Source organism: Chiloscyllium punctatum, chromosome 7 (assembly GCF_047496795.1).
Source record: "Chiloscyllium punctatum isolate Juve2018m chromosome 7, sChiPun1.3, whole genome shotgun sequence".
Taxonomy (NCBI): Eukaryota; Metazoa; Chordata; class Chondrichthyes; order Orectolobiformes; family Hemiscylliidae; genus Chiloscyllium; species Chiloscyllium punctatum.
In genome coordinates this window covers 26,083,149-26,155,237 of record NC_092745.1, presented here as the reverse complement: position 1 = coordinate 26,155,237, position 72,089 = coordinate 26,083,149, and the positions used below count along the sequence as shown (strand labels likewise).

Genomic DNA, 72,089 nt, shown 5'->3' with positions numbered 1-72,089 from the left:
AGCATTGTGCAACCACCACCAGTACAGTTAAAAACAAATACAATTACTGGGAGGACGAGGGAGGGGCACAGGAGCCCCTCGCCCTCACCAGGAGTGCCCCCAGGAAGTTCCTGACTCGCTTTCGCTCGTTGATGTCGAACCCAGGTGCCTGACGAACAGCGTGGGCCGACCAATAAACTTTTTCGAAAGAGCTCCAGCGGTCGAGCGCCAGGTGGGCTCTATCCCGGCGACCTCGACTTTCCTCGACAAATTCCCGGTGTTCCTCGAAGGGGATGAGGGGGAGATCGGCGGGGGGCACCTGGGACTCAAAAATGTCACTGCAGACAGAGTCCGCGTCGTCCCCGGTGTCCGCTACCGATCCTGAACCCTCCTCCGGGAGGTCGCCCTAAGTCGCCGACCCCTCCCCCACCGAGAGGATGGGGGCTGGTCTGGCGCCGCCAACCAGCCTCGAACCCCCGGCGACCCCACCACCAGGGTCACCGGCGGTACCTTCCTCGGCGCACCCCGTCCCGGAACACCCCAAGTTCGGGTCGTCGGGCGGCGGAGAGTCGGGGCCCCACTCCTCTCCCCACACCGGGACGACTGGCTCCTCGGTGAAAAGATCATCCCCCAGGAAAAGGTCATTCCCCCAGGGCCAAGGCCCCCGGAAAAACAGTCTGGAAGGGAGGAGCGAGGGTAACACCTTCCTCCCCTCCGCCGCTCGGTGACCCAGTAAAGGGTCCTTTGTTGTCGCCCGCACTGCGGCCCTCGTCGTTGTTAAAGTCCCCGCCAGGGGCCAGAGGAGTCGAGGCAGTAGGAAGCCCTGCTGTAGCCCCTGGGGTTTTTGGCAGGTCGGGCCATGGTGCGGGATCATGGGGGGGGGGGATTCCGTGGGCTTGTACCCTGGAGAGAGGCAGCACCACCGGCGCACTGCTGGTATATGCCTCCTCTCCAAAGGCCAGCCCCTCTTCCCCAGCGAGACAGGGGGGAATTTTTTGGGCCGTTCCCTCCCCGCCCGCCTTGGTGGTCATGGGGTCCAATGCCCCTCCCCCCGGCCTTTCCCGGAATACGTTAGGCTGGGGGAAGGCACGGGCCGTGGCCAGGGTGGGGAGTGTCAGCCGTGTCACTTCCTGCCCCGCCCCTCATTTATCAGGTGACTGTGGGCAGGGCAGGGGCCCAGTTCCCTCTCCGGGGCCCGGAGACACGGTCGCTGCAGGAGATTGGGCAGCGGTGCTTCTCCCCAGGTTAGTGCCAGGGCTCGGGCTCTGGGGCCCCCGGGAAGGGTATTGCAGCGCCAGGGGTGGGCGTCGAAGCCCCAGGGGCTTCTCTACGGGGGTCGGGGGTAGATGTGGGGTCAGTGGGGTCAGGGTCGGGTACGGGTTTGAGGGTCAGAGTTCCCGCGCCGGTGCGACACTGGCACGGCCGCAGGGGCATTGTCGTGCCGGGGCGGGGCAGGACGTGGGCTGGGTGTCGGGGAAGGGGATAGGGTGGTCTCCCCCTGGGCAGGCTTGATGCGACGCGTCTTCTTCAGCGCCTTCTGGCCGGCTGGACGCCCACCCCCCTCCCTGCCGGAGGCTGGAGGATTGGAAGCCTTCTCGGTCTTCAGGAAGAATGCGGCCTTCCCATACATTTGGGCCGGACATGGCCGCATACACTGGCCATGGCCTTGCTGCAGGCCTCGATGGTCATGTTAGGGTGGCGATAGGCCTTTACCCCCAGGCGTTCAGCCAGGTGCCTGAAGGGGGTTTGGGTTGCGGCTGGGGTCAGGACAGCCGAGCCTAAGGCAGCGGCTACACCGGCATAGGTGCGTCTGGGCCCCACGACCTTCGGGCTCGCCAAACTCTGCTGCTGTACGTTGTGTTGGGCATCTGGCAGCAGCAGTGGTGGAGGAGGGCCTCTGGCAAGTCCTGGGCAGGCCCTTGGTTGCAGCAGTGGGGGGCAGACCTGTTGGGGAGGGTCTCCAAGGCAAGTCCCAGGCAGCCCCGAAATAGAGTCCCAGTCAGCAGCGGCAGTAGTGGTGGACATTGTGGGGAGGGGCCCAAGGCAAGTCCCAGGCAGCGGTGGTGGAGGCATGCCTGAGGCAGCAGCAGCAGTGGAGGCAGGCCTCTGGCAAATCCTGGGCACTTCCTTGGTTGCAGCAGTGGTGGGGGGCAGGTCTGTTGGGGAGGGTCCCCAAGGCAAGTCCTAGGCAGCCCCGAAATCGAGTCCCAGGCAGCAGCAGTGGAGGTGGGCCACAGGCAACAGCAGCAGCAGTGGTGGATGTCCTGAGGAGGGGCTCCAAGGCAAGAGCCAGGCAGCAGCAGTGAGGCAGGCCCCAAGCAGCAACACGGAGAGTCCCCTTCAAGAAGGAGAGTCCTTGCACATACATACACAAAGTCACAGTCACACACTGATCCAGTTTCTCCAAAAGGGGGAAATACACGCGAGTGGTCAGTAACAAGCAGTGGCCCTTCGCATCAAAGGGCAATGCTGTGTGATCAAACAGTGAAGGGGAGGGCAGGGATTAAGACACTCCCCTTTTTATCTGTCAGCCAGGACTCCCTGATTGGACAAAGGTAACTGTCTCTGTCAGGGAACTCATATTTTATCAAAAAGAATAAAACATTTATTGAACAAGAAGCACAAGAGCTAAACAACACTAGACAAAATGAATGGGTTGAAAGATTTCATCATGGACACCGCAAATAAGATTTGGGGAAGACTGTTTTCACTCAGCGGGTGGTGGGAATCTGGAATGGACTGTCATAGAATCCCTACTATGAGGAAACAGGCCATTTGGCCCAACAAGTCCACACTGATCCTTGGAAGAGTAACCCACCCAGACCCAATCCCCTATCCCATTACTCTACTTTTGCCCTGACTAATGAACCTCATCTACACATCCCTGATCACTATGGGCAACTTAGCACAGCCAATTCACCGAACCCGCACGTCTTTCGATTCTGGGAGGAAACCAGAGCACCCAGAGAAAACCTACGCAGACACTTGGAGAAGGTGCAAACTCCACACAGACAGTTGCCTGAGGCTGGAATTGAACCTGGGTCAAAACACTCGAGCCGGCCTTGACTTCGCTCCAGCCTCTGCCTCCACTTCTGGCCCCACCCACTCTGCAACCAAGACTCCGACTACATTTCCCAGAGTCACCCTGAGTCCAACTGCCTACCTGCAGCCAGCCAGCACACCCGCCCTCCCTCCTTACCCAACCACCCCCACAGTGCACCCTATCCTTCCACTTTTCCATCTTAACCTCATCCCCATCTTCCCACTCCCCCACCTCACGCCACAACCCACCTCCATCCCAATCTCCTTTCCCTCCCACACGCATTCCCCCATGCTACATCACAACCAACCCTCACCCACCACATGCCATCACCCTTCCCCCTCCCCTCCTTCAGCCAACTTGGGCCCCCCCCCGAAAACCTCACCCCTGAGCCTTGCCCCGTATTTACTATCCTCCCTGACCTCGAACATTCTGAGGCCAAAAGGTCTATCCTCAGGAAAGGGCTCACAGTCATTCCCGCCCGACCCCACCTCAACGAAACCCACACCCACCACGACACGGAGCTCTTCTGCCGCTGCCTCTACCTCTGTGTATCCTTCTTTAACAAAAACTCCCAACCTCCCTCTGAGGACCCCTTCTCCCACCTCCAACCTTCCTCCTCCATTTGGTCACCCCCCCCCCCCCCCCCCCCCCACCCTCCACCACCAGCTGTGTACACACCGAGACCTCTTCATTGCTGATTGTTGATGTGCCATCATGGACCTCCATTTCTCCCCTCACCCACTCCAACCACACCCCCCTCCGATCGAGCACTCCACTCTCTCTGTGCCAACCCCTGGTTCACCATCAAACCCGCTCACAAATGTGGGGTGGTGTTAGCCTGGAGAACAGACCCAAATGTCACCGAAGCCGAACCCCAACTCTCAGACACCACGTCCTACTTCCCCCTTGCCCATGACCCCGCCATAACCCATCAGACCAAAATCATTCACACTTTCAGTGACCCCATTGCCTCCAGTTAGTCCAACAGCCCTGCATCGCACAGTTCTACCTGCTCCCCAAAATCCACAAGCCCACCACCCGGTTGACCCATCGTCTCAGTATGCCCCTGCCCCACCGAATCCCTCTCATCCTACCTCAACTCTGCTCCTTGGTTATGGCACTGCCCACCTACATCCGCTACACCAACTGTGCCCTCCACCTCTTCAGTAGCCTCCAGTTCCCCAGCCCTAAGTGCTTTATCTCCACGATGGATGTACAGTCCTTATATATGTCCATACCCGACAGGGATGGCCTCCAGGCCCAAAAACCTTTTCCTCTGCAACAGACCCATCCAGCCCCCCTCCACCAATACCCTCCTCCGCCTTGCCAAACTGGTCCAGGGGGTGGCCATGTGCACCCAGTTGAGCTATGTTGACCAGTCCCACTTCAGCGACTATACAGGCAATGTGCCCCACTTCTTCTGCCATTGCATCAGTGATTACATCAGTGCTGGGCATCCTGCACCCAGGCTAAACTGGAGGAGTTCATTGACTTTCCCCACAACTTCAACCCGTCCTCAAATTCACTTCATCCATCTCAGACACCTTTCTGCCCTTTCTTCACCTCTCCATTTCCAAATCTGGCGCTAATGTTCAAACAGGCAATTACTACAAACCCACAGACTCCCATTGCTACCTGGGCTACACCGCCTCCCAACCAGTATCCTGCAAGAACTCCATCCCATTCTCCCAATTCCTCTGCCTCCACTCCATCTGCTCGGATGAGGAGACATTCCGCTGATCACAGATGTCCACCTCTAACGAACAATATGGTTTTCCTCCTTCTGTCATCCTTCTGCCATCCACTGCACCACCTCCATTTCCCGTTCCATTGCTCTAAACCCAACCCCCTCCAAACACAATAAAGTCAGAGTCCCAATTGTCCTCAACTATTAACAATCCCTGTACCAATTAATGCATCATCCTTAAACACTTCCACAAACTCCAACTAGACCACACCATCAAGAACATCTTCCTCTCCCCACCGCTGGCTGCCTTCCACAAGGACTTGTTCCCTTTGACAATTCTTGGTTTGTGCCACCTGCCCAACGACCCTCCCGAACGCACAGGAACCTTCCCCTGCAACACCAAAAGATAAACAGCCTGCTGGTACACCAATCCCTCCCCTCCATCCAGGGCCCCAAACAGTCCTTCCAGATGAGACAGAGGTTCACCTGTCTCTCCCTTCAACCTAGTTCAATGCATCAGGTGTCCCAGATGTGGTCTTCTCTACATTGGGAAGACCAAATATAAACAGGGAACGTTTCACCGAGCATCACAGCCAGGCCTGCAGGGGCCGACGAGACCTATCAGTCCCTGCCCATTTTAATTACCCTTCTCATTCCCTTTCCGACATGACCATCACCAGCCTCCTCCATTGCCACAATGAACCAAACCACAAATTGGAGGAACAATACCTCATCTTCCGTCTGGGCAGCCTACAGCCCAGATGACTCAACATTAAGTTCTCCATATTCAAATAACTACTCTTCTCTTTCCACAACTCCCTGCCCAGCCCTTCTCCCCCCCCTTCCACTCCTGCCTGCCACCTACCAGATTCATTCCTCCCATTGACCAACCAAGTTGTACCATCTACCTGTCATCACCAATCCCCACTTCATCATCCTGTCCCCACTACCCCCTTTACCTGCAGCTTCTTCTACACCTAACCCCATTCCTGAAGAAGGTTTACACCCAAAACATCAACTTCTCCACCAACAAATGCTGCCTGACTTGCTGTGTTCTTCCAACATCCTGCCTGTCACTGAATGGAACCAGCAGGAAATGGTTAAACAATCAAGTGTCAGGGCCGTCAACAAATGGGAATGGGGCATGCTACAGATCTTCCCGCGGGAGCCTGTGCCCCACAACCTGAGCCGCCTCCGGACTTTTAATTTTGTTCATTTTCAGGGGGTAAAAAGGCGGGCTCTGTATAGACTGCTGCTGCACACCGTCCACCTCTTCTCCCTCACCCGCCGTCCGGACACGCCTTGGCGTGCTCATTTGCCACCGGGCGGTGGGGATCCCCAGTGGAGGGCTCTCTACGCGGGAGTCCTCCCCCGTTCTCTCGGGGATCTGGGGTGGAGGGTGCTGCACGCAGCTGTCCCCTGCAACCGCAGATTGCGGTGGTTCATGGACTCCCAGCCAAACTGCTTGTTCTGTGGCGCTGTGGAGTCCGTGGACCACGTGTCTATTGGGTGTGGGCGCTTGCACTCTCTATTTGATTTTCTGATAACCTCCTCCTCTGCTTTTGGTTGCGCAACAGTCCCACGCTCCTGATCTTCGGGCACCCGGTACGGAGGCGGAGGGGCAGGTCCGAAGACCTCCTCATGGGTCTGCTCCTGGGCCTGGCCAAACTGGCCATCAACAGGTCCAGGCAGCGGGCCGTGGAGGGGGTCGTTAGGGCCGACTGCCTGCCCCTCTTCGGCGGTTATGTTAGAGCCCGGGTGTCCTTGGAGAAGGAGCACGCGGTGTCCACCAACACCCTGGGGATGTTCAGGGAGAGGTAGGCGCCGTAGGGAGTGGAGTGCATTATTTCCCCCTCCAACTCTATTTTGATTTAGTCCCTACCCTCCCCTTCACTGTTTTGATCACACAGCACTGCCCTATGGTTTTAAGGGCAGTGCTTGTCGCTGGCCACTTGGGTGTTTTCCTAGCTTCCTGGTGGGAGCAATTGAATAAAGATTTGTGCACTTAGTGTCTTTCACTGTGTCTCGCACCTGCACACACACACCATGGGTGCTGGGAAAAAAAATAAGCACTACCGCAGTTAGGCGGTAGTGTGGGGGGTTTAAAAAAACTGGAAACTTCAAAAGAAAAGAAAAAAATAAAATAAACAGGCAAAAAAAATAAACCAGAGGGAAAAAAAGAAAAAAAAAAGAAAAACATGCATTGAGACAGCAATCACAAAGAGAAGACCAAACTGGAAATGAAACACGAATACACAATGGATGGAATTTAGTGTCAGAAAGTGAGAGACCATGCACTTGGGTAGGAATAATCTAAAGGCCGACTATTATTTAAATAGTGAGAGATTCCAACAAAGTGCAGTACAGTGTGATCTGGGTAGTATTGTGCATGAAACACAAAGTTAGTGCAGGTACAGCAAGTCATCGACAAGACACTTTGTTGCCAGCAAGCTACTTCAACACGAAAACTCCAGTACAGTCAGAAAGAGAAAAAGGACAATGTGCAGATTGTTGAACAGGCCCCTACACCTGGGCATGAGGCAGGAGCCCAAGCTCCAACACACTGGCCTCACTTCACACCAACCTTCACACAGTACGGGATCATGAACTCCAGTCATCAATCCCTCTGGGAATGGGACGGAGTGAGGGAACAGGGACAATTGTAGAAGAGTCACGAAGGAGTAAAGCAAAATGGAGAGGGTGTTTTGGAAAAGGGTTAGAGAAGAAAATATACTTTGTCCCACTCAGTACTGAGATGCCTACGTGAATCACAGAATGAACACTGTGAAAACAAACAAAAGTCACACCAAAGTACTTTTCTTATCACACGGGACATTTCCATTGTGGTGCTTCTGAAGCTGTGCTCTCTCTATGTGTGTCTTCACAGATTGAGCCGATTAGCTCCAAGCAGAGTCCCAGTTTATATTTTACTGATCAGAGACAGTGAAGCAGCTGCCCTCTAGTGGCGAGAGAGCGCTTGCATGGCTGCTGAGGATTATGGGTAAAGTCCCCTTCCATTCGCGCCAACACAAACCAGCAGCGAATTCAGCTGTTTTATTGAAAATCCCAAGCTTTCAAGGCGCTGATCTTTCAACGGTGGAACTGGCCACATGATCAAACGAATTAGGGGCAAATGAAGGAGATTCATCCTCTCGAGCCTGCTCCCCATGGCTGACATGATTATTCCACATTCTTGCCTCACTCTGATAGATTTTTGATAAGCAATGGCTATCTACTTCTTCACTACAAACATTCAGAGGTTTCATCTCTATGTTTGAAGAAGAGTTCCAAAGGTCTATGACCTTATGCAAGAAAAAAAACCCCTGCTTATCTTGGTCGTAAATGAGGGAACTTATTTTAGTTTTTATTCTCCCTGAAAAGGAAGCATTCTTTTCACATCCATGCTGTATTCTATGTTCATGTTGATATGGCATCTGCTTTAATCAGCTGCTCTCCCATGAGAACAGCTGCCTATCCTGCCACCTTCAATGACTGATGCACATAAATATCCAGATCCTACTGCCCCTATACCCACCCATACTTGTACCCTTTAGCTTGTTTTGTCTCTCCACGTTTTCCTTCCAAAATGATTCAGTGACATCTCTTTCCATTAAATTGTATCTGCAAACATCTGCTCATTCCATGAACTTACCTACCTGCTTTTTGAAGTTGGACACTCACTTCTTCATGAGCCATAATACATCCAAGTTTCATACCATCAGCAAATTTTGAAATTATGCCTTGTGCACTCAGGTTAACATAGATTTAACTATTTTAAATATTTTGTAAAAATAAACAATTTTATAAACTATTTTAAATCAAGCCTAAAATGTATTGCCTACCTCTAATTGCTCGGATTGAGTTCTGAGCCAGATCATGGGGCCGTTAAGAATGAATCACGTCACTGTGGGACTGGAGTCACAGACCGGGTGATGACTGGGTTCCCTTGTCCAAACTACATTCATGAACATGTAATTGAGTTTCATCGATTTTTTTGTTCAGATCCCAGCGCCTTCCTTCCCAGATATTACATAGCTCACCACCGCCATCTCCAGGACAATTAGGGATGGGCAACAAATAGCAGCCACTTTTGTGCCCGTCCATCCCAGGAGAAATCAAAATAATTGAGATACACTTCAAATGATCAAACGGGAGAAGTTTGAATTCATCTCTTTGAAAGACTGGAGGCTTGGCTAGAAACAGAGCCATGACATGGGTGAACCTGGTTTGTCAGACTGAAAAGTGGAGTGTCCTTCGGATTAACACTGGGATCAGGTACAAAATGAATTACACTCAAAGACCAAACAACCGGTTATCAAACTGCAGAGAACACTAATTTATCCAGTGGAATTCAATAGGCATCAGTGGGTGTAAGAGCATTAGGCAGGCAAGTGTCAGATATTGTTGAATACACCAGAAACACAGTCACACATTAGGAGAAACTATTGGGATAGAGCAGTGAAACGGGAATAATTGAAATCTCTGCTGAGAGATGGAAGGGGTTTTCTCGGTTGTAACGCCTCTGAGAACGATAAAGCTTTGAAGGGCCGTTTATATTATAAACAACATTGCAGCGCGGTGAACTGCTGCCTTCCTGAACCCGCTGCAGCCATGTGCTGTAGGTAGATCCAGAATGCCCTGAGGGAGAGAATTCGCTGATTTTAACCCAGTGACAGTGAAGGAACAGGGATTTATTTCTAAGTCAGGATGATGAATGGTTTGGGAGAAATCTTGCAGATGGAAGTGTGGCCATGTGTGTACTATTTTAAAAGGGGTTTAATAACCTGAAAAAGAGGAATAATAAAGGGAAAGTAATGCTCGAAAGCATTCAACTGGATGTTGATGGATTAATTATTGCGGTGGCCTTTTGGGCAGAGTTGGCTGTTCTTGTCCAGCAGCAACATTCTCCATGGTAACGCTTCATTGTGTTCTAAAAGAACACGTTTAATCCTCAAAGCCCTGACCTGAAACAAAGACAGTGTTAATTATTGACAGATTTTATGACTTTTTAAAAAGTTTCAGCCTTGTTTAAGTTTGTAGAACTCCTTCCATGGAGTCAGAAAGGTTTGGGTTCAGTCCACTCTAAGGTGGATCAACAAAGATCTCACCCATCAGTGACAGAACTGCTGGGGAGCTCCTTCTGGTTCATGGGGAGGGCCCCAGTTAGAAACGAGCAGAGCAATGCTTGTTGGAGACAGGGTTCTCACTGGAGACCTTGGCTTATTATGGAATCCCAGACCAAATGCAACTAAAGGTCATGGGAGAGGTGGCAGTTTAACATGAGGACATCATCTGAAGCTCAGTCCATTGATTGGACACATTGTGGGAAAGCCAATCCGATTTAATCCCTGAGCTGCCATTAAATCAGGATAGATTCAGGAATTTAGTGGTCAATTAGCTCCTCAGTCTAGTTGATATCATCTGATGGTGGCTGGGAATTCCAGTTCACTACTTTTGTTCTGATATTCATTGGGATAAATTTTGCTGCCATTGCGGGCAATGAAATGGGTCCCTTGAGTGATTAAGTGTGCCTCGAGTCGTGTTTCCAACTGTATTGCCCAAAGTGTAAAAATCAAAACTGATTTTCCAGTTGCAAAACAGAGAAGATGCGTAGGTTGATATTCATAGAGAGAAATTTTAGCTGCATTGGGGATATTAAAATGGGCGACTTGAGTGATTAAATGTGCCTGGAGTCATGTTTCCAACTGTATTAAATCTAGCTCAAAGCATAAACATCAAACCTGATATTTCATTTGCAAAACTGAGAGAAGATGTGCAGGTGAGGTGGTTGGCTGTGCTAAATTACTCATTATGTCCATGGGGTGTGCAGGCTAGCAAATGGAAAATGCACGGTTACAGGGATATGGTAGGGGAGGTGTGGGTCTGGGTGGAATGGTCTTCAAAGTGTCGATGTGGACTTGATTTGCTGAATGGCCTCCTTCCACACTGAGGAAAACCCTCGATTCTATGATTCTATGAAGGCCAGAACAGGACCTCGACAGTGGAGGGAGGGAATTCTGATGTTCAATAATTCCTAAACAAAGAAACACAGTAAATGTAGATTTACCAGCAACGCTGACAAACTGAAAGGCAAATTGACACATTCTCCAGTCATATACCAGGTACAGAAAGGAGATCAGGAAAAATATTTTGACGCAGTTATTGGAATTTAATGATTATAGACTGAGTGCTCTCTTCAAAAAAGGATAGAATTACTTTTTAGAAGTTCAACAGGTCTGAAGCAAAAGAGCAAATCGGGATCAAATAGTCAGTTCAGAAGACAGAATTTGAGTAAGACAAAACCCTTCTTATGAAAACGTTTCATTTTGCCTTGCTTTCTCTCCATGGATGCTGCTTGACCCACTGGGATCTCCAGTCTACATGGTATTTGCCTTTGCTGTGCTATTTCTTGCAGATTGTCCTGATGTGTGCAAGACAAAATTTTTGATAAAATGTCCCTTTTTTTTAGCAACACTCAAATTCAGATCAGTTTGGAGAGAAAGCAGGGCCATGGAAACATCTTTCCCTGCAGGGAGGGAGGGAGTGTGTGTGGAATCTCCCATGGGCAGGCTTCTCCTGGCTGCCACCACATCAGGAAGGCTGGAGCTTGATGATCGAGGTGAATGGACAGGGCTCACTCTCACAGACCTCAGGGCCATGGAGCCTCTTGTGATGGGAGCATCTGCTTGGTGTCAGGGCAGACAATGACATTGCAGTGGGATTGGAAATGGGACAACGCGACAATGGATGCTGCACAATGGCTGCACTGCCTCTTCCTCTGTGCATGATTCCCTTCAGGAGTGAACGTGGATGTACAGAATGGCTGGAGACCTTGGCTTTTGAAGAAGGCATGTGCAATGGAGCATTTTTCTCCAGCTGACACTCACCAGCTTGGTGCTGAAAAAGGTTCCTTTATCCATTGAGCTGAGAGCCTTGCTCCTGACCCAGCAGATTGGTGTTGAGTGGAGTTTCAGGAGAAAAAGAGACTGAGAAGGGAATGAATGAGCAAGTGAATAAATCTACTTCTCAAACTTCCCAGCAACATTGAGAGCTCAGGGTTAAGACACGAAGGAGGAAGGGTGGAGAGTTGAAGATTTTTTTTTCTCACAGACAGTGTGCATGATTGGGTACAGAGTAAAGAACATTCAATTAGTTTGAACTTACAAATTAGAGACTGAATTAGGCAATTCCATCAATTACTGAATTAGGCAATTCGATCATTTCAGTAGGACCATGGCTGATGTGTTTGTGTCTCGACTTCCACATTCCCATCCATAGAGTCATAGAGTCATAGAGATGTGCAGGATGGAAACAGACCCTTTGGTCCGACCTGTCCACGCTGAGCAGATATCCCAACCCAATCTAATACCATCTGCCAGCAATTGGCCCATATCCCTCCAAACCCTTCCTATTCATATACCCATCCAAATGCCTCCTACACCACTTCCTCTGGCAGCTCATTCCATACACATATCACCCTTTGCATGAAAAAGTTGCACCTTAGGTCTCTTTTATATCTTTACCGTCTCACCCTAAACCTATGCCCTCCAGATTGGACTCCCCGACCCCAAGGAAAACACTTGGTTGATTTATCCTATCCATGCCCCTCATAATTTTGTAAACCTCTATAAGGTCACCCCTCAGCCTCCGACACTCCAGGAAAAACATCTCCAGCCTGTTCAGCCTCACGCTATAGCTCAAATCCTCCAACCCTGGCAACATCCTTGTAAATCTTTTCTGAACCCTTTCAAGTTTTACAACATCTTTCTGAAGGGAAGGAGACCAGAATTGCTTGCAATATTCCAACAGTGGTCTAACCAATGTCCTGTACAGGTGCAACATGACCTCCCAACTCCTGTACTCAATACTCTGACCAATAAAGAAAAGCATCCCAAATGCATCCCAAATCTTATCTACCTGCGACTCCACGTTCAAGGAGGTGTGAACCTGCACCCCAACGTCTCTTTGTTCTGCAACACGCCCTAGGACCTTACTATTAAGTGTATAAGTCCTACTAAGATTTGATTTCCCAAAATGCAGCACCTCGCATTTATCTGAATTAAACTCCATGTGCCACTTCTCAGGCCATTGGCCTATCTGGTCCAGATCCTGTTGTAATCTGAGGTAACCCTCTTCACTGTCCACTACACCTCCAATTTTGGTGTTAATTGCAAACTTACTAACTATACCTCTTATGCTCGCATTCAAATCATTTATGTAAATGACAAAAAGTAGAGGACCCACCACCGATCCTTGTGGCACTCTATTGGGCACAGGCCTCCAGTCTAAAGAACAACCCTCCACTACCACCTTTAGTCTTCTACCTTTGAGCCAGTTCTGTATCCAAATGGCTAATTCTCCCTTTATTCCATGAGATCTAACCTTGCTCACCAGTCTCCCATGGGGAACCTTGTCGAACGTCTTACTGAAGTCCATATGGATCGCATCTACTGCTCTGCCCTCATCAATCTTCTTTATTACTTTTTCAAAAAACTCAATCAAGTTTGTGAGACATGATTTCCCACACACAAAGCCATGTTGACTATCCCTAGTCAGTCCTTGACTTTCCAAATACTTGTACATCCTGTCCTTCAGGATTCCGTCCAACAACTTGCCCACCACTGAGATCAGGCTCACCAGTCTATAGTTCCCTGGCTTGTCTTTACGGCCCTTCTTAAACAGTGGCACCACGTTAGCCAACATCCAGTCTTCTGGCACCTCACCTGTGACTATCGATGATACAAATATCTCAGCAAGAGGCCCAGCAAACACTTCTCTAGCTTGCTGCAGAGTTTTTGGGTACACCTGATCAGATCCTGGGGATTTATCCACCTTTAACTGTTTCAAGACATCCAGCACTTCCTCCTCTGTAATCTGGACATTTTGCAAGATGTCACCATCTATTTCCTTATAGTCTGTATCTTCCATATCCTTTCCCACAGTAAATACTGATGCAAAATATTCATTTAGTATCTCCCGCATTTTCTGTGGCTCCACAAAAAGGCCACCTTGCTGATCTTTAACTCTTGAAATTTTGTGCAATAAAAGTCTGCTACCTCCACTTTTAAAATATTTAAATTGTTGAACTTTTGAAACAGTGCTCTCTGAAGGAAATATCCTTTAGAAAGACTGGCAGCCCAGCAGGAAACAGTATCCTGAGAGAAGCCCTTTCGGGTAACCTGCATGTGCTTAGTGTATCCCATAGCGCTCAATACTGGGTCCACAGCTGTCAATGTCTCTCACTGCCTTCAGTGAGGGAATAAATGGCATGGGGGCAATACTTACAGAGGGTTCAAAGAAAAGGAGGAAAGCATGTTGTGAAGATGACATGACAGGAGACAGACCAATAGAGCTCGGTTCACTGGGGAGACAGATATCAAGCAGATGGTGTATAATTTGGGAAAATGTGAAGTTTTTCACTTTGACAGGAAGAATCAAAATGTTGTGCATTATTGCAGTGGAGAATGACTGAGGAGTTACACACATAGTGATGTATGAGTAATTACTGGACCTTGGTGAGACCAAATCTCAAACTGTATGCACTTATGGTCTCCTTCTTGAAAGGAGAATATAAATGTCTTGGAGATGCTTCAGAGGAGTTTTACCCAATTGATGCCTGGAATGATTGGACTGTGTGATGAGGAAAGATTGGAAAGGCTGGCCTTGTCCTCATTGAAGTAGAGAAGAGAGAGGGGTTCAAGGTTGGTACATCAGGTGCTGGTTGCCATGGTTGTGGCTGTGTTCGCCGAGCTGGGAAGTTGATTTGCAGACGTTTCATCCCCTGTTTAGGTGATACTTTCAGGGCTTTGGAGCCTCCTGGGAAGCGCTGATTCAAAGACAAAAACAAACAGCCATCCCACAAATCCAACCCAAATTCTGGATGAGATTCTTGGAAGCCACGTTTCTGATAATAAAGAGAACAGAGATCGAGGACACACACTGGATTATCAACACCATGTTCTCAGGGCTCAAATTTACGAAAGAGGAAGAAATAACAACCAAATCCCACTTTTGGAAGTGATGGTAGAAAGAGCACAGAATAGTGAATGCACAACAAAAAAGTGGACAGAAAAGCCGGATCCTGAACTACAACAGCAACCACCCAAATACACACAGGAGAAGTTGGATTAGGCTCCTGGTCCTCAGGGCAACAGCAAACTGCAGCACTCCCGAACTGTGAAGAGAAGAACACTTCTACAAAGACTTTGCCAAGATTGGATAATCCCACAACTTCATCCACAGGTGCCTAACAGACAAACAACGTGATGAGGACAAGCCACGACCTAACTCACTAGCCACGCTACCTTATATAAGAACATCACAGAACTGACAGCGAGACTCCTCCAACCACTCATAAACTGCCCAAAAACTGATAGCCACGCTACAACAATGACTCAAGAGAACAAAAGTTCCAGAACCCATCGTGTGAAAGACAAATGTAGTTTACAAGATTCCATGCAATGTTTGCATGAAACACCTCGGACAAACAGGTAGACAACTAGCCATCCACATCCATGAACACCAATGAGCCACTAAACCCCATGAGCAGCTGTCCCGAGTAGCTATACACACAGATGACAAGGACCACAGATTCGATTCGGCCAACACTATGATCATAGGACAAGCTCAACAGAGGGCAGCCAGAGAATTTCTAGAGGCATGACACTCATCCATGGGCTCCATCAATAAACACATTGACTGAGACCCAATATACCGACCACTGCAACGACCATCAGGAACCAGTAACTGGAAACAGCAGGAATGGAAGCAAATAAATTCCAGAAGACACAGCACATCAGCACTTCACAGGAGGCCCAGTGCACTGAAGATGTCACTTAGACAAGGGACAAAATGTCTGCATATCAACTTCCCAGTTTGGTGAGCATACCCAAGGCTACAGCAAGAGGGAGGGGTTTTCCTGTCCTACAGTTCTCTCCAAATCCTTCCCTGCCCTCCTCATTGTCATGCTCCTGTCCCTTACTACACATGGAATTGAACTGCCCCGTCCTGAGGCTTATAATTTCCTTCTGGAACACCTCCCTGATGTAATACCAATTATTTCAACTTAGCCTCCAATCCAAAAATCCTGTATGGGATTTGTTGTAGATTTATACATTCACTGCAGGTGTACTTAACCTGAGTCACTTTAATTTAATTTAATTTAATTGGAATCCTTGTTCCCAAATCACCTCATCAAACCTAAATACAATTGAGAAAATATAAACCAAACCTATTTCCCAAGGACATATGTCACAACAGGGAAGTGGGGAGCAGACAGTTACTGTTCGTCTGTCTCTGGGGAGCGTCGCTTTCACTGTCTCATCTTTCTTTGTGGGATATCATTTTAACCATCCTTTCTGTCTGAGAATATTACTGTTCCTGTTCCCACTCTCTTTAGGGAACAGGGTGGGGATGTCACATCCACCCAGTTTGATAGTTCCATTTACTCTCATGAAATATGTAATCCCTGCTTCACTATGTGTGTGAACCATGTGTGAAAGCCCAGCACAGCTAACCCTTCACTTCAATCAGATCACAAGGTCTGAGGTTGGTCCGTAATATCTGGACCCAGACAAAAACACTGACTGACTGGATCACAATCAAGATAACCCAAATCAAGTCCCAGTGAGACTGCTATTGACATTCACCCTCAAAGCCCATTGAGGAGGTGGTCAATAGTCCCAGTGTTGTCATAGATCAACTTCTCCCAGAGATCCATAATTTATTTAGATTTTACATAAGTGTGTGATGTTGTCAGGTGACAGCGGGGAAGACATGGAGAAAAGATAGAAAAGGAGAGAGAATTATATATGTGTTATACGTTCCTTGAACTTAGGATGTTTGGAAATGTTTTACAGCCAATGGAATACTTCCAAAGTCCAGACATTATTGTAATGTGAGATCTGTGACAGCCTGGGCAAGGCAGATCTTTTGGCAGCACCCCCCAGAGACTGGAGGCTGCTACTGCAGGCATGCTCCAACCAGCTCTGATGTGAGAAAAGGATATTGGAGCACACAAGGACATGGGAAATAGGAGCAGGAGGAAGCCTACAATAGCTGTCCATCCTTTCTTAAATACAGGGACCAAAATTGCACACAATACTCCAAATGCAGCCTCACTAACACCCTGCACAGTTTTAACAAGACTTCTCTACTTTTAAATTCCAACCCCCAACAATAAAGGTGAAGATTCCTTTCGCCTTCTCGATTACTTGCTGTACCTGCACTAACTTTCTGTGTTTCATGCACAATCCTACCCAGATCACTCTGTACTGCACTTTGTTGGAATCTCTCACAATTTAATTAGTAGTCGGCCTTTAGATTATTCTGACCCAAGTGCATGGTCTCACACTTTCTGACATTAAATTCCGTCCACTGTGGATTAGAGTTTCATTTCCAGTTTGGTCTTCTCTTTGTGATTAACCATGTCAATGCATCTGTCTATAGCATGCCCCATTCCCATTTGTTGATGGCCCTGACACTTGATGATCTAACCCTTTCCTGCTGGTTCCATTCAGTGACAGGCAGGAGGTTGGAAGATCACACCAAGCCAGGCAGCATCAGAAGGTGAAGAATTTGATGTTTTAGGTGTAGCCCTTCTTCAGGAATGGGGTGGGATGTAGAGGAAGCTGCAGATAAACGGGGTAGTGGAGACAGGATGATGAAGTGGGGATAGGTGATGACAGGTAGATGGTACAACTTGGTTGGTCAATGGGAAGAATGAATCTGGTAGGTGGCAGGGAGGAGTGGAAGGGAGGGATAGGGCTTGGAAAGGAGTCGAGGGAAGGGAAGAGTGGTTATTTGAAATTTGAGAACTTAATGTTGAGTCATTTGGGCTGTAGGCTGCCCAGACTGAAGATGAGAGATTGTTCCTCCAATTTGTGGTTTGGTTCATTATGGCAATGGAGGAGGCTGGTGATGGTCATGTCGGAAAGGGAATGGGAAGGGGAATTGAAATGGGCGGTGACTGAGAGGTCTGGTCTGCCCCTGCAGGCCTGGCTGAGATGCTCGGTGAAACGTTCCCCAAGTTTATGTCTGGTCTTCCCAATGTAGAGAAGACCACATCGCAGGCACCTGAGGCAGTGAACCAGGTTGGAATGGCAGAAGAATTGGGGCACAGTGCCTGTATAGTCGCTGAATAGGGACTGTTCGACATAGCTCAACCGGGTGCCCATGGGCACACCCTGGACCAGTTTGGCAAGGCGGAGGAACGTATTGGTGGAGGGGGACTGGATGGGTCTGTTGCAGACGAAAAGGTGTCGGGCATGGAGGTCATCCTTGTGGGCTCTGGACATATATAAGGACTGCACATCCATAGTGGAGATAAGGCACTTAGGGCTGAAGAACTGGACGTTACTGAAGAGATGGAGGGCATGGTTGGTGTAATGGATGTAGGTGGGCAGTGCCTGAACAAAGGAGGAGAGTTGAAGTAGGCCGAGATGAGTTCGGTGGGGCAGGGGCATGCTGAGACGATGGGTCAGCCGGATAGTTGGGCTTGTGGATGTTGGGGAGCAGGAAGAACTGGGCAATGCAGGGCTGGGGGACTATGAAATTGAAGACAGTGGAGGGGAGATCACTGGAGGCAATGGGGGCACTGACAGTGCGAGTGATTTTAGCCTGATGGGTCACCGCGGGGTTATGAGCAAGAGGGAGTAGAACGTGGTGTCTAAGAGTTGGGGTTCAGCCTCTGTGACATTTAGGTCTGTTCTCCAGACTAAGAGCACCCTACCTTTCTCAGCGGGTTTGATAGTGAACAAGGTTTTGGCGCAGAGAAAGTGGAGTTCTTGATCGGAGGAGGTGTGGTTGGAGTGGGTGAGGGGAGAAATTGAAGCGGCTGATGGCACTTCAACAATCAGCAATGAAGTGGTCTCAGGTGTATACACAGCTGGTGGTGGGGGGTGGGGGTGTGGTGACTAAATGGAGGAGGAAGGTTGGAGGTGGGAGAAGGGGTCCTCAGAGGGAGTTTGGGAGTTTTTGTTAAAGAAGGATACACAGAGGTAGAGGCAGCGGCAGAAGAGCTCCGTGTCGTGGTGGGTGTGGGTTTCTTTGAGATGGGGTCGGGCAGGAAGGATTGTGAGCCCTTTCCTGATGATGGACATTTTTGCCTCAGAGAGTTCGAGGTCGGGGAGGATAGTAAATATGGGGCAAGGCTCAGAGGTGAGTTTTTTGGGTGGGTGCAAGTTGGCTGAAGGAGGGGAGGGGGGAAGGGTGATGGCAAGTGGTGGGTGAGGGTTGTTTGTGATGTAGCACGAGGGAATGTGTGTGAGAGAGAAAGGAGATTGGGACAGATGTGGGTAAGAGATTAGATTAGATTAGATTACTTACAGAGTGGAAACAGGCCCGTCGGCCCAACAAGTCCACACCGCCCCGCCGAAGCGCAACCCACCCATCCCCCTACATCTACCCCTGACCTAACACTACGGACAATTTAGCATGGCCAATTCACCTGACCTGCACATCTTTGGACTGTGGGAGGAAACCGGAGCACCCGAAGGAAACCCACGCAGACACGGGGAGAACGTGCAAACTCCACACAGTCAGTCGCCTGAGGCGGGAATTGAACCTGGGTCTCTGGTGCTGTGAGGCAGCAGTGCTAACCACTGTGCCACCGTGCCGGGTTGTGGAGTGAGGTGTGGGAGTGGGAAGATGGGGATGAGGTGAAGATGGAAACGTGGAGGGATTGGGTGCACTGTGGGGGTGGATGGGTTAGGAGGGAGGGCGGGTGTGCTGGCCGGCTGCAGGAAGGCAGTTGGACTCAGGGTGACTCTGGAAAATGTAGTCGGAGTCTTGTTTGCAGAGGGGCTGGGGCCAGAAGTGGAGGCAGAGGCTGGAGCAAAGTCAAGGCCCGTCCGAGTGTTTTGACCCAGGTTCAATTCCAGCCTCAGGCAACTGTCTGTGTGGAGTTTGCACATTCTCCAAGTGTCTGCGTAGGTTTCCGCTGGGTGCTCTGGTTTCCTCACACAATCTAAAGTCGTGCGGGTGAGGTGAATTGGCTGTGTTAAGTTGCTCATAGTGATCAGGGATGTGTCGATTAGATTCATTAGTCAGGGCAAAAGTAGAGTAATGGGATAGGGGATTGGGTCTTGGGTGGGTTACTTCCAAGGATCAGTGTGGACCTGTTGGGCCAAATGACCTGATTCCTCACAGTAGGGATTCTATGACAGTCCATTCCAGATTCCCACCAGCCGCTGAGTGAAAACAGTCTTCCCCAAATCTTATTTGCGGTGTCCATGATGAAATATTTCAAATCATTCATTTTGTCTTGTGTCCTTCAGCTTTTGAGCTCCTTGTTCAATAAATGTTTCATTAATTTTGAGTTCCCTGACAGGGACAGTTTACTTTGTCCAATCAGGGAATCCTGGCTGCCAGATAAAAAGGGGAGTGTCAGAAGGACTGATACTCTGGGACCTGACTCTGAATAACAAACTGCCAACCAACCCCCTCCTTCTGTTACCCTCAATCTCCCCATGCTTACTCTTGTTTCTCCTTCGATCCAGCTTGTGCTGCCTTTGGGCGAGGTTGGCTTTCCCTCCATCACCCAGGAACGTGGTCATCATCCCAGATCAGTCCCACTTTTATCCTGAGGGTCATCACAGCTGGGGCAGGGGGAGAGAAGGTGGCACCTTCATGGTGGTCATACCTGTCATTAATCCACCGCAACCTCTCTTGGGGCTGCAAGAGTTCAAACTCCCTCCCTCAGACAGCTCCCCTCCCTGGAAGGTAATATTGCTGCACCTCGTTTTTGGTTAGTTTACCACTGAAATATGACTATGGGGAGCCAGCATTGACTGGGCAGGCAGCCACGACTGCTCTGACTCTGGATTCAGAAAATCCCCTCAGAATTGAGCTACACATTCGGGAGCACAATGCCCACTGCCTGTGAAATCCCTCACTTACCAAGAATACATCTCAGTGTTCACCTTTTTCAGCTGTCATCTGAATTTACTCTAAATTCTGTGTCCAATGATCCTGCCCTTCCAGCTACCTGATGAAGAAGCAGCACTCCGAAAGCTTCTACTTCCAAATAAACCTATTTGACCTAACCTGGTGTTGTGTGTTTTTTTACCTTTGGCCATCTGAATGAGCTGCTATCTCAGACTGAATCAGCTGAACTGTTTTTCATTCATGATTTGAGAAGATTAAAGCCTCATCTTCAATCTCCAGCACAAAGCCCATTCTCAATCCATCGCTCGGAGACACATACCTCAGGGAGACACCTACAGGCAGCACAGAGTAACACACTCGACCTTGAGAGAGACACCTACAGGCAGCAGTAAGTAATACACTCACACTCCATGCTGCGTATCGCTGTCCCCCCGAATGTGGTTGTGTTCCTGAGCGCTGTCTGTGGTGTCTCTCTGAATGACACACCCACACTCACAGAGCCACCTACAGGCAGCATTAAGTTAAACACTCATACTCAGAGAGGCACTCAGCCAACAATGTCTATGAATGGCCGAAGATTGTTTCAGGGGCTATCGGACATGCAGCATAGTTCGATCCCATCAGCTGGGAGGGCCAAAAGAGTGAAGAGGGAATGCATCAGATTGCACTTATTGAGTCCTAACAGATTTAAGTTGCAGTTCGTTTTGGAGTCTACATAAATTCCTGATCAAAGGGATCATTTAAAAATGATTGATGATTGAAATTGACTGACAGGCCAAGCAACCAACTGTGACAATGTTTTTGAATTAGTGGTGCTGGAAGAGCACAGCAGTTCAGGCAGCATCCGAGGAGCAGCAAAATCGATGTTTTGGGCAAAAGCCCTTCATGTGACAATGACCTGCTGAAATTCAGCCAATCAACTGGGGTGGAAGTCAGCTATTTCCAAAGCACACAGAGACAGAGACTGAATCTTCACCTTTATTCCCTTTTCCACATTCACATTGACAGAAAAAAACAACTGGAATTAACAGCCCAGACAGAGGAAGCTGCTCAAATTCATAGCCACAATAGAGCTTGAGGAAAACACTTGGAGAGATTTTCTCAATAACATGAGAATCCTGTCCCTTTAATCAGTGATAAAACCTGAAATGGGAACTGGCAGCTGAGCAGGAAGGAGATCTGGTTTACTGAAGCAGAGACTTCTGAGGTTCACATTGTTTTGTAGAGCTGACATCACAAGGCAATCCTGTCCTCATCAAACACTCCCAGGAAAAGGACAGTATGAGGTTTGACACAGTGTAAAGCTCTCTCGCCGCTACTCGAATGACCTGCTTTAACATCCAAACCTCAGAAGTGGCTCTGAGCCAGTCCTGAGAAGGAAGTGAGTTGAAATTCAGTGCTGACAATGACCTTTGCCCTGCCAGCTCAGCCGTGTTCTATTTAAAGTTGTGTCTCCTCTGTGGACTGTCTTGAACACTCTACACACATTCTGATCTCCTGATGCTCTTGCTGAGGGGAGAGGAGAGTGTCACATGGCTGAGGGCACAGGAGAAGCGAGCGTTGGACTCCCAGTCAGACCCAGAGAGTGTCAGCAGGCTGCTGACACTGTAGGTGCTGTCCGAAGCTCGCAGGTAGTTGCTGGTCTGAACCCCGTCCGAAATGACTGCACCGTCCTTCTTCCACTGCACCTCCAGCTCATCGGGATAGAAGTGATTGGCAAGGCACACCAGGGTGGCAGTGCCCTTGGCATTGACCTGCTCCGGGGAGGGGGGCAGCAGGGTCAGCTTAGGCTGAGAGTTCTCACGGCCTGAAAGACAAGAGAAACAATTTTAATTCCTGCCTCTGGAAGGGAATTCAACCCTTCACTGGCCATTCAATTGGTTTGAACATTTGTCGTCAATACAGAATAAACCCAGCAAACGACCAGGCATTGTTCAAATTGCTTCTTGCGATGTGAGTGTCACTGGCAGGGCCAGCATTTATGACCAATCCCTAACTGCTCCTGAGAAGGTGATGGTGAAGTAGCAGAGAGAGAATGGACAGTTTTGGACCATTGTTTATAAAATGAATGTGGGCAGCTGGAAGGGCTGTCAATGGGGGAGCATTTTAGTGACAGTGATCAGAACTCAGTGAGATTGTGAGGAGGGATGGAAATGGAGAACCACGGAGCAAGTGTAAAAGTTTTCATTTTACGAAACTTTGTGGTGCTTTGGTAAAAGTGGATCGGAACAAGCGACATGATCGGAAATCAATGTCAAGACAATGGGAGCCCTCGAAGGTTGAGACAGAGAACGTTCAGAATCTGTTTCAACAAAGAGTAGATCGAGACCAAATGAACTAGAGGATTGGGGGTCATGTACTGACATGGATTGGAAACTGGTTGGCAGACAGGACAGAAAGAAGGAGTCTTTTTCTGAATGACAGGTAATTACAACTTCGGGTGCCACAGAGGTCAGTACTTTTTACTCAGTTATTCATTAAGTATAATAATAGAATCATCGAGTCAGATAGGGCCAAAACGCCCATCAGCCCATTGTGTCCATACTGGTCATAAAACAACAACTCAATAATTGTCATCCATTTTTCCAGTAAGAGGGAATTAGATGCAGTATGTGTTCAATAAAGAACTAGATATAGTTCTTTGGACTAAAGGGATCAAAGAATTTCGGAAGAAAGCAGGAACAGGGGACAGTGTTGGACGATCAGCCCTGATCATATTGAATGATGGAGCAGGCTTGAGGGGCCGAATGACCTACTGCTGCTCCTAGTTTGATAATGAAGAAATGTCTCTCATCAGTTTGAAGCTGGAATTCAAATGTGTGTGGAGGTGGAAGATGTGGCCATGGTGATTACTGTAGTTCAGTAAGGTGGTAAGAAGACACATGGGATAAACTGTTCTTCATTTTCCCTTGATGGAATCAGGGCAATTGCTGGATCAGCAGCATGTATTACCCATCGCTAATCACCCAGAGGGCACTTTAGATTCAACCATATTGCTGTGGGTCTGGGGTCACATGGGAAGGATGGCAGTTTCTTTCCCGAAAGGGCATTAGGGAATCAGATGGCTTTTTCCTGACAATCAACGATGGTTTCATCGTCATTAGACTCTGAATTCCAGATTTGTTTTGATTGAATTTGAATGACACCAACTGCTGGATTCTCACCCTGGTCCCCAGAACATTATCTGGATCTCTGGATTAACAGTTCAGCAATAACACCATTAGACCATCACCGCCCTTATCTCATTATTGGTTGACTGTGGAAGCAAGATGTTTGTTTATTTTGGAACTGCATAAAACCCCAGTTAGAGCACAGTGAGAGAACAGTGTACGGTTCTGGTCACCACATTACTGGAAGGATGTGATTCCATTAGAGACGGGGGCAGAGGAGGTGTTTGTCTGGAATGGGGACTTTGAGCTTTGAGGAATGATTGGTTTGGCTCGGAGTGTTTTCGTTGGAACAGAGGAGGCTGAGCGGAGATTTGATTGTGGTGTGTTAAATGTTGAGGTGCCTGGACAGAGTGGGTAGGAAGGACTGATTTCCACCAGCACAGAGGGCAATAACCATGGGGAGAGATTGAAATCAGCTGGGGGCAGGGTTAGAGGGGAGTTGAGGGTATTTGTTTTCACCTAGAGGTTGGTGGGATGTGGGACTCACTGTCTGAAAGGGTGGTAGAGGCAGAAACCCTCATCACATTGAGAAATCACTTGGCTATTCACTTCAAACAGCGAAACCTCCAGAGCCATAGAGCAAGAGCTGGAAAGTGGGTTGGAGCTCGATCCCTCCTTAACAAACCTCCGATCACCCACAGATCAGGAGAACTTTATCCCAAAACATTGCAGCAGACGTGGATCCACACACTTCGGGAAATAGTCACGTTGGGTGTCTGTGTAGAAGGTTCTAGATTACATTTCAAAACTTGCTGCACACTGCTGGGCTGAGGGTCAAGAGTGAGGCTGCAAAGAGTCTCAGTGTCCTGGGGTCAGGCAGGGTCACTGCTCCTAATGACCCCATGACCCCTGAAATGGGAGTGTGCGCAGACAATGGGTGAGCATCTGGATCAGGAGACTCCAGCCATAAAGAAAAACTTGCATTTGTGTAGTTCCTGTTCCCAACTCAGAATTTCCCAATGGCTCTTTCCAGCAGACTGTGCACAGTGGGATCCCAAACACCATGTGATAATTAGCAGAGAAATAGATTCTTATTGATTTTGATTGGGGGATAAATATTGATCAGGGACACGGGGGGAACTGCCTGCTCTTCATCCAACAGTGCCATGGAGTGGCATCTTTCACAACTGAAAGACTCCCAGTTCATCCAAAAAAAGAAGAATTGTTCCCTGAAAGTGGAGTTGCAGGTAGGTGGCGGTGGCGGGGGTGAGTGAGAAAGTCATTTGGTTTGCTTTCTTTTATTGGTCAATGCATTGAGTATTGGAGTTGGGAGCTGTTGCGGCTGGACAGGACATTGGTTAGGGCACTTTTGGAATACTGTGTGCAATTCTGGTCTCTCTGCTACAGGACAAATGTTGTGAATCTTAAAATGGTTCAGAAAAGATTTACAACGATGTTGCCAAGGTTGGAGGATTTGCGTGAAAGGGAGAGGCTTAATAGGCTGAGGCAGTTTTCCCTGGATCATTGCAGGTTGATGGGTGACCGTATAGAGGTTTATAAAATCATGAGGGGCATAGATAGGGTGAATAGAGAAGATCTTTTCTCCAGAGTGGGGGAGTCCAGAACTGGAGGGCAGAGGCTGAAGGTGACAGGGGAAAGATTGAAAAGGGACTTAAGGGGCAACGTTTTCATTCAGAGGGTGTTAAATGTATGGAATGAGCTGCCAGAAGAAGTGGTGAAGACAGGTACAATTACAACATTTAAAAGGAATGGATATGTGAATAGGAAGAGTTTAGAGGGATATGGGCATCAATCCAGCCCTTAACAGTTCAGGCTCTTCCAAAGACATTTCCAGACAGTTTTGTTTGACAAGCAGTCACTGTTGCAATGTCAGGAACGTGGCAGCCAGTTTCGACACAGCAAGATCCAAGTAGAATCACTGAGATCAAAGAGCAATAATGATGTTGGATTAATGATAAATATTGGCCTGATTAGATTCCCTACAGTGTGGAAATAATAGTTCAGCCTGACAAGTCCACACCAAACTTCCGAACAGCAGCCCAATGAGAAACCTTCCGTACATTTACTCCTGACTATTTCACCTAACACTGTAGGCAATTTAGAATGGCCAATTCATCTGACCTGCACATCTTTGGACAGTGGGAGTAAACCAGAGCACCTGGGGGAAACCCACACAGACAGAGGGAGAATGTGCAAACACCACACAGACAGTTTCCCAAGGACGGGAATTGAACCTAGGTCCTTGGTGCTGTGAGGTAGCAGTGCTCACCACTGAGCCACCATGCCTGAAGTCAACCCAAAGAGAAAGTAATTTGGTTCAGTTGGATGGAAAATGAGAAAACAGAAGGTGAAGGAAAAGGTACGATTGCTGGTTAGCGATGGCATTGATTGTTACCAGAAAATAAAAGGTAGGGATGGAATTTTTGATTATCAAAGGATCATAGAAGTGCTGGGAAAATCAATAATGGAACAAACTTAAAGACTTTGCAACTAAATGCACAAAGCATTCCAAGTAAGGTATACGAAGTGATGCCACAAATCCAAGTAAACTGAGTTTCCAAGGAATTTTAACTAGTTAAAGTGGAGGAGGGCTCAGAGGAGATTATTTAAGTTTCGATAAGATGTAAAAGGACGTAGAGTGTGGAAAGGATCAGGAGTCGAACGTAAAGCCCAGCAGATAAGAGGACAATGATGGGAATGAGAGCAGTCAATGCAGGGCTGAGGGTGTTGTACTTAAATACACACAGTATACACAATGGGCTTGTCGTGCAGATTGAAACTGGCAGGTACAATGTTGTGGGTATCACAGATACATGGCTGTAAGGGGATCCCGGCTGGGAACTAAATATCCAAGGATACATGTCCTATCAAAAGGACAGGCAGATTCACAGAGGGGCAAAAGTTGCCTTCTTAGTGTGAAATAAAATTCAATCAATAGCAAGAAGTGATAGAGAGTCAGAAGGTGTAGAATCTGTGTGGGTAGAGTTGAGGAACCGCAAAAAAGAATCTGATGCAGTTTATGTCCAGATCTCCAAGCAGTAACCAGGGTGTGGGGAAGGAAATCAATCAGGAGACAGAAAAGGCATAAACAAAATGTCAGGGCAGACTTCAATGGATAGATGGACTTTGTAGCGTGTCTCAAGAAAAGGATTTCATGGAATGTTTATGAGATGGATTTTGGAGCAGCTTGTGGTTGAGCAATGATGGAACAGGCAGTTCTGAATTCAGTGATGTGTACTGAGGTAAACTTGATTAGTGAGTTTAAGGTGAAAGTATCCCTGTGGATAAATGACCATAATATGAACGAATTCCCCCAAGAGTTTGAGAGGAGAAGATGCAATCATATGGAACAGTATTTCAATTGAGTAAAGGTAAGTACAAAGACATGAGGAAGGAGCTGGCCAGAGTTGATTGGAAGGGGAGCCGAGCAGGTAAGATGGTGGGGCAGCAAACAGCAGAATATCTGGGGGTAATTCAGGAAGCAGAGCAGGAACTCATCCCAAAAAAGAAGGAACATACTAAGGGCAGAACAAGGCAACCATGGCTGATGGGGGAGGTCAAGGACAGCATAAAAGCAAAAGAAAAGGCATACAATATGGTGGAGAATAGTGGGAAGCCAGAAGGTTAGGAAGTCTTGAAAAACCTGGAGAGGATAATGAAAAAAACATTAAGGGTGGAGAAAGTGAAATGTGGGGGTAAGCTGGCCATTAATACAAAAGAAGATTGCAAGAGTTTTATCAGATTTATGAAAAGGAACAGGGAGGCAAAAGTAGACATTGGAATGCTGGAAAATGAGGCTGAAAAAAGAATAATAGAAACAACAGAGGAATTGAAGAGATACTTTCCATCAGTCTGCACAATGGAAAACACCAGCAGCATACCAGTACTTCAAGATTGTCAGTGGGCAGAGGGGAGTGTAGTGGTCTTCATTAAGGAGGAGGTATTGGGGAAGCTGGAAGATCTGAATGTGGATAAATCACCCATTCTGGATGAACTTCACCAGTGTGGTCTGAAGGAGATCGCTGAGGAGATTGTGGAGGTATTGGTGATGATCTTTCAGGAATCAATGGAGTCAGGGTGTGGAGGTGGAGTGGGGAGGGATATGATGGGGGCAAGGAAATAGAAAATGGCTCCTGTTTAACAAGGGAGGGGCTTGGAAGATGGGAAATAATCGTTCTGTTAGCCTGGACTATTGTTGGTAAGGTTTTATACTTCAATTTCAGGAAGAAATTGCAGAGGACTTGGAAGTGCAATGGTAAAATAGTGCTGAGTCAACACGGTTTCATCAAGGGGAGGTCATGCCTGGCAAATCAGTTAGAATTCTTTGAGGAGGCAATGAGCCAGTCAGACAAAGGAGAGTCCGAGGAAGTAATCTATTGGATTTCCAGAAGGCCTTTGACATAAATTAAGAGTCCATAGTGTTAGGGGCACTGTACTGACATGGACTGGGGATGGGCAGGCTGGCATCAAGCATGAGGAAAAATGGCCGCTGGTGACTAGTAGAGTTCTGCATGTGTCAATGTTGGGACCATAACTATTCATGTTATACATGAACAATCTGGGTGAAGGAACTGAAGACATTGTTGCTAGGTTTGCAGGTGACATGAGATAGGTGGAGGGACAGGTAGTGTTTAGGAAGTGGGAAGGCTGTAAAAGCTACTGCATAGGCTCGGAGAGTGGGCAAAGAAGGGGCAGATAGAATACAATGTGTTACAGTGTAAGGGTATACACTGTGGGAGGAAGAAGAGATGCAAAGACTGTTTTCTAAATGAGGAAAGACTTTGGAAGTCTAATGCACAAACCTCATTCAGGTTTCCCCTCAGGTTAACTGGCAGGTCCAGTTTGTGCTTGGGAAGGCAAATGAAATAATAGCATTCATTTCAATAGGGCCAGAATACAAGGGCATAGATGTACTGCTGAGGCTGTGTAAGGGTCCAGACAGACCACATTTGGAATATTGTGAACAGATTTGGGACCCATGTTCTAAGAAACAATGTGCTGGCATTGGAGGGGTTTACAAGAATGATCCTGGGGATGAAGGGCTTGTCATTTGAGGCATGGCTGAGGACTCTGGGTCTGTACTCGATGGAGTTTAGAAGGATGAGGAGGGATTTTACTGAACTTTATAGAATATTGATAGGCCTGGATAGAGTGGATGCAGAGAAGATAATTCGAAAAATAGGGCAGACTTGGTCACCAAGGCACCCTCTCAGAGTGAAGGGACGGCCCTTTGGAGTTGAGAGGAGGAGGAATTTCTTCAGCCAGAGGGTGGTGAATCTTTGGAATACATTGTTACAGAGGGCAGTGGAGGCGAAGTCACTGAGTGTATTTAAGACAGAGACAGATGGGTCCGTGATAGTTCAGGGTATCGAACGTTCCTGTGGAGTAGGCAAGAGAATGTGGGTGAGAAGCATATCTGCCAAAACCACATAGCAGAGCAGATTCAATGGGCTGAATGGCTGATTTCTGCTCCTATTTCTTAAAGTCTTCTGGAGAGTTTCCCCAAAACCCTGGAACACTGAACCCACTGGACTGTGAGCCCTGCTGTCGCTGTCTGTTATCAGAACTTTGCCAAGAGATAACCGAAGAGTGGAGAGAGTGTGCATCCATTTGGGAACTTCAGAATATTTCCCCGCTCCTGGAATACCATGAGTGTTGTAAGTGTGGTCAGTGACAACAGTTGGAGCTCCAGGTTCTGGAGCTTGAGCAGCAGCTGGTGTCAGTGCGGAGAGTCCGTGAGGCTGAGAGCTCCGTGGAGAGCACGTTTCTATATGTGGTCACTCTGCAGCTTCGGAGTGTGCAGGGAACGAGGGAATGGAGGAGCAGCAGACAGTCCAAAAGGACCAGGCAGCTAGAACAGGAATCTCACTGTCCAACCAGGATTCAGTTCAGAATCCTGATGAGAATGATGGTTCATCCGGGGAGTAGAGCCAGAGTCAAGTCCATGGCACCATGGGGAGGGCTCAGCTGTACAGGGGGGCACAAGGAAGACCGGAAGAGCGATACTGAGATGAAATTCGAGAGTGAGGACAGTCGATAGGTGTTTCTGCAGCTGCAGATGGGCATCCAGGATGGTGTGTTGTCTCCCTGGTGCCAGGGTCAAGGATGTCACTGAGTGGCTGCAGAGCACCCTGAGGAGAGGGGGGAACATTCTGCAGTCGTGGTCCACATCAGTCCGTGTGACACAGGGAGAAAGTGATATGGTCCTGCAGTCAGAATTTAAGGAACTCAGGAGGGAATTAGCAACAGGAACTCAAAATTAGCATTCTCTGGATTACTCCCAGTATCCCACGCAAGTGAGGAGGACAACACAGGTGACTGTGGGGCAGGAAAGAGGGTTCCAGGAGGGCGGGCTTTAAATTCTTGGGATATTGGGACTGGGTCTGGGGGTGATGGGATCTGGACAGACCAGACAGCGTTGCTCCTGAACAGAGCTGGGACTGAGTTTTTTTGGGATGATTTACTAGTGCTGTTGGAGAGGGTTTAAGCTAACTACGCAGAACTGTGGGAGCCAGGCGTGAATATCAGAGAGGAACACCAAGGACCACAGAATCCTCAGTGCAATCAATAAGTTGCCACCCAGTGTGAAGGATGTAGTGGAATACAAATGCAAGGAATTTACAGGAGAACTGCAAATATGATAGAGCCATTATAAATGGGGGGTGGTCTCTTTAATTTCTGAATATAGACTGGAGTAGTAACAGTGAAATGGGCAGGGAGGGGCCAGAGTTATGAGACTGTATTCAGGTGAATTTTCAGGTGGCATCGTGGACAGTGAAGAAGGCTGTCTAAGAGTACACTGGGATCTTGACCAACTGGGCCAGTGGGCTGAGGAATGGCAGATGGAGTTTAGTTCAGATGAATGTGACGATACGGTTAATGGTAGGGCCCTGCGGAGTGTTGCTGAACAAAAGAGACCGATGGTGGAGGTGCAGATGCGTTATTCCTTGACAGTGGATTCGCAGGTAGACAGTGATGAAGAAGGTGTTGGGTACGCTTTTCTTTATTGGTCACTGCATTGAGTATCGGAGTTGGGACATCATGTTGCAGCTATACATGAGATTGGTGAGGCCGCTTTAGGAATTATGTGAACAATTCTGATCATCCTGTGAAAGGAAGGGTGTTGCTAAACTTAAAAAGCTGCGGAAAAGATTTACAAGGACGTAACCAGGAACTGGAGGGTTTGAGCTGTTAGGAGAGACTGAAGAAACTGGACCTATTTTCCGTGCAGCATCCAGGTCCGAGGGGTGACCTGATAGTTCTTGATAAAATCATGAGGGGCATGGACAGGGTGTATATCCAAGGTCTTTTCCTTGGGAAAGGGAATCCAAAAGAAGACAGCATAGGTTTAAGGTGAGAGGGAAAAGATTTAAAAGAGACCTGAGGGGTAACTTGTCACACAGAGGGTGGTGCGCGTCTGGATCGAGCTGCCAGAGAAAGTGTAGGAGGCAGATACAATTAAAGCAGTTAAAACACATTTGGATGGGTGCATGGATAGGAAGGGTTTCGTAAATGTAAGCCAAATGCTGGCAAATGGGATGAGGTCAGTTTAAGATATCTGGTTAGTACAGGCAAGGTGGATTGAAGGGTCTGTTTCCATGCTGTATGACTCCATGACTATGGTTAAGTTGTGGAATGCACTGCCTGCACTGCCTGAGAGTGTGGTGGAGGCAGCTTCAATTGAAACATTCCAAAGGGAATGAGAGTGTTATTTGAAAAGGAAAAAATGTGCAGGGTGACAGGGAGAAGGCACGAGAATGAAACTATCTGAATTGCTCATTTGAAGATCCGGTCCAGACAGGATGGGCTGAATGGCCTCCTTGTGCACTGTAACAATTCTGTGATTGTGTGATTGAGCAGAGTTAAAGCTGTGGGAGGTGGGAGCTCGGTGTCTCACTGTGCTGCTGCTGCTGCTGCTGCTGCTGAGGTAAGTGAGATCAGAGACTGGGACAGGGAGCCAGAGCTCACATCAAACTCTGCCCGTGTCTGTCACACTGAGACTGACAGGAGGCTACTCACTGATTTCACTCCATGCTGCAGGAATGGGACCACAGGCTGCAAATGGACAGAGCTCCTCCACACGGTGAGTAAAACTGACTGACTTATATCTTGCTGCTTAAAGGGAGCAATGGAGCTAAAGAAATACAGGTGTACACCCCATGGGACATGGTGTTCCTCAATCAACTATTTCATTCACTGCAACACTTCAACAATTCAACATTTGTGTTTTAGAAATTGTGTTTAGAGATTGAAAGGGATAATAACAGAGGATTGAAGTTTACTTACTCAATCTGAGCTTGGTTCCTTTTCCGAATGTAATAGACCAGCTGTAATGCTGCTGACAGTAATAGTCAGCAACATCTTCATTCTGAACATTGCTGATTGTCAGGGTGAAACTGGTCCCTGATCCACTGCCGGTGAATCGATCGGAGACTCCTGTGTATCGATGTGTTGCAGCATGGATCAGGAGAGAGGGATTCTGACCTTCTCGCTGTTGGTACCAATAAAGGTAATTGCTAAGGTCTTGATTGGCCGTACAGGTGAGTGTTGCGGTCTGGCCCAGTCCCACTGACAGCACCGGGGGAGGCTGGGTCATGATGATGTCCCCACTGATACCTGAGGGGTCAGAGAGAAAGACAGTGAAGTCAGAATTGTCACAGAAAGAGCCTGTCAAATAAGAGATTGTTGGAGACACTGAGTATTCCTCTGGTTTCAGCATTTTCCCTTCAATCACAACTCAGTGGAATTGGAGTGAAATGGAGAGCAGCTAAAGATTCAAGGTGGAAGGAGAGAGATTTGTACCTGCGATGCAGAATGCCAGGGGCCATATCAGCTGGATGTGTGAAATCATAGTGTGTGCTCCTGTCCCTGTGCCTGGTTCCTGATAAACTCTCCCTTCACTGGGCTCTGCTTTATAAAGCTGCAGTCTGTGAGAGTCTGACTGGGTGTTCCTCAGTATGTAAATAGCATCCGGCAGGGAGAGCCACGTTAGTAGCTCATACTTCCTCTTCTCTCCCTCTCTCTCTTTCTCTCTCATTCTCTCTCTGTCTCAGAGAGTCATTGATGTTAACAGCACTGAATGAGACCATTTGGCCCATTGTGTCTAAACGGGTCAGCAAAGATCTGATGACACTAATCCCATCCTCCAGCTCTTGGCCAATTACCCTGGAGGCTACAGCAACGCAATTGGAGCAACACTGCTCCAATGTCACAAGAATGTGTGACTCAACCAGCCTTTTAGGCAATGAGTTTCGGACTCTCACCACCCTCTGGGTGAAAATATTTCTCCCCAACTCACCTCTCACTCTCTAACTCAACTGGGCCTGGATTCACTCGAGTTTAGAAGTATGAGAGGGGTTTTGACTGAAACATATAATATTCCAACAGTCCCGAGCAGAGAGGAGGCTTCCCCTGGTTGGGGAATCTGGAACCATAGGTCACAATCTCACAGGGATACAACGTGGACCATTTCAGACTGAGATGAGGAAACATTCCTTCAGTCAGAGGGTAGTCAAACTGTGGAGGACAAGGAACTGAATATATTCAAGAGAAAGAGAGATATAATTGTTATGCATTTTAACAGCATGAAGGGAATGGGGAGAAAGCAGGAACCTGGCTTTGAAATGGAGGATCAGCCATGATCATACTGAATGACAAAGCAGGCTCAAAGGGCCATATGGCTTACCCCTGCAGCAGTTTCTGTGTGGCCATGTCTGTGTTACCTTCAATCTCTGTCCCTGGTTATTGAATCCTTGACTCTTGTAAAAAGTGCCTTCCTGCCCACCCCTATCACTGCTCTGAATAATCTTATAGCCCTCTATCAGATCTCCTCTCAACCTTCACTGCTCCAAGAAAACAATCCCAACCTTTCCAAGCTTTCCTCACAGCTGACCCTCCATCCCAGGCAGCATCCTGGTAAATCTCTGCCCCCTCTCAAGTACAATCACATCCTTCCCAGAATGTGGTGACCAGGACCTATCCAACTCTCTCTCTCTCTCTCTCTCTCTCTCTCTCTCTCAATCTCCCCTTCTGACTCACATCTGCCACTTCTTTCTCTCTACTACTATCTCTTTCTCCCACTGTTAATCTCTTTCATATTCTCTCTTTCTCTCTCTCACTCTCACTTTGTCTCGTAGCCACTCTCTCCAACTCACTCACGCTTCCTCACTCCGCCTCATAATCTCTATTTCTGCATCTTTCTCTCTCACTCTCACTCACTCCATCTCTCGCATCAATTGAAAACTTCCAAATATTAATTAAGACTCTCTATTCCTCTCTCTGTCTCTCCCTCCCTGCCTGCATTCCCAATCTACAGTCTCTCTCCCTCCCTCTATGTCATTTTGTGTCTAACCATACTCATCTCTCTCTCTTTCTCTCACACACTCAACCCTACCCACTCTCTCTTGATTCCCTTCATTCTTGGTCTCACACCCACCCAGTCTCTTTCTCTCTCTCCATCTCTCTCAGTCACATCTTGTTTCTCTCCCTTTACCTCACTCTTGGTCCCCTTACATATCTCACAATGTCTCAGATGCTCCTCCCTCTATCCCTCAATTACACACACACACATACACTCTCTCTCTCTCTCTCTCTCTCTCTCTCTCTCTGCCTCGCTTCTCTCTCTTTCTCACAGTGTCTCAGGTGATGACAGTTGAATGTCGGATAAATCTCCCTCTGCTCTGCCCCACTAATGGATGTTAACCCTTTACCCCAGAAGCATGTCTTATCCTGGATTAAGGCCCCATTTCTCACATTGACCAGGGTTTGGTCTCTCAGGAAGACTGACAGATTCTTGTGAAAGGAAGGGCAGTTCTGTGCTGTTGGCCTATTCTCACTGGGTATGGTTTGGCACAAAGCTCATTTCATGAAGGCCCAGCAGAAGAGGAGATCGTCAGGCCATCAGTGTGAGCTGGAGGGACAGGACAGGTTCTGACCCACCGACCCATCCTGTCCATTCACAACATGTTCCAATTCCTTCCCTTTCCTTCCCCTTCCATGATCAGTCTTAGAGTCAGGCTGTTTGACCGTGATGATGGTCAGAGCATCACACAGTTCCAGCAGAAAGAAACTGGAACACACAAAAACCATGATGTACATGATGCAGTGGAATCTCCAACAGAGTCCAGTAAACATGAAATTCTGTTCACAAGGCTGCTCGATGGAGAAACATAGATCTCCTTATCACTGAAGCCAGAAAATCAGTAAACATTGTCCTCCTTCCTACTGGACTCTCCAAAGGAGACCAGTAAACATGGGCCTCCTATTCACTGGAGTTTGCAATGGAGATAAGCAGATGACTGAGCTTTTGAAGAAGTAATCAAGAAGGTAGATAAAGGTAGAGCAGTACACTCTTTCTACATGGACGTCAGCAAGGCCTGAGATAAGGTTCCCCCTGCCATGGCAGAATGCTCAGTAAGATTATATCACATAGGATCCAGGGAGAGCTCGCCAATTGGCTATAAAATTGGCCTGATGGGAGGAGGCAGAGGGCTGGTGAGAGAGGGTTGTTCTTCAGACTGGAGGCCAGTGACCAGCGTCTGCCACAAGAATCGATCCTGAATCCACTGTTACTCATCATTTATATGAACAGTGTGGATGAGAAAATATCAGGAATGGTCAGGAAGTTTGTGGGTGACATTACAATTGATGGCATCGTCAACAGGGGAGAAGGTTATCCAAGAGTGCAATGTCATCTTGATCAACTGGGCCAGTGGGTCAACAAATCCAGATGGAGTTTAATTTTGAAAAGTGCAATGAATTACCTTTTGGTAAGACAAACCAGGGCAGGAATTACACAATAAATGGTAGAGACATGGGGAATGTTGTTGAAAAGCGAGACTGAGGAGTACAGATACATAGTTCCTTGGAAGTGGGGCCACAGGTAGACAGGGTGATGAAGAAGGTTTTTGGCATGCTCACCTTCACTGGTCAAAGCAGGGAGTAAAGGAGCTGGGACATCATGTTACACGTGTACAAGGCATTGGTAAGGCCACATTTGGACACAGTGTATATTTTCCTTGAGAAAACACTCTTCTGTAAACTGGGTTGTCTGTTTCTCCCAGTCTTTGTGTAAGGGGGAGACTAAGTGTGTGTAAGCTCTTATACAGCACAGACAGAGGTCACTGGGCCTATTGTGACTGTTCGTCAAATGAGTCCAATGAGTCCCATATACACAGCCCTTCCTGTATAACCCTGCAGTTGTTTCCTTTTCAGCTATTTCTCCAAATGCTCTTTTAAAAGTTGCTGCTGAATCCACTTCCACTCACCTTGCAGACAGTCATCATAAACTCGCTGGATAAAAATGTTCCTATCTTCTCTCTTGTCCTTCAGACCCTTTTTGAAATGTGTGCCCTCTGGTTACTGACCGTCCTGCCTGGAGAAACAATTTGTCCTGTATTTAATGCATCCAAACTCTCTAATTGTGAACCCCTCATTGAGTGAGACCTATTTCCAGCACAGGGGGAGAACATTCAGCCTGTCAGGGAAATGCTGTCATTTCATGGAGCAATCCAGTCAGTCCCACCCCCTCCCCTAATCGACCCCCAGGGCCTTGCAGGTTTATTTCCATCAAGAGCCCATCCAATCTGTCATTGTAATCACTGAGTGTCTTCACCTGCCTCACCTGAATGGGCACTCATTTCCAAGTCATTACCAATTGCTGGTAAAAACAAAGTTCTTCCTGACATCCTGTATCTCTTACCCAACAAAATGTAAGGTAATCTCAACGTGAAGATGGGATTTTGTCTCCACACGGACTGTGCAGTGGTCACTCTTACTGATACTGTCATGGACAGATACACCAGCAGCAGGCAGATTGGTGAGGGTGATAGTGAGTATGTTTTTCCCTCTTGTTGGTTTCCTCACCACCCGCCCCAGGTCCAGTCTAGCAGCTGAATCAGGTGGAACTTGACCAGCTTGCTCAGTAGAGATGCTTCTGAGCAGCTCCTGATGGTGGACTTTGAAGTCCCTTACTTAGAGTATATCCAAGATCCTTCCCACCCTCAGTGTTCCCTCCAAGTGTTGTTCAACATGGAGGAGGCCTGACTGCTCAGTTGAGGTTGGAGGGGAGGGCGGTGCTATGTGATAATCAGCAGGAGTTTCCTTCCCCATGTTTTACTTGCTGTCATGAGGCTTCATGGATTCCATAGTTAATAGTGAGGACTCCCAGGGCAACTCCCTTCTGACTGTACACAGCACTGTGTTGCCTCCCCTGCTTGATCTATCCTGCCAGTTAGAAACTGAATGAGGGAAACATTCTGTGCAGGTTTCACAGCTTGGAGACAGAGCTGCTGCTGGATTGTGTTTTTGATCTCAGTGTGTGTGCTTCTGAGAGAGAGACTGACACTTTTTCCATCATTATACTCAGGATACTAGTCCTCATATTCTTATGTGCTGTCAGATTACAGGGAGTGCAGACGGTTCACAATTTTCTCCCATCTCAGTAACAAACGTCCAGCTGCTCCGAGCTCCTTCTTTCACTTCCTCTATTGGTGAAGTTTCAACTTTGCGATCTGACAGTCCTTACAGTTATTTTTTACACTGGGGCTTTCTGCTGTGGTCAGAGACTGTAATAATAAGTGTCCAATCAGTGACAATCACAGCAGCTAAGAGCAGTCAGGACTTAGGAGCCAGGCTCACTGGGAAACACATTGGGAAGATCAAAGCCATCCTATTCAGCTCCCGGCACAAACTCCATCCCTCTCCCTGAGCACTGTCTGCTGTTCAAACAGACTCGTTACAATTTTTCCCTCATCTTTGAGGCTGCTCTAAGCCCCACATCACCATCCCCCGCCCTCCCCACCATGCTCACTGACCTACATTGGCTTCCGGTCGAGCAACACTTCGATTTTCAAATTCTCATCCTTGTTCTCAACCCACTCCCTGCCCTCCCTCCACAGCCAGATCATTCTTCCTCAGATAAGGGGACCAAAACTGCACATAATAGAATCATAAAATCACATTACAGAAGAGTCCCTTCAGCCCATTGAACCTGTGCCAGCCAAACAACATTAAACCTGCATGAGTCCCACTTTTCAATATTAGGCCCATAATCTTGAATGCTATGACATTTCAGTGTTAATCCAAAGGTTATGAGGTTTCCTACCTCAGCTATCCTCCCAGTCAATGTATTCAGACTGTCACCATCTTCCGGGTGAAAAATATGCTCCTCTGAACCCTCTGAAGCTCCTGCCTTTCACATTTGAATGTGTGCCACCATATTAGTATCTCTCTGTCTCAGGAGAAATTTCTATCCACCCTGTGCATTCCCCTCATAACTTTATACATCTCTCTCAGGGACCCCTTAACCTTCTCTGCTACAAAGAAAACAATATGAGCTTATCCAGCATCTCTTCATCATTGAAATGCTCCACCCCAGGCAACTTCCTGGTTAATCTCATCTGCACCCCATCCAGTGTAATCACATCCTTCCTATCGTGTGGTGACCAGAACTGCACACAGTACTTCAGCTCTCGCCTCCCCTAAGTTCTGAACAGTTCCAATATAACCTCCCTGTTTGTATCACCCACGCCTGAAATGATAAAGGTAAGTGTCCTATATGTCTTCATTCCTGCCCTGTTAATCTGCTGTGTCTTCCACAGTGCTTCACCTCACATTTAGCAGGGTTAAATTCCATCTGCCTTTGCTCTGCCTATCTGACCAATCCACTTCTATCTTCCTATAACCTCACACCTTCTTCCTCACTGTTAACCATCCTCCAATCTTCATATCATATATCAACTTAGATATCATTCACTAACCCCACCCCTCACCCCATCACATTCTCATCCACATTGTTTCTAAGTGTCACAAACAATAAGGGACCCAGCACTGATTCCTATGGTATCCCACTGCACACTGGATTCAGTCACACAATCAACTTTCTGCCTCTTCGCTCTGTCTCCTGTCACTGAGCCAAATTTTAATGGAATACTCAAGGTATGATCTCACTGAAGCCCTGCAAAATTACTGCACGATACCTCTTCTCCTGTTCTTGAATCCTATCGCTATGAAGACCTAACTACCATTGGCTTTCTTCTGCTGCTCCTGCAATGCTTACTTTTAGCAACTGGTGTATAAGGACAACCAGGTCTTATTGTATCTCCCCATTCCCAATCTATCCCCATTCAGATAATAATCTGCCTTCCTGTTTTTGATACGAAACTGGGTAACTTCACATTCATCCACATTATATTTCATCTGTGACTTACTCAACCCGTCCAAATCACACAGAAACATCTCTGCATCCTCCTGACAGCTCCCCTTCTCAACCAGCTTTGTGTCATCTGCTAACCTGGAGATATTAATCTTAATTCCATCATCTAAATCATTAACATATCATGTGAGTAGCTGGTATTCCCGGCCAGTGGTCCAGACCTGAGCTCATCCAGCCCTTTCTGAAAAAAAGGCCCGTTTATTCCGAAATTACATCTATATCAATGATTTGGATGAGATTGTACAAGGCATGATTCATAAATTTCCAAATGACACTAAAATAGGCGGTATCGTGGACAGTGATGAAGGTTATCAGAAAGTGCAGCAGGACTTTGATCAGCTGGGGAAGTGGGCTGAGAAATGGCAAATGGAGTTTAATGTAGACAAATGTGAGGTTTTGCATTTTGGAAAGTCAAATCAAGGTAGGAGTTTCATGGTGAATGGTGAAGGAGTGTAGTGGATCAGAGGGACCTTGGAGTTCAGGTGCACAATTCTCTGAAACTGGAGTCACTGTTGAACAGGGCAGTGAGGAAGGCTTTTGGCACACTGACCTTCATCAGTTAGGGCATTGACTGTAGAAGTTGGGAAGTTATATTGCAGTTATACGGGATGTTAGTGAGGCCACATTTGGATTATTGTGTTCAGTTTTGGACACCTTGTTATAGGAAGGATTTTATTAAACTGAAAAGAGTGCAGGAGAAACTTACGAGGATTTTGCCAGAACTCAAGGGTCTGAGTTATAGGGAGAGGGTGGACAAGCTCGGAATTTATTTCTTTAGAGCATAGAAGACTGAAGGAGGGAATCTTAAAGAAGTGTGTAAGATCATGAGAGGCACGGATAGAGTGAATGCACTCAATCTTTTTCCCAGGGTTTGTGAATAGAGGACGAGAGGGCATCAGTTTAAGGTTAGAGAGTAAGGAATAAAAGGGAACCTGAGGGACAGTTTTTTACTCAAATGATGGTCCGCATATGGAATGAGCTGATAGCGGAAGTGGTTGCACTGGGTACATTGACATCATGTAAAAGGCATTTGGCCAAATACATGAATAGGAAAGGTTCAGAAGGACATGGGGCAAGTGTATGGACATTGGGTTAGTGTGGTCAGACATTTTGGTCGGAGTGGGCCAGTTTAGGCCGAAGGGCCTGTCTCTGTGCTGGAGGACTCAATGACTCTATGACTTTGTTTCCTGTCTGCAATCAGTTCTCTATCCATGTCAGTACACTGCCGCCCATCCCATGAGCCTTAATTTTATATGCTATCCTCTTTTGTGGGATTATTAGAAGCCTCTTGAAAGTGTAAATGAAGCTCATTAATCCAGAATTAAGAATCTAATAATGACAATGCATCCACTGTTGATTGTTTGAAAAACTCATCTGGTTCACTAATGTCCTTTAGGGAAGGAAACTGCCATCCTTACCTGGTCTGGACAACATGTGACTCCAGACCCACAACAATGTGGTTGACTTTTAACTAATTAGAGATGGGCAATAAATGCTGGCTATCCAGTGATGCCCTCATCCCATGAATGAATAAAGAAAAAAAACATTCACTAGCTCCCCGTTATTAAATCCATTCCTTACATCCTCAAACAATTCCAATTGATTGTTCAGTATGATTTCCCTTCCCAAAATCCGTGCTGACTGTGCCCAATCCTGTCACTGTTTTCCATGTGTTCAGCTATTAAATCTTTTACAACGGACTCAAGAATTTTCCCCAATGCCACCATCAGGCTGACTGATCAAAAATTCCCTGTTTTCTCTCTCCCACCCATTTTAAGAGTGAGGTTACATCAGCAACTCTCCAATCTGAAGTAACTGTTCCAGAATCAATACAATCTTGGAAGATGACCACCAATATTTCCAAAATTTCTGAGCCATTTCCTGAATATTTAGTATGTCGATTATCAAACTTTAATCCCATCAATTTTCCCAAAACCATTTCCCTTTAAAAACTGATTTTCTCTGGTTCCTCCCTCACTCTAGACACTGTGAACCCAACGATTTGGGGATGTTTTAGAGTCTTCCTTTGTGTACAAAAATCCTGAATATGGATTGAATTATTCTGCCATCATGTTGTTCTAATTATAAGATTATAAATTTTTGTGCATCTTTCTTGAATGCCTTCTGGAAGTTCATATTAACAACACCCATTGACTTTCCCTTATCTTACACATTAGATTCCTCTTTAATAAAATGTAATCAAGTTAGTTCAAGGTGTTTAACCCTGAGAAAATCCATGCTGACTTTCTTGAATCAGTTCATATTTGTCAGACATTCTATCTCTTAAAAACAGATTCAATCACTTCCCAACAAGAGATATTCAATGGAGAGGTTCATTGTGAATGAATTACTAAACAGGTCGCACTGACACAAGGGGCTGAACAGCCTCTTCCTGTGCTGGAGCCGACTCTGTCTCGTTGACTGTAACATTCTGATAGGAACAGTGCTAAGCTGCAGCTTCAACAATGAATTCAATGTGGACGGATGGAGTGTAATTATTGGGGAATACACAGTGTACATTGTGTCCAGGAGCCTCTCGAAAAGATGTCTTTCTCCTTCTCCCTTTTCAGCTCCAGGGCTGTCATGAAGGAGCTGAAAGAATCTTTGGTGAAGAAGTTTCCGGGCGGTGAGGGCTGTGTGAAGTGTTTCAGCAGTGACTAATGATTGCAGCTCCTTGTTCAGTCTGCTCCTCCCTCACCACTGATCAAGCCATGGAACCTCCTTCACATTGAGTGAAATTGCAATCGATATCATAGTGTCAGTGCCAGCAAAAAACAGCATCACAGTCTGACCCACTGGGATAGCCATCACTGCCTGATATCATAGAACGGAGCCTGTATCCCCTCCCCCACCACACTTAAAAATCATAGAGCATCAAAAACATAATGAGACCCAATCCCTTCTATTAAACACTGGTCCCAGAGAACCCCTTCAGAGGTAGAAGTCAGCACCAACACAGAGAGAGAGAGAGAGATAGAGTCCCTATTAGCTGTCCTTTTTTGGTTCTGTTCCAATGATGGTGTCAGTGTGTGTTGATGAGAAATGTTGAAACTGCTCCGGATTTAATGATGGAGCTGAAAGCCAGGAGAAGCTGCAGAAGCTTCAGTTTCTAACCATAAACTGCCCACTCGGTCTCTTAGACACCATGAGCTGGTTTGCTGTGTCCACCGCCGACACCCCCTCCCTTCCTCCCTCTCCAACAAGGTTTTGGCTGCTTGGATTCTCATTATTTCCTTTTCCCGGATCTGGAGGAACCTCCCCCTCTGATCCAGCATTCCCACTCACTCCTAAAACCTGACCCGAGATCTCCTATGATACAGAGTTGACCTGTTACTGTCCAATATCGAGTCCAATGATGACATTTGACTTGCTGTGGGGAAAGAATCAGCCAGGGTCCTGTGATTGCAATCAAGGGTTCGCTCATCCAGTGCAGTCTCCATCCAGAGCACCATTCATCCAGTGCAGTCTCCACCCAGAGCACCATTCATCCAGTACAGACTCCATCCAGAGCACCATACATCCAGTGCAGTCTCCATCCAAAGCAGCATTCATCCATTGCAGTCTCCATCTAGAACACCATACATCCAGTGCAGTCTCCATCTAGAACACCATACATTCAGTGCAGTCTCCATCTAGAACACCATATATTCAGTGCAGTCTCCAACCAGAGCACCATTCATTCAGTGCAGTCTCCATCCAGAGCACCATACATTCAGTGCAGTCTCCATCTAGAACACCATACATTCAGTGCAGTCTCCATCCAGAGCATCATTCATCCATTGCAGTCTCCATCTAGAACACCATACATTCAGTGCAGTCTCCATCCAGAGCACCATTCATTCAGTGCAGTCTCCATCTAGAACACCATACATGCAGTGCAGTCTCCATCCAGAGCACCATTCATTCAGTGCAGTCTCCATCTAGAACACCATACATTCAGTGCAGTCTCCATCCAGAGCATCATTCATCCATTGCTGTCTCCATCTAGAACACTGTGCATCCATTGAAGTTTCCAGTCAAAGCATTCTCTTCTGAGTTCCATCTCTCTCTCTCTCTCTCTCTCTCTCTCTCTCTCTCTCTCTCTCTCTCTCTCTATCTGTCTCTGAGCTCTAGCCCTCCCTCCATTTGAGCGGCTGGGAGTCTGATCTGAGCCAATTAAGTGAGTCCCATGAAGAATAATGATGGGATATTTGGAGAATGAGTTTGATGATGTAAATGTGAACCATTGCAGCAAAGACATTACAGATGGTTTGTACAGACAGCAAAGCCCAAACCAGAGCATTGTGTCAATCAACACAGAACTAATAAAAGCTTCAGTAAAAACGATGATTAATATGATTCTCAGAGATGTGTCATTATTCTTGATTCAAACGACGCTTTCCCAGAGAACGCCCTAAATGGCCTCCTCCTGTTCCAGAGATCTGTGGGATGTGTTCTGAACTCAAATTCCCATACTTTAGATGATATTCCCAAGTCTGAATGTTGGCCACACTCAGATTCAACACACATACACACACACACACACACACACACACACACACACACACACACACACACAAACAAACACATGCACGCACACACACAATACATCAACATTGGCCACGGTCTCTCGCAGACAAGGATGACTCTCTTCCACCCTCAGAGTGAGTCTGTAGGTGGCTGCACAGACTTATGTGGCTACCACAGGTGCTGTTACACTTGGGACAGGTGGTGGTCAGGGGAAGAGGTGGATGGGACATTGGTGTCGTAGTGTGTCCCTTCTGCTGTTTTAGCCTGGCTTCCAGTTTTTTCCCGGTTGCAAGTCTCGGGATGCCCGACGCCTTCCTGGATGCTCCTCCTCCACGTTAGACAGTTTTGGGCCAGTGAATCCCAGGTGCCTGGGGAATGTAGCACTTTGCCAATGAGGCCTTGAGGGTATCCCTGAACCACTTCCTCTGTCCACCTGGGGCTTGCCTGCTGTGTCGAAGCTGGGAGTAGAGCATCTGCTTGAGGAGTCTTGTGTCGGTCATGCAGACGATGTGCCCAACCAATCGTGGCCAATCAGGAATGATCAGTGCCTCGAAGTTGGGGATATTAGCCTGTTTGAGGACTAACTGGTGTTAGTGTTTCTGTCTTTCCTGCTGATTCACAGGATCTTGAGCAGGCAGAATTTTTGTCATACTCCAGTGCCATGATGTGTTTGCTCTGACAGTCCATGTCTCAGAGCCATATTGGAGGCTGGGAACCCCCACAGCTCTATAAACCATGAGCTTGGTCTTGGATCTGATGCTGTTCTCTTCGAACACCCTTTTGCTCAAGTAGCTGAAGACTGTGCTAACACATTGGAGGTGATGTTGGATCTCTTCTTCAACAGTAGCTTTGGCCAACAGGAGACTACTGAGTTATTGGAAGGAGCCACATTCTCTCAGGCCCCCTCATGGATCTTGATCATCAGGAGTTTACTCCACAATGTCAGACGAGGTTAGCGTAGGATCTTCAGGTGTAGATGTTCAGGGTGAGACCCATGCTCTCATGTGACTCGGTAAAGATGCGGACAATGGTCTGGAGCACATCCTCTGAGATTGCACACATACAAGCATCATGTGGTTAGCTCCACTCCAGCAAGGAGCTTGTTGGGGGTGAAGGGAAGCATTGCAGTGAGATAGATCGAGAACAATGTTGGGGCGATGACACAGCCCTACTTGACACCAGTCCCAATGGGGAATAGGTCAGTGGTGGAGCCATTTGTCATTTCCACGGCCTGTGGAGCAGGCTGGTGACAAAAGTAATGGTGCAAACAAAGTGGAGAAGGTGGGGTTCTCTCTCTTTCTTTCTCTCTCTCTCACACACACATACACATGCACACACACAGTCACACACATGCTCATACACACACGCACACACATATACACACAAACTCTCTCTGATTCTCTCACACTCTCACACACATACAGTGGGATGAGTTGAGGCAACTGCTTGATAATGGACCAAAGGATCTTTTCCAGCTGTAATATGCAACGAATCCAGTGATGACCATTAAATCATTGAAAAACTTCACAAATACCCATCAGGTTCACGAGGGAAGGAAATCTGCAATCCTTATCTGCTCTGCCCAACATATGGTGCCAGAGCTACTAATGAAGCAGGAGCGAGCTGAAGTGGACTGGGAGCAGCTCCTTGTAGGAAAATCTACATCAGAACAATGGGACTCTTTCCGAAAGGAAATAGAGTGCAGGGTCAACATGTTCCTGTAAAGGTGAAGGGTGGGACCAACAAGGCCAGACAACCCTGGATATCAAGGGAAGGACAGGTTTGGGGAAGGAAAAAAGGGGAAGTTTATGGCAGATAGTGAGGACTCAAAATTGTACTGAAGATCAAAACGAGCTCAGTGAGTAACAGCAGGACAGGGAGATAAGGTGGCTCAGACGACAAATGAGATCCTTGCTTTTATTAGAATACAAGAGCAGGGTGGGTTATGCTGGAAATGTATAAAACACTGGTTAGGCCTCAACTGGATAATGCAGCGTAGTTCTGGTCCCCACATTATGGGAAGGGTGTGATTGCACTCTAGAGGGTGCAGAGGAGATTTCTCAAGATGCTGCAAGCCTGGAGTGTCCGGGCTATGAGGAAAGATTGGAAAGGCTGTGTTGGACTTGGATTCCTGAAGGTGTTCAACAGGTACCTCACAGAAAGTTAAATCATAAGAGCTCACGGAGTTCAAGCATATATATTGGCCTGGCAGAGAATTGGCAAATGGGCAGGAAACGATGAGTGGGAATAAGTGGTTCCTTTTCAGGTTGGTGACCTGTGACCATTGGCATTCCACAGGAATCAAGCTGGCACCACAACAGTTTACAATAGTTATCAGTGACGTGGAAGAACCAAGTGATTGTACTGTAAACACAATTACAGATGGCACAATAATAGGGAGTGTAAATATATGACTTACGTATAAATATATGGCTGGCTGCGAGTATAAATATACTCGGCATTCGGAAGACTTTGGGGATGCTCCGATATGCGCGCGCGCAGAAGGAGGTCACGTGGTGCTCTGCTCCGTTGCAAAACAAGGTCACATGATGCTCTGTTTCACGCGCCGGAGGCGTGCGAGGGTCATGTGGTACTCCGTTTCGCGGACAAAACAAGGTCACGTGGGGTCGGACATCCGGGAATGCAAGGAGGCGGAGAATGGAATCAGATCAACAGCCAATCAGAAGATGATTCCACCTCAGTGTTTGCATGTCATTTTTTATTCTAGAAAAGATTGGGTCAGGGCCAGAAGGATGTGGTATTTTTCTGAACTGACACACTGTATAGTTTGTCTGGGACGGAAAGGTCTCGACCCAGAGCTCTGTACGCTTTATCCACTTTCTGCAAAAATAAACTTAAAGTGTGAGACCAAATATCTTCTCCTATTGCTTCATTTGAAGAACACGCAGGACTTGGCTCACACATAGACGAAAGTACATTAGAAGATTGCTGATGCCTCAGCCAAATATATGTATATATACAAGATTGAAAAAATGCACAGGATTGTAAAGGACAAGAATAAAGTCGAATCTGTGTTTGTAAATATGGACATATGTATGGCATGATCCAATGTACAGACCATCAAATCATTTATGAATAAAGTATATTTTTGAAATAAATAAAAAAAAAATTAGAAGATTGAGCCAAATTGCGACAGGAGAAAGGCAAGTTACAAGTGTGATACAAACAGTTAATAGAAAGATATTTATTCATTAGGTCAGTGAGGCAGGGTTGGCAGATGAAGTTTCATGTGGGAAAATGTGAAGTTGTACCTTTTGGAAGGGAAAGCAAAACAACAGAATATTATTTAAATGGAGAAAAACTGAGAAAGCTGCAACACGAAAGTGCCTGAAACACAGAAAGTTAGCGCACGGGAGCAGCAGGGAATCAGGAAAGCTATTGGGATGATGGCCCTTATTTCAAGGGGGTTGGAGCATAGGTGGAGGGAATTCTTACTGCCAATGTACAAGGTGCTGGTGAGACCACATCTGGAGTACTGTGAACAGTTTTGGTTGCCTTATTTATGAATACATATTATTTCACTGGAGGCAGATCAGAGCAGGTTCACTGGGATGATCCTCAGGGTGGAGGGAATTGTCCTGTGGGCAAAGGGCAAAGGTTTCAAATCTGCTTGCTGGAGTCTAGGAAAATGAATGGCAATATCATTGAAACATATAGGATTCTTAAGGGGCTTAACAGGATAAACTTATGTTTTCTCACATGGAGGGTAAGGGCCACACAGACAGAAAAGCATGGGGTAACCACCAGGGAGACGTAGGCAGGATATGGAACATGGGAGGACCAGAAAGCTAAATTGTATCTATTTTAATGCAAGTAGTTTGACCAGTAAGGCAGATGAACGTATAACATTGATGAACATGTGGGAATGTGACATTGTTGCAATCACTGAGTCATGGTTGGAGGAAGGACAGGACTTGCAGCTTAACATTCCAGGATATAGAAGTTTCAGGCGGGATGGGGGCCTGCAACAGGGAGACCGGGGGCATTGCATTATTCACAAAGGAGACAATCAATGCAGTCGTGAGGGAGGATGTCTTAGAAGTGTCTTCAAATGATGCCATCTCGGTTGATCTAAGAAATAAAACAGGTGCCATCACATCACTGGGTTTATACTGCAGGCCTCCCAATACTCAGAGGGAGATAGAAGAGCAGATATGTCAGCAGATCACAGAGAGATGTTGGAGGAATAGGGTTATGTTAAGAGGGAATATCAACTTTGTGAACATTAACTAGGATTACCTTTGTGTGAAAGGATCAGACAGGACGGAAATTTTGAAATCCATCCAAGAGCTCTTTTGGTACCAGTTCGTAGATAGTTTCAGTAGAGATGGGGCAGAGCTCGGGAACGATGCCAGTCAAGTGGTTGAAGTGTCAATGGATGAACACAGTGAGCACAACTCTAAATTTTAAAGTCATTATGGAAAGGGATAAAGACAGTGCACAATTTGTGTCTTAATTTGGGGAAGGCCAATTTCAATGTCATTCGACAGGATCTGGCAAACATAGACTGGGAGCAGCTACTTGCAGGTCAGCCGTTATTTGGAAAGTGGGCATCTTTTAAAAGTGGTATCGTGAGAATTCAGGGACAGCGTGAACCCCGAAGTGTGAAGGGCAGGGACAGCAAGCCCAGGGGGCGCTGGATGTGAAGGGATAGTGAGAGTTTGATAAAGAAAAAGAAAGAAGCATATGTCACATAAAGAGAATTAAAAACAGGGGAGAACCTTCAGAAGTATTGTGTACTGGGTGGGTGCTTAAAAAGGAAATTAGGAGGGTAAAGAGGGACCATGAAATACCTTTGTGAGATAGGATCAAGCAGAACCCCAAAGCATTTTATATGGATGTTAAGGGCAAGAGGATGACCAGGGAAATAGTGAAATATATTCGTGACCAGAGGGACAATCCTTGTGTGGACGTAGATGAGATCTTAAATGAAAATTACTCATCTGCATTCATGTAGGAGAAAGACATTGTAGCTGGAGATTTTACTTCTGATAATGAGGTTCTAGTTCATGTTATTATTGGTAAGAAGGAAGTATTGGATGTTGTAGAAGGCATAAACTTGCATAAATCCTCAGGGCCTGATGAAATGTATCCCAGGCTGCTATGGGTGACAAGGGAGGTGATTGCTGGAACCCTGAAGGAGATATTCAAACTTCACTAACCACAGGTGAAGTGCCAGGTAACTGGAGGATTGCTGACGTGCTCTGATTTGCTCAAGAAGAGTGACAGGGATAGGCCAGGAAATTACAGACCAATTAATCTGACACCAGTTGGAGGGAAATTATTGGAAACAATTCTGACGACCAGGATTAATCAACACTTATAAAGCCAGTGATGCCAGCACAGATTTTTAGAGGGAAATCCTGTCTGAATAATTTAATTGAGTGTTTTGTATAGGTGAATAAACATATTGATGAGATTGTGAATTTGATGTGTTTTATATGGACTTCAGTGAGGCCTTTGACACGGTCCCAAATGAAAGGTTGGCCCAAAGGCTAAGAGCCCATTTGAATCCAAGGCAGGTTAGGATCCAAAACCAGCTTCCAAATAAGAGCCAAAGCGGGATGGTGGAGGATTTGAAGCCTGGGACCAGTGTTGCACCATAGGAAACAACACTAGGACCCTTTTTGTTTACTATATACATTACCAATTGGATGTGATTGTACACAGTATAATTTGTAAATTTGCAGATGTTGATAATATTGAGGAGGAAGGTTTCAGGCTTCAGACTGATATTGATCAGCTGGTAAACTGAACAGAGCAATGGTAGATGGAAATTAATCCTCATAAGTGCGAGGTAATGCACTTTGGGAAGTCTAATAAGGGAAGGACACACACAATGAGTGGAAGGTCCATCGGGAGTGCAGAGTAACAAAGAGACCTGGGTGTACAAATCCATAGACTCCTGAAGGTATCAGCGCATGTAGACAAGATGGGGAAGAAGGCATACAGGATGCGTGACTTCATCAGCTTGGGTGATGAAGATAGGAACAAGAAAGTTTGTTGCTACTTTACAGAGCCCTGATTAGGCCACAGCTGGAATACTGTGTGCAGATCTGGTCACCACACTGTCAGAAGGACATGATTGCACTGAAGAGGGTGCAGAGGAGATACACGAGGATATTGCCTAGGATGGAGAGTCTCAGTTATGAGGAAAGACTGGAGAGGCTGGGTTTGTTTTCCCTGGAGCAGAGGAGCCTGATGGGTGCACCTGATTGAGGTACACAAAATTATGAAAGGCAGAGACAAAGTAGATCATGAGAATCTTTACACTGTGGAAGATGTGCCTAAGACCAGAAGGCATAAGATTAAGGTGAAGATTAAGTGGTTTGGAAAGGATCTGAGCAAATGTTTTCTCACCCAGGTGATACAAATATGGTACAGGCTGCCTGAGAGGGAGGTGGAGGCAGGTATTCTGACAACATTTAAGAAGCATCCGGACAAGCACTTAAAATGCCAGGGCACGTTGGCTATGGGCCAAGTGCAGGTTCGTGGGATTAGTGCAGTTTGGTGTTTGTTGGTCAACACAGATATGGTGGGCCGAAACAGCATGTTTCTGTGCTGTTTCACTCCACAACTATGACTCTATGTTGAAGACAGTGAAACCTGTGACAAAATTTGAAGAGAAGGATATGGAAACATTACCCATGTTGTTTGAGAAGATAGCAACACAAAAGAGGTGGCCAAAAGCAGACTGCAGCTTGCCCATGCAAAGTACATGAACTGGGAAGGCATAAGAGATTTCTACATCCCTGTCTAAGGAGCATTCTCACGATCAAGAGGAAGGGAAAAGGGCTATTCTAAATACATATGAGTCGGTTCCAGAAACATACAGACAGAGGTTACAGAACGTACAGAAACAGCCTGGACAAACTTCTACTGAGTTTGGGAGGGATTAACAAAATAATGCTGACAGGTGGATAAGAGCATTAAAGGCTAAGAATACTTAATAATACTCTCAGAGAAATTATTCTTTGAGAAGAATTTATGACTTCCATTCCTTCCAGAATCAAAATTCATGTAGAAGACCAAAGGCCAACCACAAGACAAGCAGCTACAATGATAAAACTGATCCAGAAAGCTTTCTCAGTCAGCACCAGAAATGGGAGAAAAGTAAAAATTGGGAGAGTGTGAGGAAGGCAGGGAGCCAGGGGAGAGAATGGACAGGAGGGACCAGGCCGAGAACTCCTCCTCAGATTAAGAAGGAAATTGCTGAGGGTGGAAGTGATGATCAGAAGCTGAAATGTTTCTCTGGGAATAAGGTGGGCCATGTGTGCTTGGAATTTTGGAAGTTGTGAGGTAAACCCATGGGACTTACAGAAGTTAGTAAAAATGAGTCAGAGAAGGGAACACAAACAGATAATTCCACGGAGCAGGTTGTAGCTATAACTATAACAAAAAGACTGGCGGTGAATTTTGTCGCTAGGAAAGGAAGTTGGAAGATTGATGAGGGGGGACAGGATTTTTATCAAAAGGAATGATGACTCCTTTTTCTTCAGTTAAACCCAGAACCAACTGAGAAATACACGGCAACAAAATCACTTTGACTGGAGAAAAAATTGATTTTCCTTCCAGAGAGCTCGATGGGAGCTAAGGTATTAATCAATGAGATTGGTGGAGAATATATTCCACTTCGATTGTATAAAGTGCAACTGGAACGTGACTTATTATCAAGAGAAGTAATTGTCAGAGTGGGGAAAACATTTCCTGTTGAGGGAATCGATTTAATTCTGGGGAATGATTTGTCAGGACGAAAGGCAGGAGCTTCCCCGATAATTACAGACTGTCCAAAGGAATTCCAAGAAACAGAACAATGACAGGAACAGGTTCCTGGTCTCTCTCCTTCATGTGAGGTAACCAGGGCAATGGTTAAACAAAATCCATCAATAAGGGTTGATGTGACACCACAGCAAGTGAAAGGATTGCTGAAACTTTCCGAAAGGGTGACGATAATCCAGGTGGAGTGGTTGGTATGATGTCCCTAATTACAGAAGATCCAAAAAGCAGATCCTGAATGAAATAAGTAAACATAGTCAGTTAATACTGAAGTCAAGGATGAAGGAATTGCAGAGTGCTATCATCTTCAAAATGGAATGCTGATGAGGAATTGGAGACCCCCTCATAGTTCAACAGATGAAGAATGGTTGGTTAGACATCGGCTAGTGGTCCCACCCAGCTATCATAGTGCAAGGAGTACATGAGACTCCCATGGCAGGTCACATGGGGATTAGGAAAACACAGGCATCCAGAAACAGGTATTTTACTGAGCCACAATTGGATAAAGATGTGGTGCAGTTTTATAAAATGTGTCCTACTTGTCAAGTTGTAGGTAAACCTCAACATCAAACCAGCATCCTTAATTCCTCTCCCAGTTTTTGAGGAACCATTCATTCATGAACAGGTTTTCAAGTAGTGAGTATAATGGAGCAGGGGATCAGAAAAAGCTTGAGATCAAAAAAGAACTGGGCAATTCCCAAAGTGAACTTCCTGTTATGAGATGAACAAATTCAGAGATATTAGAGAATTCAGATACTGTATTTTTGTATCTGGAAAAAGATCAACAGGTAGATTTAGTCAGGTTGCTCAGAAAATACAAAGATGTTTTTACGAGGAATCATTGTGGACTTTGGTTCTGTACTTAATGGAGTTTAGAAGGATGAGAGGGAATGTCATTGAAATTTACAGAATACAGAGAGGCCTGGATAGCGTGGACATGGAGAAGATGTTTTCAGGAATAGAAGAGTTGAAGACCCGAGGGCACAGCCTCAGAGAGAAGAGACGATCTTTCGAACTGAGCTGAGGAGGAATTTCTTTCGCCAGAGTGTTGTTATCCTGTGTAACTGATTGCTCCAGTGGGCCTTGGCGGCCAGATCATTGAATGAATTAAGATAGAGATAGATTGGCTCTTGAATGGTCAAGGGATCAAGATCTACAGGGAGAATGTAAGAGATTGGGGTTGAGAAACATTGTCAAGTGTAAATGAACTGTGGATCAGACTTGATATGCCAAATGGCCTAATTCTGCTCCGTTATCTTGTGGACTTGTATTAAAACATTTCGATGTACCACAAGATTCAAATATGAAATGGATTTGGTAATTCAGACGCAATAAAACAAACACTAACAGAAACAGACCAATGTAACAGAGGGCTTCCATGTTGGAGAATCAGTTGATTGAACCAAGTCAGAGTAATTGGAGTTCTCCTGTAGTTTAGCTCCTGAACCAAACTGTTCAATTTGATTCTGTGTAGACTCTAGGAAAGTATATATAGTCACAAATTAATTCCCTATTCCCAGACAAGAAGATTGCACAGACAGGGTAGGTAGTGTACCATTCTTAACTAAAATTGAGTTGTTAAAAGGATATTGACAAGAACTCACTGATAGCTAGAACTAAGTGAGTTTCTGAATTTGTCACACCTAAAGGATGACCCCCAATGATGAATTTTGTAATTTGGACTTAAGGACGTTCCAGTCACATTTGAATGATTATTGTGAAAGTGAACAAGGTCACACTGCCCCATATTACACCTCATCTGCCAACATGTCTCCAAAGCCCAGCTGTACCTAATATTCAGCAGGATGGACGCATTCACTGGGGAAGAGTCATTTGTAACTACAATAATCACACATCTCTGAGAATCTCATTAATAACTGTGCTTATTGAAGCTTTCATTAGTTCTGTGTTGATTGACACAATGTTCTGGTTTGGGCTTTGCTGTCTGTACAAACCATCTGTAATGTATTTGCTGCAATGGTTCACCTTTACATCATCCAACTCACACTCCAAATATCCCATCATTATTCTTCATGGGATTCTTTGGAATTGGCTCAGATCAGACTCCCAGCAGCTCAAATGGAAGGAGAGGTGGGGCTCAGAGAGAGAGAGAGAGATGGAGCACTGAGAGGGGGGTGGGGAATGGAGCATGGAGAGAGAAAGAGGAATGGAACTCAGAGTGAGATCTAAACAGTAGAGGTAGGGAAGTGGGTGGGGAGAGACAGTGAGAGGAAGAGATGGAGGTGAAGAATTGTAAATCAAAGACAAATTAGACACTGTTAAAGACTGCCCTGGATGAATGCTGTATGACGCTATGAGTCTGTCAAAACTATCTACAATGCTGCCTAACTTTGTGTCATGAGCAAAGTAGAATATCTGACTTTCTATGCCATTATCCAGTTATTGATAAATAATGTAACTAATTGAGGTGTGAGCACACATTCCTATTAGACACCACTGGTCACATCCTGCCAATTTCAGCACTTACTCATTATCCCTATTTTCAGTCACCTGTCACTCAACCAATTTCCAAGTGCGACAGTATTTTAGCCTCAATTCTGCAGATGTCTACCTTAGTTAACAGTTTCTTACATGGGACTTTTTCAAATGCCTTCTGGAAGTCGATATAAACAACATCCATAGACATTACAGTGTCCAGGAATTTCATCTTCTCTTCAATAAACTTCAATGAGGTTTTTCACCCTGACCAACTTCTCATGAATCCATGTTGACTCTATCTGATTAACTGACCATATTCTAGGTCTTCAGTTACTCTCATCCTTGACAATAGCCTCCAACAATTTCCATACCACAAACGGTGGCTGAGTGACCTGTAATTCCCTGGATTTTCTCTCGTATCCTTGTTAAATGTGAAGTGACATTTGCAAATTTCCAAGTCAGAGGTACGACTCCTGTATCCAGGGAACTCTGAAAGATTATAGTCAGAGTGTCTACAATGTGGTCTGTTGCTCCTTTATCACCCTCAGATGGAAAATGTCACGTCCTGAGGATTTGTCACTCTTTCGTTCCATTATTTTCCTCATTACAGATGTTTTTCTGACATTAATTTTATTCAGACCATATCCCTGATCCTCTGTTAATTCCTTTGGGACTTCAGGCAAGTCCTCCTTCTTTTCTACTGCAAATCTTGAGGTAAAGTATTTATTTAACATGGCTGTCATTTCCCCATTGTTCCTGACAATATCCCTCACTTTTAATGGTTAACATTGCTCCTGACCTCCCAGCTTCCCTTTTATGGAACTGTAACATTTCTCCTTATTGATTTTGTTATCCCTTACATGTTTCCTTTCAGAATCCTTTTCGCTAGCTCTTCGAAGCTGCTTTGTGACCCTTTGTATCTTTCCCATTCAGCAGAATCTGTAATTTTACTTGCTTTTTGTAATTTTTTTTAGTTTTATTCTTTTCCTTATCTCTTTAACTGTCCATTGTTGTTTGTTCGAAGAAGTGGAGATTTTCCCTCTCAGGTATAAACTGGTTTTGTTATGTGCTGAATGTTTCTTTCAACATTCCCCACTGGTCTTCAGTTGTTTTACCCATGAGCAGATTTTCCCAGTTTAATGTGGACAGTTTCTGTCACATCTCGTTAAAGTCGGCCCTTACCTTAATCTCAAACTCGAGCAGCTGATTCATGCTTTTCACCTTCAAATGTGACATTTAATTTGATCATGTTATGATCACTATTTGATAATTAAATCTGGCTCATTATTCATTGCTAATTTCAATATTGCTTGTCTTCTTGTTACATCCAGAGCCTATTGCTGTTGGAACTATTCCAGATACACTCCAGAAATTCACTGTCTTTCTGACAGAGTGCTTGTCTATCTCCCAATCTAAGTTAAAGTTAAACTTCCCCATTAATAATGCAATGGCTTTGCTACACACTTGTCTAATTCCTGCATTTATATAATCTAGCACATCAGAGTTGCTGCCAGGGGTTCTGTATCCAACATCTATTACAGTTTTAGATCCTTTCCTGCTGCTCAGTTCCACTGAATGGTTTCCTCTCATTATAACCTCCCTCACCGTTGAAGCCATTTTGTTTCTGATCAATAAAGCTGCTCCACTCTTCTGCAATTTCCCCATGTACATCCTGTGAACCTTCTCACCCAATATATTTCGTTCCCAATCCTAATGATTCTGCAAATATGTGTCAGTAATTGATCCTCCAGCAAAATCGTAAATTTGAATTTCTGCGAGCAGATTATTGAATTTACTCCTTACATTCCGTGCATTTGTATTCTTATTTGGTCCATTCACTGGAATCTGTTCCTCAGCACTGATGCTGTATTCACCTCTTTCTTATTTCTCTCTATCTGTTTAATCTGGATCTTCTCCCACTCCCCGCTCCCCCCTCCCCCCACTCTGCGAAACTTTAAAACCAGATCTCGATGCACCAGGCAGGCAACACATCATGTGGGACTCTCAATCCTGCTCACAAAGGAAGCTATCATCCGCCCTCATTATCAAATTACCCTCTTTTCTTTGTGCTCCCCTGCCTGAATGGTCTCCTGGACCATGATGCAGTGTTTTTCTTTCATTCGTTCATAGAATATGGGCATATCTGGCCAAGCCAGCATTTTCTGCCCATAGGGCAGTTAACAGACAACCACATGGAATCATAGAATCCATACAGTGTGAAACAGGCCATTTTAGCGCGATTAGTTCACACCAACATTCTGAAGAGCATCCCACCCAGACCTATCCCCCTACCCCTGCATCTCCCATGGTTAATGCACCTCAACTACACATCCCTGAACACTATGGGTTATTTATCATGGTCAATCCACCTAACTTGCACATCTTTGAACTGTGAGAGGAAACCAGTGCATCTGACAGAAACCCACGTAAACATGGTGTGAATGTGCAAATTCTACACAGTCAGTCGCTTGAGGGTGGAATCAAACTCAGGACCCTGGCACTGCGTGGCAGCAGTGCTAACCACTGAGTCACCATGTTGCCCATTGCTGTGGGTCTGGAGTCACATGTAGGCCAGGCCAGATAAGCATGACAGATTTGCTTCTCTAAAACGCATATTTGACTGAATGGGCTTTCCCCATAGTCAACAATACATTAATACTCAGCATCAGACTCTTAATTCCAGAACCATTCTTAAATTCAAATTCCACTGTCTGCCATGGCAGGATTTGACCCAGGTCTCCAGAACATTAGCTGAGTTTCTGGGTTAATAATCCAGTGATAATACCACGAGGCCATTGCCTCCCCCTGCGTGTGCTTATCTAATGGTGCTGAAATTGGCCTTCCCCCCCCGTTTTGACACTTAATTTCTACTCCACCTTTATCTCTTTACATAATGACTTTGAAACTTATGGAGTTCTGGTCACTTTCACCGAAATGCTCACATCACATTTGTCCATTCTCCCGTCAATCCTGTTCCTCATTTACACAGGAAGCAAGTACCTCATTCCTGTTGGACAAGGAGCTAAGGCTCCTACAATACTAAATCCAGGCTGCATCGACCTGCTCACTTATAGTCACACCCTCCTGTCCCTGACCACTGGCCATAATTTGAAGTATTTAACCAACAAGGTATGACTGCCTCCCCAACCACAGTGCACAGGTAACTCTCCCCCTCCCTGATGTGTCGCAGTGTTTGAAGCTCAGATTCCAGCTCATCAACTTTGAGCTGGAGTGCCTTGAGCAACCAACACTTGCTGCAGATGTGGTCACTCTGAGCTACAATGGGCTCCACCAGCTTCCCCAACGTGCAATTACTACACATCGCCTGGCCCTGTATGTGGAAATTACTTGAGGAGTTTTTAATTTGTATTTTTAAATTTGCTGTTGGTCTTTAGTTTTTATCTGTAAAATATTTCATTCGAAGAGACAGAGAAGGCTCCAGCACAGGAGGAGGCTATTTAATCCCTCGTGTCAGTGCTAGCTGTTTACTCACCTCATTCACAATGAACATCTCTGTTGAATGTTTGTTGTCAGGAAGTGATTGAGTCTGTTTTTAGAGAGAGAATAACGGACAAATATGAACTATTCCGAGAGAGTCAGCATGGATTTACAAAGGTTCAGACATTTTTAACTAACCTTGTTACACTTTGTTAGGAGCTCTCTAATGGGTGATATAAGGGAATGTTGATGGCTATTGTCTATAGGGAATTCCAGAAGACATTTGAGAATGTTCCACAAAAGAAACATGGAGTCAGATCTTACATTCCACCACCATCTGATGAAGGAGCAGCACTCTGAAAGCTGGTGATTCCAAATAAATCGCTTGGATTAAAACCTGGTGTTCTTTGATTTTTAACTTTGTACATGACAGTCCAACATCGGCACCTCCAAATCATGGAATCAGATGGAATTTGAGAAACGCATTTACCTTGGGTCAGGAATGGGTCCGGAGTTAAGAGACAGAGAGGGGGGTTAAAGTGTGTATTTTCCAATGAGTGATGTCAATCATGGTATTCCCAGGGATCTGTGCTGGGACCGCAACTTCTCATGATATTTCTCAATGACTTGGATGAAGAAGCAGAGAGGCACATCTCTAAGATTGCTGACCATTCTGAGTGAGGCAGCTTGGAGTAGGTTACAGAGATAGGGAGGGTGGAGGGCAGGGAGGGATTTGAGAACAAGGATGAGAAGTTGAAAATTGAGGTGTTGCTGGACCTGGAGCCTATGTCGGTCAGTGAGGACCGGGGTGGTCGTGGTGGGGTGGGATGGGGGACTTGGTGAGAGTTCAAATACTTACAGCAGAGTTTGGGATGAGCTGAGGTGTGGCGGCCGTTGTGATGTGGGCCAGAATAACATTGATTAGGAGACGCCGGTGTTGGACTGGGGAGCAATGGCTGTTGTTTGTAGGGAGTTCCAGAAGACATTTAAGAATGTTCCACAAAAGAAACTTGGAATCAGATCTTATTCTCCACAGCTACCTAATGAAGGATCAGCGCTCCGACAGCTGCTGCTTCCAAATAAACCTGTTGGACTAGAACCTGGTGTTCTGTGATTTTTAACTTTGTGCACGACAGCCCAACACCAGCACCTCCAACATTGCACTATTCAACATGCACACAGGTAAACGGACACACACACACGCACACACACACACACGTTTGTGGGGTGAATTTGTATTTGTATTTTACTTTGCTCAAAAATTGCATGAATCCATGTATATCCGTTTTTTGAATGAGTATCAGTCTGACCATTGTGGCACAGACAGCCTCACAGTGAGTTAACACCTTTAATACCTTATCTGAGCCAACATGACACCAAATGTTAAAGTTCCCTAGAGAATGTAACTTTTACAAAATGTTTTACAATTTACATATGAAAGAACTGAAACCAACATGGTCATTCTCAAAGACTTAACAAACAATCTGGTCTTTTTCAAGATATAATTCCAGTTACATCACACTGGAAACTTTTGCTATAAATTCTGTGTCTTACAATCTTATTCTCCACAATCACCTGATGAAAGAGCAGTGCTCCGAAAGCTAGTGCTTCCAAATAAACCTGTTGGACTATAACCTGGTGTTGTGTGATTTATAACCAGGATAACATTGAAATGGTCATGTTTGGAGTCCCCATGACATTGCTGAGATTTTCAGTGGCTGCTCTTTGTGATGTGGAGGATATGGGTCTCAAATCAGCCTCAAAGATGAGGCTACAATTGTCAAGAGTCTGCTTGAACAGCAGACAGTGCTCAGGGAGAGGAATGGAGTTTGTACCGGGAGCTGAAGAGGATGGTTTTGATCTTCCCAATGTGTTTCCCAGTGAGCCTGGCTCCTCAGTCCTGACTGCTCTTAGCTGCTGTGATTGTCACTGATTGGACACTTATTATTAGAGATTCTGACCACAGCAGAAAGCCCCAGTGTATAAAATAACTGCAAAGACTATCAGAGCGCAAAGTTGAAACTTCACCCAGAGAGGAAATGAAAGAAGGAGCTCGGAGCAGCTGGACGTTTGTTACTGAGTCGGACGAAAACTGTGAATTGTCTGAACTCCCTGGAATCTTACAGCACAGCAGGAGGCCATTCAGCCCATCATGCCTTTGTAAGACCCAATTAGTCCTACTGCTCCTCCCTCTCCCCATAACCCAGCAAATCTTTCCAATTTCAGCTCAATCTTCAATTCCCACTTATAGACCTGGGGCCACATAATGAGACTGCCCTGAAGCTGGATTCCAAATTGGCATCTCATTCATTCATTGGGAGACAAACTGCCTGGGCTGGGAAATGGAGCTCAGGACCCTGAACATTCCCTCTCCCCTCCTGAGGGACACTTCATTTGGTTTTGTATATTCACTCATGGGAAGTGGGCTTCAAAGGCTGGGCCAACATTTTTTACCCTGTCCCTAGTTGCCCTTGACGGTTTTAGATTAGATTCCCTTCAATATGGAAACAGGCCCTTCGGCCCGACAATTCCACACTGACCCTCCAAAGAGTAACCCACCAGATCCATTACTCATGACTAATGCACCTAACACTATAGGCAATTTAATATGGCCTGAGCATCTTTGGATTGTGGGAGGAAACCCACGCAGACACAGGGAGAATATGAAAACTTTACACAGACAGTTGACCGAGGCTGGAATCGAACCTGTGAGGCAGCAGTGCTAACCATGTGAGCCACCGTACTATCCCAAAGGTGATGGGAAGCTGCCTTCTTGAATCGTTATCGTACATAAGCTGTATGTTGACCTACAATGTTCTTGGGAGGGAATGCCAACATTTTGACCCAGCAACAGTTAAGGAACAGCAACATTTTCAAGTCAGGATGCGAAGTCTTTTTGAGGGAAACGTGTAGCTCATCGTGTTCCCCTGTATCTGCTGCTCTTGTTCTAAATGGAAGTGGATGTGGGTTTGGAAGGACACCAAAAGATCTGCAGATGCTGTAATTCCGAGACAAAAATAGAAATTGCTGGAAAAGCTCAGCAGGTCTGGTAGCATCTGTGAAGAGAAATCAGAAATAATATTTCATGCTTGATCCAAAATGTTATCTCTGATTTCTCTCCCCAGATGCTGCCAGACCTGCTGAGCTTTCCTGCAATTTTAATTTTTGTCCATGTGTTTGGAAGATGCTATCTGAGGATCTTTGGTAAGTTTCTGCAGCGCATCTTATCGATAATACACACTGCTGTTACTGAGCATCGGGAATGGTGAGACTGGATGTGATACCAATCAAGCAGGCTGCTTTGCTCTGGATGGTATCAAGCTTTTTGAGTGGATAAGAAAGACATAGGATACAATAGACATAGACAGGAATCGATTAGAGGGATATGGGCCAAATGCAAATAAGACGAGTTCACTTCAGAAAACCTGGTCAGCATGTAAACGTTTGGCTAAAGGGTTTGTTTCTGCGCTGTACGACTCTGTGACACTATCAATCTATAAATGTTGTTGGAGCTGCACCCATCCAGGCAAGTGTGGAGTATTCGATCACACTCCTGACCTGGTTAAGTGGCTTTGGGGGAATCAGGAGGAGAGTTACTCGATACAGTATTCCTTGCCTCGCACCTGTTCTTGTAAATATTATATTTCTGTGGTGAGTCCAGTTGAGTTTCTGGTCAATGGTATCTCAAAATGTTGATAGTGGGGATTCAGTTATGGTGATAGCATTGACTGTCAAGGGCGATAGCTGGATTGTCTGTTGTTGCTGATGGTCATTGGCTGCCATTTGCATGACACCAATGGGAAATGTTGCTTCTCAGATGAAATCTGGGCATTGTGCAGATAATACTGCATTTGAACATGGACAGTTTCAGTATATGAGACGTTGAGATTGTGCACTCATTGGCAATGATCCACATTCATGCTCTTCCCTTGAGTTGCAATATCTGTTTGGAGTCTGTCCAATAGTAGATAGATAGTACCACACACCAAAATGCAGGGTAGTCTCGATGCGAAGGTCAAACTTTGTTTCTACAAAGACTGTGTTATGGTCACTCTTACAAATTCTGTCAAGGACAGATGCATTTACAGCTGAGGTGAGGATGGGGTCAAGTACGTTTTTCCATCTTTTTGGTTCCTTCACCACCAGCTGCAGAGCCAGTCCTTCAGCTACGTCCATTGGGAACCAACCAGCTCGATCAGTAATGCTGCTGCCGAGCCACTGTCAGTGGTGGACATTGAAATCCCACACCCAGCGTTCATTCTGTGCCTGTCACCACCCTCAGTGCTTCCTCCAAATGCTGTTCAACATGGAGGAGATCGATTCATCAGCTGAGTGAGCAAGATATCTTGTAATCACCAGGAGGTTTCCTCGCCCATGTTTAACCTGGGGTCATAAGACTTCATGGGGTCCGGAGTCAACTTTGTGGCCTTTCAGGGTAACTCCCTCCTGGCTGGAGACCACTGTGTCATCAGCTCTGCTGGGTCTGCCTTTCTGGTGGGACAGGACACATGCAGCGACAGTGATGGTGGTGTCTGGGACATTGTCTGTAAGGTATGGTTCTGTGAGTATGGCTGTGTCAAACTGTTGCTTGACTAGTCTGTGAGACAGCTCTCCCAATTTGGCACTTGCCCCCAGATGTCAGTAAGGAGAATGGAGCAGGGAAGACAGGTGTGTTTCTGTCAATACCTTCACTGTGTCGAGATTGATACCAGGCAGTCCGTCCAGTTTCATTTCTTTGTTGAGATGTCGTCACAGTTGATACAACTGAGAGCCTTGCTCGGCCATTTCACAGGGCAGTTAAGGGTCAACCACATTGCTGGGGGACAGTGCCATGGATCCCAACATCACATTCTGACCTCTCCGAATTTCCCGTTTTGTATGTAGAAGGCTGAAGTCTGCCAACAGGATATTCAACTGCAGGAGCTATCACAGTCCCTGCATAATTCTGTCCCCACATGAATTCAACACAAATCTTGAATTCACATCACACCTTCAATATCCAAAAATTCCAGGATGAATCACAAATTTGCAGTATGAGGAATGTGGGAGCGCGGTGGATGAAGATAAGAACTAGGAGCCGGAGCAGGAAATTCAGCCCCTCGAGCCTGCTCCACCATTTAATACAATCATGGCTGATCCCGTCTCAGCCTCATCTCCACTTTCCTGACAACCCTCCATCATCCTTTAACCCATTACTCATTAAATATCTGCCCATTTCCTCCATGGAGTGAGACAGGGAAGGGACCACTCTATTTCAGACATTTGGGCTTTATGGAGTGGGTGGAAGGAAGGTGAGAGAGGACACCGGAAGTATGGAGTTAGGAGGTGGGATGAACAGGAATAAGGATTTCTGCGGCCAAGGGGCTAATGTCGTGATGGAGAGGATGTGGGGTTTTAAGCTCAGATACTGGAGGGTGCAGTGGAAGCCCATATTTCCTGGTCTCTATTGGAAGATCCAGTGGGAACAGGATGCATGTCTACTGGTCTCCATTGTAAGGTCCAGGGCAAAGAAGGTCCTCGTTTACTGGCCTCTACTGAAGTGTCTTGTGAGATGGTGACCCATGTTTATTGGAGTCTATTGGAGCATCCAGAGGGCTGGGGGACTGTGCTTACTGGTGTCTATTGAAGGCTCAGTGTAATAGAGGTCCATGTCTATTGATATGTATTGGATGATCTAATGGGATGGAGTTCCATATATACTGATCTCTGCTGGACATTCGGTGGGAAGGAGGACTATGTTTACTGGTCTCCATTGGATAGTCCAGTGCATCATGGACACCATGGTGGGTGTGGGGCTCAGTTCCTTTCTGTTGTAACTGTGTGATGGCCCTGACCTCATCCCAGTAAAACACCCTGACCCAGAACCTGACTGTAGAAGGGGAAGCAGAGGGGAAGGGATTGGAACATGTTGTGAATGGCAAGGATGGTTCAGTGGGTCAGAGCCTGTCCTGTCCTTCCAGCTTACACTGATGGCCTGAGGATCTCTTCTCTCTGCTGGGCCTTCATGGAATGAGGATTGTGTCCAAACCAGTCCTCAGTGAGAACATGCCAACAGCACAGAACTGCCCTTTGTTTAACAAGAATCTGTCCATCATCATGAGACAGGCTAATGCCTGGTCAATGTGGGAAATGGGGCCTTACTCTTGGAGAAGACATGCTTCTGGGGTCAAGGGTTAACATCCATTAATGGGCCAGAGCAGAGGGAAATTTGCCTTGCAATTAACTATCACCACCTGGGATGCTGTGAGAAAGAGAGGGAAGAGAGACAGAATGAGAGTTGGAGGGAGAGTGTGTGTGTGTGTGAGAGAGAGACAGAGAGAGGGGGATGTGTCTGCGATAGTGTGACATGTGTGGAGGGAGTGAGAGAGATGCAGACCTGAAAGTAGAGATGGTGAGGTTGAAGGATATGGGGAGAGAAATAGAGTGGGAGACAGCGTGACTGATAGGGACGGAGAGAGAGACAGAAAGAGACCAGGTAGATGTGAGACCAAGAGTGAAAGGAATCAAGAGAGAGACAGGAGGGTAGAAAGTGTGTGTGTGTGTGTGTGTGTGTGTGAGAGAGAGAGAGAGAGAGAGAGAGAGAGAGAGGGAGAGAGAGAGAGAGAGAGAGAGAGAGAGAGAGAGAGAGAGAGAGAGAGAGAGAGAGAGAGAGAGAGAGAGAGAGAGAGAGAGGATGGGAGAGAATGCCAAAGAGAGACAGAGAGAAAAAGTTGGCAGATGTGAGACCGAATGGGAAGAGAGAGAGAGTGATAAAGAGAGAAAGTGATAAAAAGAGAGAGAGACAGGATCTGATCACCACATTCTTTGAAGGATGTGATTGTACTCGGGAGGGTGCAGAGATTTCCTAGGATGCTGCCTGGGCTGGAGGGTCTGAGTGATGAGGAAAGATTGGAAAGACTGGGGTTGTTTTCCTTGGAGCAGTGAAGGTCGAGAGGAGACTTGTCAGCGGACGATAAGATTATGAAGGACACAGATAGATTCGATAGGAAGGCAGTTTTTATATGGGTGGAGGGGTCAAAAACCAGGGTACAAACTGAAGGTAACACAGACACAGAAACACAGAAACTAGAAGCAGGAGTAGGCCATTCGGCCCTTTGAGTCTACTCTGTCATTCAGTATGATCATGGCTGACCCTCTCTCATAAAGCCATATTCCTGCTTTCTCCCCATTCCCTTCTTACTGTTAAAATGCAGAACAATAGTCTTGAATATATTCAATTCCCTCTCCTCCATAGCCGTCTGCATTGTAGGTACAGAGTTCAACAGGTTGACTACCCTCTGAGTGAAGAAATGTTTCCTCATCTCAGTCCTAAATGATGTACCTTGTATCCCCAGAGACTGGGACCCCTGGTTCCAGAATTCCCAACCAGGGCAAACCTTCTCCCTGACCTGCCCTGTTAGAATTTTATACATTTCAATCAGATCCCCTCTTATCCTTCCGAATTCGAGTGAGTCCAGGCCCAGACGAGTTGGAAAATGAGAGGAGTGTTGAGGAGAAATGTTTTCACCTAGAGGGTGGTGGGAGTCTGGAACTCACTGCCTGGTTTAGTCACAAACTCTCATGACATTGGAACAGTGTTTAGATATTCACTTGTGTTGCTGTAGCTTCCAGGACTATGGATCAAGAGCGGGAAAATGGGATTAGTTTGTCAAGGTCTTTGTTGTCTAGCACAGACACAATGGGCCAAATGGCCTCATTCAGTGCTGTTCACATCAATGACTCTCTGAGACGGACAGAGAGAGAGAGAGAGAGAGAGAGAAGAGGAAGTGTGAGGGGCTGACGTGGCTCTCTCTGCCTGATGCCATTTACATACTGAGGAACACCCAGTCAGACTCTCACAGGCTGCAGCTTTATAAAGCAGAGCCCTGTGAAGGGAGAGTTTATCAGGAACCAGGCACAGGGACAGGAGCACACACCATGATTTCACACATCCAGCTGATCTGGCCCCTGGCATTCTGTGTCGCAGGTACAAATCTCTCTCCTTCCACCTTGAATCTTTCGCTGCTCTCCATTTCACTCCAATTCCACTGACTTGTGATTGAAGGGAAGATGCTGAAACCAGAGGAATGCTCAGTGTCTACAACAATCTCTCATTTGACAGGCTCTTTCTGTGACAACTCTGACTTCATTGTATTTCTCTCTGACCCCTCAGGCATCAGTGGGGACATCATCATGACCCAGTCTCCCCCGGTGCTGTCAGTGGGACTGGGCCAGACTGCAACCATCACCTGTACAGCCAGCGAAGACATTAGCAGCGACCTTGCTTGGTACCAGCAGCGAGAACGTCAGAAACCCTCTCTCCTGATTGATGGTGCAACTACTCGATTCACATGAGTCTCTGGGCGATTCACCGGCAGTGGATCAGGGACTAGTTTCACCCTGACACTCAGCAATGTTCAGAATGAGGATGTCGCTGACTATTACTGTATGCAACGCTACACCACACCTTCCCAGTGATACAGAGCCGTATAAAAACCTCAATACACACAGCACAACCGCCTGAACTGACACATTCATAACTACATGTTGCATGTAATAATGGACACTCAACTCTACCTCCACCACCAATACACATAGTTAGATATAAATGAAACTGTACAAATTACCCCATGCTGGGATTGTCACTGTCCACGACACACTTGAGCCCCTGTGGTTTCCACCACTCACTGAAGGCCTCAAGTTTCCTTCTTACACTCCATGGCCACATGGGAAGAACAGCTGCAAGATTTAACAATGAAAAATAAAGTTCACAAACCGTCCGAGCCCAGCTGGACAGAGCACAGAGAGAGAAACAGAATGATACAAACAGAGAGAATGAAAGACATGAATGAGGGAGAGACAGACAAGGGCAGGGAGAGGCTGAGGGTGAATGAGAGACGGACAGGAAGAGCGTTAGAATGATGGAGGGAAGCAGAGAGCAGAGTTTTTTCTACAGCTTCTGCACTGGGAGCTCTCCCTGTGGTACATGTTCGGTAAAGGAACCAAGCTCAGACTGAGTAAGTTAACCTCAATCCTTTGTTATTAAACACTGAAACTTTCTAAAACACATATGCTGAATTATAGAGTCATAAAGTCATAGCGATGTACAGCATGGAAACAGACCCTTTGGCACAACGCATCCATGACAACCAGATATCCCAATCCAATCTAGTCCGACCTGCCAGCACCCGGCCCATAAGACCATAAAACCATAAGACATAGGAGTGGAAGTAAGGCTATTCGGCCCATCGTGTCCACTCTGCCATTCAATCATGGCTGATGGGCATTTCAACTCCACTTACCCGCATTCTTCCCGTAGCCCTTAATTCCTTGTGACATCAAGAATTTATCAATCTCTGCTTTGAAGATATTTAGCGTCCCGGCCTCCACTGCACTCCACGGCAATGAATTCCACAGGCCCACCACTCTCTGGCTGAAGAAATGTCTCCACATTTCTGTTCTGAATTTACCCCCTTTAATTCTATGGCTGTGTCCACGGGTCCTAGTCTCCTTGCCTAACAGAATCAATTTCCGAGCGTCCACCCTTTCCAAGCCATGTATAATCTTGTAAATTTCTATAAGATCTCCTCTTAATCTTCTAAACTCCAATGAATACAATCCTAGATCCTCAGACGTTCCTCGTATGTTAGACCTACCATTCCAGGGATCATCCGCGTGAATCTCCGCTGGACACTCTCCAGTACCAGTATGTCCTTCCTGAGGTGTGGGGCCAAAGACTGGACACAGTACTCCAAATGGGGACTAACCAGAGCTTTAAAAATTCTCAGTAGCACAACGGTGCTTTTATATTCCAACCCTCTTGAGATAAATGACAACATTGCATTTGCTTTCTTAAAAACGGAGTCAACCTACATGTATACCTTTAGAGAATCCTCAACTAGCAGTCCCAGATCCCTTTGTACTTTGGAAAGTACTTTGTATTTTGGCCCATATCCCTCCAAACCCTTCCTATTCATAATCCATCCAAATGCCTCTTAAATGTTGCAATTGTACCACCCTCCAATTGTTGAAGGTATAAGTGGGGAGCTGCAGTGAATGAAATGGTTGATTGAGGAACACTGTGTCTAACAGGGTGTCCAGCTGTATTTCTTTAGTTCCATTGCTCCCTTTAAGCAGCAAGATATAAGTCAGTCAGTTTTACTCACCGTGTGGATGAGCTCTGCCCATTTGCAGCCTGTGGTCCCATTCCTGCAGCATGGAGTGAAATCAGTGAGTAGCCTCCTGTCAGTCTCAGTGTGACAGACACGGACAGAGTTTGATGTGAGCTCTGGCTCCCTGTCCCAGTCTCTGATCTCACTGACCTCAGCAGCAGCAGCAGCAGCAGCAGCAGCAGCACAGTGAGACACCGAGCTCCCACCTCCCCCAGCTTTAACTCTGCTCAATCACACAATCACAGAATTGTTACAGTGCACAAGGAGGCCATTCTGCCCATCCTGTCTGAAACAGATCTCTGAATGAACAATTTATCGAGTGTCATTCTCCTGCCTTCTCCCTGTCACCCTGCCCATTGTTACTTTTCAAATAACAGTCTCATTCCCTTCGGAATGTTTCAATTGAAGCTGCCTCCACCACAATCTCAGACAGTGCATTCCACACCTTAACCACTCACTGGCTGAAAATGTTTCTTCCTCATTTTACTTTTGATTCTTTGAACAATTACTTTCAATCTGTGGCCTCTAGCACTCAATCCTTTTCTCGATTCGGAACATTTTTTCCCTTTTTATTGTATCCAAACCCCTCGTGATGCTGAATTCCTTGAATAAACCTCCTCTCAACCTTTCCTTCTACAAGGAAGACAGTCCCAACTTCTCCGATCCACCTTCATCACTGACATTCCTCACCACTGGAATGACCTTTGGTTTCTCCCGATAGCTCAAACCCACCAGACCCAGCAACAGCTGAACAAAACCTTCCTCAGCAACACTCCACAGGGCCCTACAATTCACTGTATGTGTTCTCCCTGGTTTGGCTTTCCAAAATACAGCATCTCACTTTCTGTATATCGGAACACATCTACCACTCATCCTCCCATTGCCTTATCTGATCAAGGTCCTGTTGTACTCTGAAATAATCTTCTTTACTATATACTGCAGAGTGTAACATACACTGTTAGTAAACTCACTAACTGTACCACCTACATTCACATCCAAATCATGCTTCCAAATTACAAAAGTCAGTGGAGCCAGCCTCAATCATTGTGGCATACCACTGGTCACAGACCCCCAGTCTGAAAAGTATCTCTCTGCCACCATTCTTTGTCTCCTATCTTCAAGCCAATTTTATATCCAAATGGATCCCCTGGATCCCATGTGATCTAACCTTTCTAACCTGTGTACCATGTGGAATCTTGTGAAATGCTTTGGTGAAGTCCATGTTGAAAATGTCTGCCTTTATCAATCTTCTTTTCCACTGCTTCAAAAAATCTCAGTCCTTCAGAATCCCCTCAAAAAACGTACCCACCACTGACATCAGGCTCACTGGTCTATATTTCCCTGGCTTTTCCTTACAGCCTTTCTGAAATAATGGCACAGCATTAGCTAACCTCTCCAGTTCTCTGGCTCCTCACCCGTAGCTGTTGATAACACAAACATCTCAGCAAGGGGCCCAGCAATCTCTTTCCTAGATTCCCACAGTATTCTGGGATACACCTGATCAGGTCCCAGAGATTTTTCCAAGTTCCCTAGCTTCCATGTCGTTCTCCACAGTAAACACAGCCGCAAAAATATTCGTTTAAGATCTCACCCATCTCCTCTGTCTTACCAAAATGCAGCACTTTGCATTTATCTGAATTCAACTCCATCTGCCATTCCTCAGCCCAATGGCCCAGTTGATCAGGATTCCATTGAGCTCTCAGATAACCTTCTTCAGTGTCCACTGTGCCACCAATTTTGGTGTCTTCCACAGATATACTAAAGATTCATCCTTTCTTCAATCCAAATCATGTATATAAATAGTGAACAACAATAGCACCAGTTTCCACAAAAAAGTCATGCTGACGATCCCAAATCAGTCCTTGCCTTTCCACATGCATCTAGATGCTGTCTCTCAGAATTCCTTCCAACAACTTACACACCACTGGTGTTAGACTCACTGGCCTGTAAGTTCCTTGGCTTTCCCTCGCAGCTTTTCCTCAATACTGGAACAACATTAGCCACCCTCGAATCAGACAGCACCTCACCCATAGCTGTTGATAATACAAATATCTCAGCAAGGGACACAGACAATCTCTTCTCTCGCTTATCACCATGTTCTGGGATACACTTCGAGTCATACATCAAATTTATGAAATTTTGCATTTTATGAACTCCTCTTGTGTAATGAGGATTCCTGTCAAGACATCGTTATTTTTGTCACTGAGGTACCGAGCTTTCATGTCTTTGTCCCCAGTAAATACATTCATGAAATATCCCTTTAAGATCTCACCTGTCTTCTCTGGGCCTCCACATATGTGACCTCATTTATCCTTAAGGGGCCCTATTCTGTCCCCAGCTAATCTTTTGCCCTTTTATTATTCAAAGAACACAGAACATACAACATTACAGCACAGTACAGGCCGTTCAGCCCTCGATATTGCACCGAAGTGTGGAACCAATCTGAAGCCCATCTATCCCACATTATTCCATTTTCATTCCACATGTTTATCCAATAACCATTTCAATGCCCTTAAAGTTGGCGAATATACAACTGTTGCAGGCAGTGCATTCCACTCCCGTAATCCTCTCTGAATAAAGAAGCTACCTCTGACATCTGTCCCACATCATTCATCCCTCAATTTGAAGCAATGTCCCCTCATGCTATCCATCACCATCTGGGGAAAAAGTCTCTCACTGTCCACCCTTTCTAATCCTCTGATTATCTTGTATGTCTCAATTAAGTCATCTCTCAACCTTCTTCTCTCTGATGAAAACAGTCTCAAGTCCCTTAGCCTTTCCTCATAAGATCTTGCCTCCGTACCAGGCAACATCCTAATCAATCTCCTCTGAACCCTTTCCGAATTTTTCACATCCTTCCGATAATGCTGTGACCAGAACTGTACACAATACCCCAAGTGCGGCAGCACCAGAGTTTTGTACAGCTGCACCAGGACCTCATGGCTCTGAAACTCAATCGTTCTTCCAATGAAAGCTAACACACCTTATGCCTTCTTAACAACCCTATCAACCTGGGTGGCAACTTTCAGGAATCTATATATATGGACACCGAGATCTCTCTGCTCACTTGTACTACCAAGAATCTTACCATTAGCCCAGTACACTTTATTCCTGTTGCACCTTCCAAAATGAATCCTCTCACACTTCTCCGCATTATACTCCATTTGTCACCTCTCAGACAACCTCTGCAGCTTATCTATATACCTGTGTAATCTACAATATCCTTTGGCATTATCCACAACTACACTGATCTCAGTGTCATTCGCAAATTTATTAACCCATTCTTCAGCACCCTCATCGAGCTCATTTATAAAAATGACAATCAGCAATGACCCCAAAACAGATCCGTGTGGTACACCACGAGTAACTGAACTGCAGGATGAACATTTCCCATCAACCACCACTCTCTATTTTCTTTCAGCAAGCCAAATTCTGATCCAAACCGCTAAGTCACCCTCAATCCCATACCTCTGTATTTTGTGCAATAGCCTACCGTGGAGAACCTTATTAAATGCCTTTCTGAAATCCATATACATCACATCAACCACTCTACCCTCATCCACCTGTTTGGTCACCTTCTCAAAGAACCCAATCAGGTTTGTGAGACACGACCTATCCTTCACAAAACCATTTGAGTGTCCCAAATCAACTTATTTCTCTCTGGATGATTATATATCCTGTCTCTTAGAAACTTTTCCAACATTTACCCATGACTGAAGTAAGGCTGAATGGTCTCTGATTTCGAGGATTGTCTCTCCTCCCCTTCTAGAAGTCTCCTTTTTATTCAGTTTAATTCTTCCACTTCTGGCCTCAAAAGGGCTCAGGAATTGCTTGCCCTCCCTGAAGTATAACTCGACTGTTCCTGATTAACATCCCATATTATTCACCTCAGGAATTTCTTGCCAACCTTTGACCTTAATCTATTCAGAGCTGATGTGTCCTTACCCCATGGAAGTTGGTGATTTCACCATTTGGTCATTTTGACTCCCGAATGGCCTTTGTTCTTTTCCACTGTCTCCCTAAACTTTGCGATACAATGATCACTCTTCCCCAAATTGTCCTCTCACTGATACTTGACCTACTTGGGCCTCCTCATTTCCAAAATCCAGGCTGAGCTGAGCCTCCTTTCGCATTGGACTTGAAAAACACAACTGGAGAAAATTCACCTGAACACACTCCGACAATGCTGGCCAAGCTGTGCCTGTGACACTGCTCCAATCCCAGGCTATATTCAGATAATTAAAGACCCCGATATAATAACTCAGTAATGTTTCCAATTCTCTGTAAGTTTATTGGAGATTTATTCCTTTACTTCCAGCCCACTGGTTGGTGACCGAAAGACTGCACTGAGGATTCTGTGGTCCTTGGTGTTCCTCTCTGATGTTACATCCTGGTTTCCATAGCCCTGCCAAGTTAGGTTAAATCCTCTCCAATAACACTAACAAATTACCCCACAAGGAAATCTGTCCCTACTCTGATCAGGAGCAATCCATCTGTTCTCTTCAAGCCCCGTCTCCCCCATACCCAGTCCTAGTCTCCCAAGTATCAAAAATCCTCCATCCTGTATCCTCTGTCCAGCCCCACAGTCACCGGAATTACCCTCCAGTTCCTATTCTCAGTTGCAAGGAGCACTGGAAATAATCTGGAGATTCCTACTTTTTAGTTCCTGCTGCTAATTCTTTCCGAGGTCCCTAAATTGTGACTGCAGGACCTTTACTCCCTATGTCACTGGGACCGATGCGGACCACGACTGTTGACTGTTCCCCCTCCCCCCTCAAGGTGCTCTGCAGCTGCTCAGTGACATCTTTAACCCTGG

The 72,089-nt window shown here is 46.1% G+C and overlaps 1 protein-coding gene across 1 annotated transcript; it reads right to left on the bottom strand.

The window, feature by feature from the left end:
* Positions 1 to 21,759: 21,759 nt before the first annotated feature.
* On the bottom strand, positions 21,760 to 61,298 carry LOC140479527 (immunoglobulin kappa light chain-like). Its single transcript, XM_072573341.1, has 3 exons — positions 61,109 to 61,298; positions 32,012 to 32,341; positions 21,760 to 22,401 (listed from the first exon to the last, which is right to left on the bottom strand). The coding sequence occupies exons 1-3, from the start codon at positions 61,296 to 61,298 to the stop codon at positions 22,073 to 22,075; spliced, it is 849 nt and encodes a 282-aa protein (XP_072429442.1). The 3' UTR covers positions 21,760 to 22,072.
* Positions 61,299 to 72,089: the final 10,791 nt, after the last annotated feature.

What these genes read in the sequence shown, in the direction of transcription:
- LOC140479527 (XM_072573341.1), bottom strand. Translation starts at nt 61,298, where the DNA reads ATGGACGTAGCTGAAGGACTGGCTCTGCAGCTGGTGGTGAAGGAACCA. An exon ending in CGAGACTACCCTGCATTTTG is followed by an intron (nt 32,342 to 61,108) that starts GTGTGTGGTACT and finishes CTGACCCCTCAG; the next exon opens with GTATCAGTGGGGACATCATC. An exon ending in AGGAACCAAGCTCAGATTGA is followed by an intron (nt 22,402 to 32,011) that starts GTAAGTAAACTT and finishes CTTGTCTTTCAG; the next exon opens with GCCGTGAGAACTCTCAGCCT.